At 39.0% G+C, this 71,822-nt stretch overlaps 5 protein-coding genes and 2 non-coding genes across 8 annotated transcripts in view; 6 read left to right on the forward strand and 1 right to left on the reverse strand.

Moving 5' to 3' along the window:
- The first annotated feature begins 7,344 nt into the window (after positions 1–7,344).
- On the forward strand, positions 7,345–7,746 carry LOC137937210 (ethylene-responsive transcription factor LEP-like). Its single transcript, XM_068782298.1, has one exon. It carries the CDS (start codon positions 7,345–7,347, stop codon positions 7,744–7,746), a length of 402 nt encoding a protein of 133 aa, XP_068638399.1.
- A 3,410-nt stretch (positions 7,747–11,156) lies between these two features.
- Positions 11,157–20,247, forward strand: LOC137936984 (E3 ubiquitin-protein ligase RKP-like). Its single transcript, XM_068781976.1, has 11 exons — positions 11,157–11,325; positions 11,603–13,329; positions 14,105–14,932; positions 16,234–16,394; positions 16,953–17,091; positions 17,195–17,278; positions 17,485–17,763; positions 17,875–18,006; positions 18,198–18,397; positions 19,200–19,407; positions 19,633–20,247. Exons 2-11 carry the CDS (start codon positions 11,830–11,832, stop codon positions 20,011–20,013), a joined length of 3,912 nt encoding a protein of 1,303 aa, XP_068638077.1. The 5' UTR covers positions 11,157–11,325; positions 11,603–11,829; the 3' UTR covers positions 20,014–20,247.
- Positions 20,248–20,586: 339 nt separating this feature from the next.
- LOC137937559 (uncharacterized) lies at positions 20,587–22,219 on the forward strand. 2 transcript variants are annotated; one of them, XM_068782628.1, is made up of 5 exons: positions 20,587–20,881; positions 21,315–21,365; positions 21,475–21,608; positions 21,683–21,780; positions 21,862–22,219. In XM_068782628.1, exons 1-5 carry the CDS (start codon positions 20,609–20,611, stop codon positions 22,041–22,043), a joined length of 738 nt encoding a protein of 245 aa, XP_068638729.1. In that variant the 5' UTR covers positions 20,587–20,608; the 3' UTR covers positions 22,044–22,219. The 2 variants fall into 2 exon arrangements, with proteins under 2 accessions (XP_068638729.1, XP_068638730.1); XM_068782629.1 differs by having other exon boundaries at positions 21,873–22,011.
- Positions 22,220–50,576: 28,357 nt separating this feature from the next.
- On the forward strand, positions 50,577–51,350 carry LOC137937211 (protein MIZU-KUSSEI 1-like). The gene has a single exon (XM_068782300.1). It carries the CDS (start codon positions 50,577–50,579, stop codon positions 51,306–51,308), a length of 732 nt encoding a protein of 243 aa, XP_068638401.1. The 3' UTR covers positions 51,309–51,350.
- A 167-nt stretch (positions 51,351–51,517) lies between these two features.
- Positions 51,518–51,589, forward strand: TRNAP-UGG (transfer RNA proline (anticodon UGG)). The gene has a single exon. It is a non-coding gene; the product is annotated as a tRNA-Pro (tRNA).
- A 12,492-nt stretch (positions 51,590–64,081) lies between these two features.
- Positions 64,082–64,153, forward strand: TRNAP-AGG (transfer RNA proline (anticodon AGG)). The gene has a single exon. It is a non-coding gene; the product is annotated as a tRNA-Pro (tRNA).
- Positions 64,154–64,749: 596 nt separating this feature from the next.
- The window catches only part of LOC137937105 (U4/U6 small nuclear ribonucleoprotein Prp31 homolog), an 8,345-nt gene continuing 1,272 nt past the window's right edge, over positions 64,750–71,822 (reverse strand). Inside the window, exons 3-5 of the mRNA XM_068782168.1 lie at positions 71,624–71,726; positions 71,341–71,416; positions 64,750–65,245 (exon numbers count right to left, since the gene is read on the reverse strand). Of these exons, the coding sequence (XP_068638269.1) occupies positions 65,027–65,245; positions 71,341–71,416; positions 71,624–71,726 (398 nt within the window). The 3' untranslated portion in view covers positions 64,750–65,026. The remainder of the gene's footprint in view (positions 65,246–71,340; positions 71,417–71,623; positions 71,727–71,822) is intronic.

Genomic DNA, 71,822 nt, shown 5'->3' on the forward strand with positions numbered 1-71,822 from the left:
AAAAATTTGTCAGGTGGTTCCGTTGCCGGAAAAGCTACGAGGGTTCCGTTGCCAGGAAGAGGGTTCTCAGCGGAAGGGGAAACGAAAGGGGTGGTTTTCAAGGGTTGTCGGAAAGTATTGTCCGAGCTCGGAAAAGTTGTCAGAAATGCTCCACCGGCGGTTTCATCATCGGAAAAGCTCCATCGGTGGTTTCGTTGCCGAATAAGCTACAACGAGAAGGGGGTTCTCACCGGGAAACTCGCTGGAAGGGGGAACGAAGGTGCGAGGTTTTTTTTTTTCGACCGCGCGTTCGATTAATTATTTGGCATAAGGTCGTTATGCAATTGGAAAAACTTTGGGGGCCGATTTGCAATTTCTGAAGGTTTTGGGGGCCAATTTGGAATTTCTTAAGGTATGAGGGTGTTTTTCGAATTTCTAAAAGTTTTGGGGGTATATTTCGGATTTCTGTTAACTTGAAGGCAAATCTTAGATTTCTGAAAGTGTAGGGGTCTATTTGAAATTTCTAAAAAGTGGGGGTATATTTGGAATTTCTTATCTTGCGGGGGTGCTTCAAGAATTTTGCTAGATTTAATCTTATCATATCAGCAGACAAGTCCGATTTCGCTCCTATTCGGTTCATGGGCAAGAACTACGGTCCTTGGGAATTTCAGTTCCGGTTATTTATTCAGGGAAGAGGTTTATGGGGTCATATTGATGGGAGTGATCTAGCACCTGGCGATGCTGACGCATTGTCAAAATGGATCATCATGGATGCTAGAGTCACTTGGATACTTGGATCTCTTGAACCTCACCTAGTCCCAAATCTGAGGCACTACAAAACTGCCGTAAATATGTGAAATCACCTCCACAAGGTTAATTGTCAAACCAGCACGAACCGTCGATTTCAAGTTGAATATGAACTTGCAAATTTCACCCAAGGCAGTCATTCGATTGAAGAATATTTCTCGGGCTTCCAAAATCTATGGGTTGACTACACTGATATTGTTTACGAGGATGTCCCTGCTGTTACTCTCTCTGTTGTGCAAGCTGTACATGACACCAGTAAACGGGATCAATTATTGATGAAGCTTCGTCCCGAATTTGAGATTGCTCGATCACATCTGATGAATCGGCATCCAATGCAGTCCCTGGATGCCTGTTTGAGTGAACTTTTCTGGGAGGACCACCGCCTTACTACTCAGGCTGGTATGGAACCTCCCGTTCAGGCTGTTCTCTCGGCTCCTGTAGCTTATGTAGCACAAGAAAGACATAAGGGTCGGGACACCAGTTCTATTGAGTGCCTCCACTGCAAGGCTTATGGTCATTTTGTTCGGGACTACCCCAATAGGTCAGTTCTGTTCTGTAGCTACTATAAGAAGTCGGGTTATCACATCGTCGTTTGCCCTACACAACCTGAAAGGAGGAAGCCTACAACTTATCATGCATCCATTGGTACTTCTAGTTCTGCAGCATTGCCGCCTACCGTTTCAATCCTTATCATTCCTATTCCACCAACACCTGCGAGTTCAACCACTCTCACTCTTGAAATTGTACAACAGATGATCATTTATGTCTTTTCTACTTTTGGTATCTCAGGTAAACATAACCTTTCTACTCAACCATGGTATTTTGATTCTGGTGCCCCACATGACCAACAATGTGGTATCTCTTTCGAATGTCAGAAAGTATGATGGCAATCTGCACATCAACACTGTTGATGGTAGTACTCTGCATATCAGTGATGTTGGTGATCTCTCTCCATCTTTAGTTGATGTCTTTGTGTCTCTTGACCTGTCGACAAATCTTTTGTCTGTTGGTCAATTGGTTGATAAAAACTGTAATGTTCAGTTTTCTCACTTTGGTTGTGTTGTGCAGGATCACGCGTCGGGGAAGGTGATCGCGAAGGGGCCTAAAATGGGCAGGTTATTTCCACTTAAAGTCTTTCTCTCCATTGTTATGCCACATTCTCCTGTAATTTTTTTTGCTTGTAATGTTGTTGAATCTAGCACTAAGTTGTGGCATAGACGTGTAGGCCACCCAAACTCGGTTGTACTTCTTACATTTTTTAAATCGGGTTATTAGGCAATCAAGATTGTACTTCTTGTGATACGTCTTTTGACTGTTCATCATGTAAACTTGGCAAAAATAAAACTCTATCATTTTCGTATCATGCCTCGCATGCCTCCCACTTTTTTGACCTTATTCATAGTGATGTTTGGGGAATTGCTCCTGTTATCTCGCATGCACAAATTAAGTATTTTGTCACCTTTATCGATGACTTTAGTCGATTTACTTGGGTCTACTTCTTACGGGCTAAATCTGAAGTTTTTGTTATTTTTAAGAGGTTTCTTGCACTCATTGAAACACAGTTCTCTGCTTACCTTAAAGTACTCCGCTCTGACTCTGGAGGCAAGTATATGTCGACAGAATTCCAGGAATTTCTTCAAATCAAAGGCATTATCTCTCAACGTTCTTGTCCCTCGACACCCCAACAAAATGGTGTTGCTAAGCGCAAAAATTGTCACCTTCTTGACATGGTTCGCACCCTTCTCATTGAATCATCCGTTCCTCCTAGGTTTTGGTGTGAAACTCTCTCTACTTCTGTCCATTTAATTAATCGCTTGCCCTCGCCTGTCTTGCATCATGTCTCTCCCTTTGTTAAATTATTTGGTTGTTCTCCGTCATACACAAATCTTCGGATGTTCAGTTGTGTTTGTTTTGTGCATTTACCTGATCATGAACGACATAAACTTACAACTCAATCTGTTATGTGTGCATTTCTTGGGTATGTCGGTTCTCAAAAGGGCTATGTTTGCTATGATCCTTAGGCGCGTCGAGTCTGTGTTTCTCGGAATGTGATCTTCTTTGAAAACCAATATTTCTTTCCATCTCAAGTTACACTTCCGTCTACCTCTTTGTCTAGTTTGTCGAGCTTTGATGAGCCTCAACCCACTGCCTCGCTGCCCTCTCCTCATTCTGACCTAGCACTTGCTCCTGATCCTCCCTCTGTTCCTGTTCCCCTCAATCTTCACAGATCCACACGTAGTTCTCACCCTCCTGATCGGTATGGTTTTCCCTCCCTGTATCTCTAGTAGCTACTTTGTCTTCTATTTCCATTCCTTCTAGCTATAAACAGGCTATGGCACATGAGTGTTGGCAAAAGGCAATGCAAATTGAACTACAAGTGCTAGACGAGAATCACACCTGGGACATTGTGGCTTACCCTCCTACTATTCGGCCTCTTGGAAGTAAGTGGGTCTTCTCTGTCAAGTTACGTTCAGATAGATCGTTGGATCGGTACAAATCCCGCCTTGTGGCCATGGGGAACAGGCAGGAATATGGGATTGATTATGAGGAAACTTTTGCCCCAGTTACCAAGATGACCACAATCTGTACTATCTTAGCCATCGTAGCCTCTCAATCTGGCCATTGCATCAGATGGATGTGAAGAATGCCTTTCTCCATGGTGATCTGCAAGAAGACGTCTATATGAAGCTTCCCTCGGGTATATCTACATCCTCTCATGATCATGTCTGCAAGCTACGACGTCCTTTGTATGGGCTTAAACAAGCCCCCCGGGCTTGGTTTGAGAAATTTCGCATCACACTTATCCTCCATCGGTTTACCAAGAGTCAGTATGATTCATCTCTCTTTTATCATAAGTATGTTTCGGGCATAGTCATTCTCTTGGTTTATGTGGATGACATCATCCTTATTGGCACTGACTCTGGACTGATTACCAAGCTTTAGAAGGTGTTGCATGCCACTTTTCATATGAAAGATCTAGGACGCCTCACATACTTCTTCGGGTTGGAGGTACATCACACACCCAAAGGTATTTTCTTAAACTAACTTAAGTATATTCAAGATCTTATCACACTCGTTAGGTTGGAGGACACATCTTCGGTGGCTACCCCTATGGAGGTCAATGTAAAATATCGGAAAGATGAAGGGACTCTTCTTGATGATCCGACTATGTATCGATGAATGGTCGGGAGTCTCATCTACTTGACTACTACTTGCCCGAACATTTCCTATGTTGTTCATAAGGTCAGTCAGTTTATGGCATCTCCTCGATACCTTCATCTTGCAGCAGTTCAGCGCATCATCCGCTATCTGCGCGGCTCGCCTGCTCGTGGTTTATTCTTTCCTACCGGCTTCACGCTACATCTGGTTGCCTACAATGATGCTGATTGGGCAGGGTGCCCCGATACCCGTCGCTCTACTACAGGCTGGTGTATGTTTTTAAGCGATGCACTGATTTCTTGAAAATGTAAGAAACAAGACCTGGTGTCCAAGTCATCTACCGAGGCCGAGTATCATGTTATGTCTACTGCGTGTTCTGAAGTTATTTGGCTCCGCGGTCTTCTTGCTGAGCTCCAGTTTCCTCAGCCCTCATCTACACAGTTTCATGCAGATAATACAAGTGCTATATAGATTGCAGCCAATCCGGTTTTTCATGAGCGTACCAAGAATATTGAGGTTGACTGTCACTCCATCCGCGACACTTTGGAGCGCCGGGTAGTATCTCTTCCGTACATTTCTTCAGATCTTTAAGTGGTCGATGTCTTCACCAAAGCATTGTCTCAATCCCGACATAATTTTTTGGTTGGCAAATTGTTGTTGGTTGACTCACCATCATCAATTTGAGGGGGGATGTTACGATATGTTAAAATGTATATTAAATATAATTTATGTTCATAATTATTGTATAATTTGGGATATGTACATAAGGTTATTAGATTAGGTTTAATGGGATGGGGGGTATTGTCTTGGGCCCATGGGCCATTTTGTAACAGGAAAACCTAAAGCTTAAATACCTAATGAAAGGGGGGAAATCCCCAACGAAAACATTTTGATTCATCGTTCATCTGCTTCGTTTGCGTCGTGAAACCAGAGAGCTCAACACTCTCTCTTGTTGGTGTTTGGACTGTTCCGTCAGTCCCGTGAGTTTGATTTGTCATCCCATGGGTCTCATTCCAGACACTTCATGAAAAAGTCCTGCAGCTCATCAGTTGGCACAGATCTTATTGCATACGGCAATTAAAAAGATGAAGAAACATGTTGATTTGAAGAGGAGGCGTCTTTATTCAATGTAGGTGACCAGGTCCTTCTCAAACTCAGACCTGAACAATTTTGTCACCTAAGAAGCAAGAATAAAGGTCTTTTAAAGAAATATGAAGGCCTCTTTCCTATAATTGAACGTGTGGGCAATTTCGCCTACAAATTGCAGTTGTCGAAAAGGTTTAAGTTCCTAAATGTTTTTCATATATCAAACCTTAAACCTTATTTTGAAGACCCGGACCCATATAGAATAGTTGACCCAAGAACTCTAATGGATATATCAACTACTTTTGTAAACAAAGTAGAGTATATTATTGCAGACCGAGAGGAGTGCCAAAGGGGCAAGCCCCGGAGGACGCAATACTTAGTAAAGTGGTATGGTCAACCAGAAAGTGAGGCAACATGGCAAGACACTGCCGAATTGTGGTTGTTTGCAAAGAAGGTGGCCAACTATCGCCAGGGGACGCAGACGAGGGCGTCTGCCTTATGACGGTGGGAGTATGAGACGGAGCATGAAACCATGGTGTGGCCAGACACCAAGGCCGAAGACTGTGCAAGTCCTATGCACAACAATAGTAGCGACGATCAAGGCCAAGTACACTGGAAAACAAATTTCAGTGTTTGTACCCCAAAATGAAAAATATGATATAAACAAGAGAATAAGTAACTTTTTATAATATACTTAAATAGAACATATGCCTAAACAGATAATTAACCAAAATAATCATGGTTACTACACTTATAAGTGATTTAATGTGTAGTATTAAAATATATTAATAAACTAATTAATAAAATACTATATTATATTACTTAATTATTACAGTATATTATAAATTAACATAATAATTACGTGTGATTAGAATAAATTATAAAAAATAAAAAATAACATAAGCGAATATAATAAAGAAAAAAATTATTTTTTTAATAACATAAGATATATTTTAACATTAAAAACCACTAATTTAATACAGTAACACAAAAATTAATATAATAAATAAGATCTAATTAATCAGAGAAAAATAAGTATAAAATTAACTTAATCTAAGTCAGGTGTACCCAATTTTTAGTTTTTATAAAATAACTTAAAACTTAATTTTTCTTCCTCTAATTTTTTATTATCTAGTACATTTGGTTTAAATTTATTCTCAAATTTCTATTTGTATCATAAATTTATTTTAGATTTTTATTTTTATTATTATTTAATAATAAAATAGAGATAATGATATTGTTGTAAATAAAATAAAGTAAATATAAAGTAATTGGAGAGGCTTTTTTTAAAGAGGAAAAAGTCAGATGTAACCAAGGTTAGTCGGAATTGAGTCCAACCTCCTTCTCTTCGATTTTTCAAACCCTAAATCCCGTAACTCACTTTGCATCCTTTGAAGAAACAAAAGACAAAACCCTAGAGGATGAACTTGTTCTAATAAATTAATTGGGTCCCATGACACACCACCCACTCAGGAGACAACGTAAAGTGGACATTTTTCAAGCCAAAATTCAAGAACAGGCCATATATATAAGTGCAAGAAGAGTTGAATAAGCTTAAACACATTCATCTCAAGTGGAGCCCTACCTAATTGTAGCCCCAATGGGGAGACATTTGCTTAAAGAAAACTAATTAATCTAACGTTATGTATGTGACAATTGGTTAAATCTCCCTTTTCTAAAAAGAAAAGAGCTAAATTTTAATATTTATTGAGCAAAAAAATTAAAATTCGAACAAAACTTTCGTTCGAGAATAATTTTATGAGAATTGCATTGAACCCAGATGATAATGTGCACAATGCATCGATAAATCCACTAAAACACATTTTTGTGACGGTTAGATCAAGGAAACAATTGGTTTGTCACACAATGGTTATTGATATTGTGACTCCTCAAGAGATAATGCCAATAAGTGAGCAAACCCAATTGAACTACAACTAGTAGATAGCCAAATTTGATGAATAACCCAGTTTTTTACAATATTAATATGGATGCAAAACATTGTTAATATTTGAAGCTACATTGACTAAGATAGTGTTGGGAGAGAGATTGAGGGTGGCAGCATTTTGTCATGGTTTTCAGGGATTTGCGCACCCTGCCTACCCATGGTCTTATCGTGTGGAGGGAAACATGGCACTAAGAACCAAGTCTCTTGCTTCTCACCTGCCCCACTTCAAATTAAACAAAGTAACCACTTTTCCCACAGACTCATTTCATCGAACACCTTCCAAGGCTTCAATCAATTTCTATAAATATAGTCACTGATTGAATTCTTTCGCTCTGCGATTTCTTCTAAGCTCCCGATCCGACCCAGAAATGCCAGACCTCCCCAGAGTCCACCGTGGCCGCCGCTCTAAAGACTCCTGCGGCTACCTCGGCGTCCGGAGGAGGCCATGGGGACGTTACGCGGCCGAGATACGGAACCCGTACACGAAAGAGCGGCACTGGTTGGGCACGTTCGACACCGCGGAAGAAGCAGCGTTTGCGTACGATATGTTTTCCATTTCATTCAGTGGCATCGGCAAAGCTCGCACTAACTTCTACTACCCGTTTTGGACAACCCCGCCGTGTCCGCCACCTCCGCCGCCGTCGCCTCCTCTTCCTCCTACGCCATCGCTAGAAGAGAGCGAATACTGCTCTGTGGACGATGATGAGTCGATGACCATTGCGGCGATTCTCCAGAGCTTCCAACAGAATAACGCCCATGTTCCGTTATGAAAGAGGCAATGCATTAGGATTAGCTGATCAGTCTTTGAGAGGATCATGATTTACTGTCATTTTTAAGAATTTTTTTATATAATGTTCCTATCAATGGGTGCACATCAACTTAAACTGCATACGTATCCAATATTGTAACATTTAATAAGGTGATTGCTGAGTAGCATGTGACATACAAAAATGTACCACTAAAAATGAACATGCTAACTTTAGAAATTATTTCGGTTTTGAAAATATTCTTCAATTTCGTAAATTTTTAGCTGTTAAATTCTTTTAAACTTGTTTTTGATGCAATCTTTTTCATGATCGTTAGTCATGATTTTTCAGTTTCGTTATATGCCCACTTTATAAGGATTGATATGTGTCGATTTTCGTAGTTTAAGAGATGATACTAACATATAGTATCTTATTTATCGACAATCGAAGCCGTTTCCATACGTTTTTATATGTTTCTACTTGAATCAATTGATACGTATCACTAAGTGTCAATTGATATAATACTAATGTCTTCTTAAAATATAATTCTCATTTAATTTATTTTTTATAACAATATTTTAATTTTTACTCGATTATAAATTAAACTAACATATTTTCTTAGGGTAATTTGGTAGCTAAATCTTATTAAGCATACTTATAATATATGATTCTTTGCTTATATTATGAATATATTAACACCATCACACTACAATTTCATAGTTAGACTAAGATTTGGTTGTTCTTTTTTTTAATCATTTTTAATAAGCATGATTTTTTTTTTTAAAATGAATGTTATTTTTCAAGTAATTTCTATTGAAAAATAATATTATCACGCGACTATATATAAATATAAATATAAATAAATAGGTATAAGTATTGCATCGTATTTAATCATTTTTAATAACATAATATCTTTTTTAAAATGAATGTTAATTTTCAAGTAATTTCTATTGAAAAATAATATTACCACGCGATTATATATAAATATAAATAGAAATAAATAGGTATAAGTATTGCATCGTGTTTAATCATAACATACTTTTAATAATTAAAAAAATGTTTACATGTAAATAATAAATTTTAATAATCTAAATATATATCATATAAAGCAAAAAATACTAATTAAGTGTTTTCCCAAGTTATTTATATTTAAAATTTTCATAATTTACACTTGTTTTACTATCTTTCTTTTGTATTTGTGATACGTTTATGTTTTTACATAAATCAATTTGCAATTGTTTGCAGAAGAGATAATCTTAAATAATCGAATTGTTTGCACACTTGCTTATATTAATTAGATGATTGGTTTGGTTGAAGGATTAATTATAGCAAACACTTTAAGCAGTTCAAGTCGTTAATAATTTTCAATTTGGTATTTCATTGGCTATTTGGTGGATATAAGAAGATGAATTAAAAATATTTTTTTATTTTTATAGTATGAAAATTTAACATCATAAAACCAAATTAGTATCACTATATTAATAATTTCTATATTATATATTTTTATAGAGAACAAAAAAATCTTGGAAATTTTAAGATGTGTGACACCATTATTTTATATAAAAGAATGGTGAGAAATAATAAAATATGATATTAGAGCATTAACATCATAAAACCAAATTAGTATCACTATAGGTATGCCTAATTAACCTTAGAACAATCACTTGAGAAATGGTCACTATGTGTCATATAACTAGGGGTGAGCACCAATCAGGTCGGGTCGGGGCGATTTTATAGAAACCCAAACCTGAACCCGATTCCAGACCCTAAATGGCAAATTCAAAAAAAACCTATCGAACTTGACTCGATCACCCTGACCCGTTCTTGTCCCTGTAAATCTTCTTAAACCTGATCTTTCTCCACCCCATCCCTGTAAAACCCGACCCATATTAGCCCCGTTTTATATATTTGTCTCATATGACTCAAAGGGGGTTTTTCCCCTTCCTACCTGGTGAAATTACAAACTTGAACCTAGGTTTTTCATATTGGGCACCCTTTCATATAAGATGAGTTGACTACCAATAAAAAAGTTATCAGTCCATACCATTGAATGTGCGTTTGGGACCAACCACAACAGGGGAAACTCGGCAAGGACTCGTTACTTCCCTTCACTCTTTCATAGAAAGGCCAAAAAAAAAAAAAAAAAAAACTGTTACAATTGACTCTCCATATGTGATCTTCTTATTAAAGAGTATTTTTCATTTTTTCTTGAGTATATAATGCCCTTCATATTTCCATCGATACATACTAAATCGACACCTCTAAAACCCCATTGATACATACTATGTACACATCATGTATTGTATCAATACCTCTAAAATACGAGATAATGAACCAAATGTATAAGTGATAGGCCACCCCACATGATATTAGGAGCAAGATGATGTATCTTTTAGAAAGATTTGAGATTTGACTCCTTTAAAATATTGAAAATATAAAATATCTAAGAGTAGGTTTTATGGGTCGTTTGCAAGAAAGAGACAAAGGTGGCTGAAGTTCAATTATTAAAACAAAGTGGCTTCCACAAAAATGGGGTCCATGACCTTAAATATAAGATTAAATAATTAAATTATTAGGATAAATTTCACTATGCACATTCCATGAAGCACGTGTTGTGGCTGCTGGTAAGAAAAAATAATATTTTTCATTTTTTATATAATATAAAAAAAAAATTCTACATTTTATCTATAGATTTTTTAGCTGCCTTTCAATGTGGGATAATGATAGGATTGTTTGTTCATATGGTATTACGCAAATATGCCTCTAATTTTTTAAAATATAGTAAATAATTTAAATAATAAATAGTTAATAATTAATAATTAAAATATTTTTTATTTTTTAATATTATTTACTACCAAACTTTAATAAAAGAGACATTTAAATCTTATGGTATAATACCAAAGAAAGGGTATTATTTATTAATTAAGCATGATTTTTCTAATTAAATGTCTAGGTTTCCCGGTCTTCGATCCTAATTTTTAATTATTTTAAATTTTAAAAAATCATAAAATATAAATATAATATAAAAAGAGAGAAATTCAAAAGGTTAAAATAAAAGAAATTCAAAATAAATAGATGATCAATTTTCATTGAGTGTTTTAAATGTAAATAGGGCAAAATATTTTACAATTAAATAAAAATAATACTAATATACATTATTTTTAATTAAATTTTATTAATATTTGTTGATTTAGATGTTGCTTAATTTCAAATGGACATGTGGAGTTTTTAGGGCCGGCGGAGAGCCACGTCATCTGCCACAAGAAGCTTCCACGTGTCGTTTGACTCGTCATCTGGCTCGTCCCACTTTCCCCCATTTTCTGGCGCAAAAATTAAGAATTGCAAATTTGCAAATTCTTGATTTCTTTCTCGTATATTCCATTTTCTGTTTTTATTTTCTTGAATTCTTCCTCTCTTTCTCTCTCCCGGTCCTTCTTTCTTCCCTCATGTCTCGTTCTGGTCTTTATTTTTCTCTCTCTAACTGACCTTAATGGCGTCTGTAAACCCTAATCCTGCTGCGCCGCCTCGTTGGTTGAGGCTGCTGGAGGGAGCTTAATTCCGAATATGGGCGTTTGATGTTGATTTTGCTGGTGTTTCCAATTCGTAAGTGGCTCTGATCCTTGGAGTTTTTGTTTTATGTTGTTTTATCGATTCTCTATTTGTTTGGGGTGCCTCTCGGTAGACGCTGTTTGGATTGTATAGAGCTTGTGTGTTGGATACTTCGTTTGGAGGAGGCTCGGTGTGAGTTCTTGATTTGCCTACGCTCTATCTTTGGTTTTTTTAATCGGAAGCCAGTTGAGCTTGTCTTTTGCTTGGATTTCTCCGTGGGCTCTGTCCTTTTGGTGGATTTATGTAACTTCTTTGTTTTTTTGTTCTGTAGGAGTTTCGGTGAATGGACGTGGGAAGTTGCCAATTGTGCTGGAAATTGTCTTCCTCGGGATAAGAATATGGTCGTTTAAGTGTGGATATTAACTCGGGATTTTTTGCGTGTGGAGTAATTTTTAAGAGAATTTGGTTTTGGTTTTGGGTCGATTTTCCTTTTGCTGGAGTGTTGTTAAGTTGGTAGGGGAGGAAGAAAGGAAAACCTCCTCCTCCCTGTATTTTTCAATGGCCGAGGATGCGCTCAAGCATAGTAGGTTCTCTTCAGGTTTGGCAGTTCTATTAACCAATGAGAACAATAAAGAAAACTCTCAGAAAAACCATCTAGTTTCCTTCTGTGAAGACATAGGCCATCAATCCCTTGAACGTACTCTTGAACACATATTTGATCTCCCTTACAAGTCAATTCAACAGTTGACTCGTCCAATTGATTCTAGTTTTGTCCGTTCAGTATTAGAGACTGTTGCATCAAAGTTTCCGGGTAATTCAGATACTTTTTTCTGTAATCGAGATGGAATAAATGTCACGAAAAATGCTTCTGGCCCTCATACTGTTGTCCTTGATGAAGCTAGCATTTGTGGGGATATCAGGATTGTCCAGCACCCTTTGCTGGTTGAAAGCCTTGCTCTATTCAGTAGTGCTCGTGCTAATACGTGTGTCTGGAAGGGGAAATGGATGTATGAGGTGATTCTGGAAACTTCAGGAATTCAGCAATTGGGATGGGCCACAAATTCATGCCCTTTTACTGATCGTAAGGGTGTGGGAGATGCTGAAAATTCATATGCCTTTGATGGTAGGAGAGTCAGCAAATGGAATAAAGAAGCCGAGGCCTACGGTCAGCCCTGGGTTGTTGGTGATGTGATAGGTTGTTGCATAAATTTGGATACTGATGAGATTTTATTCTACAGAAATGGGGTCTCACTTGGGGTGGCATTTGATAAGGTTCGGAAAATGGCACCTGGATTTGGCTATTATCCTGCAATTTCTCTTTCTCAAGGGGAGCGATGTGATATAAATTTTGGTGGTCATTCCTTCAGATATCCAATTGAAGGGTATTGTCCTCTTGAACTTCTTCCTTCACAAAATCTTAGTGTCGTGTGCTTACTGCAGTGCTTCTTGAGGTTGCTGCGACTGGAAAGCATGAACAGGAGTGACTCAACATCCATTGAGAGATTGAGGAGACTGAAGAGGTTTTTACCTCTTGAAGATCTCTTCCATCCAATATCTCATGGGATTTGTGAGGTATTCTTTTCTATAATTGGTTCACACCTGAAAAATGATGAATATTTTGGATGGGGTCCAATTGCATCGTTCTTGCTTGAAGTTTTTGGGTTACAAGCACCACATGACTATGTAAGTTTGGATAGAACGATTGACCTCTTTCTAGAGTTTCCTAGATCTCGGCCGGTATTGATACATGTCATTCGTGCACTTTCAAGTTATTGTAAAACAGCATCTTTGATTCTGATGGAATGCCCCTATTCTGGATCTTACCCCTACCTGGCATTGGTTTGTCATCTGCTAAGACGTGAAGAGCTAATAACTCTTTGGTGGAGATCATCTGATTTTGAGTTTGTGATGGAAGGGTTTCTATCCAAAAAGGGTCCAAACAAGCAGGACTTGCAGAGCTTGATACCCACTGTTTGGTGGCCTGGGTCGTCTGAGGACTTGTCCTCTGAAAGTAGTATGATCTTGACAACAACAGCATTATCGGGAGCAATTAATAAGGTATATTTATCTTTATGTGAAAGGAATGCTTTTTATTTGTTACATTTAGAACTTTGTATGTCAAATCATTTTGAATATGTCAGTAAGTTTTGGTAGTAAGAGTGTAATACAACCTTTGCAATGTTATTTGGTTGCATATTATCTTTTTCCTTTTGAGTGTCAGCTTAAAGGATTTTCAGTTGAACACAATAATATTTTCAACTAATTCCTAATAACCTATTAAATAATGTTTAATCAACCCAATATTAGTTTTGCATCTCATATTATTTGTAAAGATGTTCAGCCTATACCTTGGTGTAAGTTATATAATTTAAAATGAGCGAGAAACTAAAAAATTCTGGTTTAACGTAGAGATTGATCTTGAATATGGAGTGGAATGGTTGAGAAATATCCTCATGGGTCGGGGATGTCCGTGATATCTTGCATGTTTGTGTGACCAATATTCTTAAAATAATTAAAGATACTGTATTGCACTTTTGTGCTGGTATCAATGTGACTTGATGGAGCTGTAAGAAATAGAGGAAGGAAAATGATGTCGGCTGGAAGTTGTGATTAATGGCTTTAAAATGACTGTTCTAGCTGTAGACCTGGTATTTGATTCATCAGATGTAGGAAATAATGCACCTAGTCAATCTCCAAAAACGATTTAGAAGTCTAGTTGGCGATTTATTGACATGCTCCATGTGCTTATGGCTTTTTCTAAAATTTTTCCACCAAGTTGATCTGATTAATCTGTCTATGTGACTGTGCTTAATTTTATTATATCTGTTTGCAGATTGAGGAAATGCATCGAGAACTTTGTCTTTTGGTAATACAATTTATCCCTCCAACAAGCCCCCCTCAGGTACCTGGATCAGTGTTTTGGACATTCTTGCAAAACCTCATATTAAAAAACAGGGGAGCTGATCGCAGTCCACCTCCTCCTGGTGTGTCAAACAATTCTGTACTTGTTTCTTTGTATTCAGTTATTCTCCATTTTTTATCAGAAGGCTTTGCTGTTGAAGAAATTTGTGCATGGATGAAGTGCTCTAAAACAAAAGCTGGAAGTGATCAAGGCTTCCTTCATAGAGGTGGAGCTCAAAGCTTTCCTTTAGGTCTTTTTCTCAAAGCAGATCCTCATCGTGCTGACATTTCTAGGCTTGGAGGGTCATTTAGTCATCTATCAAAGTGTTACCCTGTCAATGGGAAGGAGGATGAAGTGGTCCAATGGGATGAAAGCGGTATAGATGATGGTGATGCTAAAGTGACACATTCTACAAGGCAGAAGCCTTGTTGCTGCTCAACTTCTGATATTGACTTTGGCAGGTTCTCAAAAGGACCAATACAGAGTATCACTAAAGGTTCTCGCACCCATTGCAATCCTGTCTCAGAGAGATCATCTCGTTTGGTTGCTGAATGCAGTACAGGGAGTTTGAATGATGAGATTGTGGACAAACCTAGTACAAGTGATCAATCAGAATCAGATTTTGGATATAGGTCAATGCAAAATATGAGGAGTCTGCCAAGTACGAGTCATTTCTCTTCAACTACATTAAGAGAAGAGGAGTTACTGGATTCCATGTTACTGTTATATCATTTGGGTCTGTCTGGAAATTTTAAGCAGGTGACTGAAAGCTTCTTGTGTTTTTCTTTAGTGATGTTTTTATGAGAAAAAGTGTTCTTCAACTACGTTGTTTAAGAGATTTAGTTTTTTCTGAGACGAGTATCTCTGGTCTCGTAGAATTCCCTCCTTTTTGAGCTGCTATCATTTCATCTTGTTTTTGATAATTACTATTTATTCTATTTTATTCTAATTCTTTTGAGGGAAAGTTTGTGAATATTCAATAGTTTATTTTAATTTAATTCTTTCTAATAGGAAGCTACAAGGTGTTGAATTCAGGAAAAAAGAAAAATTGTCTACCAGGATTCTTATATAGATAATGAAAGGGGAAAGCACTTGTCTCTAAGCCGTTTAGTGTAACAGTAGTGAGGTCAGAGAAATTATTTTAGGAATTGAATTAGGTTACTTTTCCAGAACTTAGGAATTGAATTAGGTTGCAGTAATCATAGTATTCGTTATCATTGCTTATCTTGTCTATAACTTGCTGGAAGAATCTTTTTGGATGTCTGTTCTCTTTGAATTGTTTCCTGTTCATTTTTTGTCATTTTTTGTTTGGTTTAAATATTCACTGCCTTGCTGCGTTTACTTCTCTCCTAAAAAGGAAGTGCATATTTCTAAAAAAATCCCTTGAGAATGATAATAGTGCAAATACTCCATCCATTTCAATTGGTTTGCCTATGATAGGACACAAAAAAGGCAAAATACACGTAAATAGATGTTATGCTTGCTCTATAATGTAAGCATGTGAACCATTAGTTTTAGTGGGGCTGATTATTTTATGTGGAATTCCTGTGTAAACCTGAGTATTTTGTATGGAAATCATTATTGTAAATTGAGATTTAGCACCAAAGTAGAAGAAGTAAAAGAGAAATGAAGAAGAAACTGGCACCAAAAGTTCTGCTTCAAGTGAGATTATGGGTTCTAGAGGATTCCTATCTCTTTTAATGACTTCATTTAAGTGATAATAGAATGTGGGTTGCAAATCTGCGTTGTTTAAGAGACAGAAAAGCTAGTTTATGTAGTTTAGTCTTTTTTCCATGGTTAAACTAGTCACAGAGATGAGTGATGAAGGGGCGTGTTTTATCGTTCTTGATTTTTATGAGGGATGTGTATAGATAGCAATTGTCTTGGGTGTTGTTTGTTAATGGGCATGTGTAAGAATCTCTTATGATTATCATAACCTTGTCAACTGAAGGCACATTACTTTTTCCCTTTTCATAATCTTATGTATTTTCAACCATAGTTCTGGATTCCAATGTTACTTCAATTTGTTTGTCCTAAGAGGTTGATGTTTTATGGTGTAGGCCTCATATTACATGTCTCATCAGTCGCAATCAATATCTCTTTTGGAGGAAACTGATAAGCAAATAAGAGAGAGAACATGTGGTGAGCAACTAAAACGTTTGAAAGATGCACGAAATGCTTACAAAGAAGAGCTAATAGATTGTGTCAGGCAATGTGCTTGGTAAGTTTGCCCAGTATGATTTCATATGTGATGGGTTACAATGAGTGGTAAATAGTCAAAACTTTCATTTTCTCATTCATCCATCTTTATTCACTTGAATAAAATTTTTATGAGCAACCTGATTTCATTTATTTGCTCTAGTTTTTGGTGTTTGGGTTACTAGCCTTACATGCAAAATGTCCATTCTTTTGCATTGCATTTCTTTGGATGCAGAAAGTTTGAGTAATTTTCATATTGTGGATTCTAACTGCCCCCTAGCACATTGAAGATAAACTATTGGGCTCTCTTAAAGTTTTGCATTTGAAATATTTCTTTCCTTTTTTACATTGATTATGACAGTATTTCTCTTTTAGCATATCTTTCACTTATTGTCTAATGCAAACGAGTTTGTATGTTTTGTTTCAAGGAGAGTCTGTCTTTAAATTTGCTGACTTATGATATTGTTTTGGTAATTATTTCTTCATTTAAGGGGATTTTATTACTGCCATTGCACTTAACATTTCCATATTTTTGTATACTTAGGTGGTGATTCTTGCAATTTAATGCTATGTGTTGCAGGTATCGTGTCACTTTGTTTTCTCGGTGGAAGCAAAGAGGAATGTATGCAGCTTGTATGTGGATAGTGCAATTGCTGCTGGTTCTTAGTGAACAAGATTCAATTTTTATTTATGTACCTGAGTTTTATCTTGAAGCACTGGTATGTTGTGTTACAATGTTATATAATTTCTCAAGAGAAAATAAAGCTTGCTAAGAGTTGTATTGCATGTAATGTTTTTAATAGTCTTCTTATTCTATTGCAGGTTGATTGCTTCCATGCATTGCGTAGGAGTGATCCACCTTTTGTTTCTTCTACAATTTTTATCAAGCAAGGACTCTCTTCATTCGTATGTGTTTGCTTTGAAATAGTTGCTTTATTTTTTATTTTCTTCAATTGTCTGCTTGAGTTTATGCGCTCTAAATTTCACTAGAGATACACAAGGAAATACCTTAATGGTATTGGTGATGGATCCATACTGAAAGATAGTTATAGGAAATTTCAATGTGAAATATTAACTGTCTTGATGTTCCTTATTTTGGTAATGTCAACCAGGTTACCTTCATCATTACACACTTCAGTGATCCACGAATATCTAGTCCAGAGCTTAGGGATCTTCTTCTCCAATCCATTTCTGTCTTAGTTCATTACAAGGACTATTTGGTTGCTTTTGAAAGTAACAAAGCTGCCACTGAAAGAATGCCTAAAGCATTACTGTCAGCATTTGATAATCGATCCTGGATTGCTGTGACAAATATAATACTTCGGTTATGTAAAGGGTCTGGATTTGGTTCATCAAAGCATGGAGAGACATCAGCTTCAATAGTTTTTCAGGTAAAGCAACATCACTGATTCATAGGGCACTCAATTGTGTTGTGTTTTCTTCTTTGTTTGACAATCTTGATCTTACGAGCTCATTCTTTTTGGCTGCTTTGCTTCATGTAGGGCTTGTTACGAGAGGCTTGCATATGTGATGAAGAATTGTTCTCAACTTTCCTCAACCGTCTTTTCAACACCCTGAGCTGGACCATGACTGAGTTTTCTGTTTCTGTCAGAGAGATGCAAGAAAACTATCAGGTACTGCTCACATGCTGCAAAGCATCATGTTACTAGGGAGTAAAGATTATGTTGCTCCTTTTGGCTCCTAGATTGCTAAATATGAAAAACAGCTTACACCAATTAGTTTTTTTTTTTTTAATGGAAAAGTTTGAAACTTCTAATTTTATAATTCTTAAGCAAATGAAACTTTTGTGTTGTACCTTGTACAGGTGTTAGATTTGCTACAGAGAAAGTGTACTGTCATATTTGATCTTTCATGCAATCTAGCTAGGGTGCTGGAGTTCTGCACTCGTGAGATCCCTCAAGCTTTTCTTTTGGGACCTATGATGAACCTTCAGAGGCTGATTGAGTTGGTTGTTTTCATTCTAAACCACATAATATCGGCTGCAGATGCTGAGTTTTTTGACATGTAAGTTAGACATGATAATCCATGTGCTCTAATTGTTGTATTTACTGTTCTTAATTTTCATAAGTTAGAGCTGCAGTTTCTTAGTAAAACTGCTAATGCTTGAGTTGATTGCCTACACTGGCAGGATCTCAGTTAGTCGGTTGCTAACTGCAACTTAGCCTTCAGAATCCATATACAATTAAATTCGCCTTGTTCTGCTATTGGAAACTAAAATTAATAATAGATGTCAAACAAATGGAGTCAATATTGATTCTCATGCTACTGAAGTTTAATCAGATCGTGCTTAGGCTTTTGTTAACGAACTGTTAGAAGTAGGCTTTCAAATTTCTGAATACATAATGTGGAATAGTGGAAAGTTAGCTAGTCCAAAAACCTTATAAGATGCTAGGCTTACTGTGTGAAGGGCTGGCGAGAAATGGTTTGTGAAGTTTCTCCTTGGGAAATTCTGTGTCTACTCTAGCAAAGTCCCACATGAAGGACCTTAACATAAAGAGGTATGGAGAGTCGTCGCCAACTTTCAAATAGCCTTCTTTAGTAGTTTCAATGCTAGATTGGATTGTCTAATTGCAAACCCCTTTGCCGTTACGTGTCTAGGCACTTTATATTCAGTTCTCTGATACAGGTATAAGCTACTTTAGGTTGCAGCCTCTGCTACAATATGTAAAATGCGGTTCTCTGATGCATGTATAAAGCTGCTTGACTTTAGGTTGCAGCCTCTGGTACAATATGTCTGTCTTATAGTGCATCTAGTGTTACACTCATACATTTATTTTCATTGCATATTACTTTGGCATATATGCAGGTTGGCTAGGAGACAGGGTCAATTCCCTGAAAAGATAAATAGAGCCCTGATCTTGTTGCCTCTGGTTGGGATTATTCTAAACTTAATGGATGCGAGTGATGGAATTCCTGAACAAGGGGAGCAGAATGACATTATTGGTGTTTTTGCATGTATGGATTGCCCTGCCACTGTTCAATGCGGATTTCAATACCTCTTAGACTTCAATTGGGTCAGCCTCTTCAACTTTTGATGTTATTTATTTTTGTTCTTTGTTTTGTAAAAAAAATTTGGAGTTGTTCAAAACTTTAAATAATAACATTTAGAAAAGTGAGGGTGAGGCTTCTTTCTGTCTCACTTTTCCGTTTGACATTTTTTTCTCTGTTCTTCCTACCAGAACTCCCAAAGTCTTATTCCTTCAAGTATCACTAGGTTTAATTTCTATTTTCCACCGCAGGGAGGTGTGTTGAAGGATGCATCTCATACGAGGCTGAACCAGCTGGAAAGATTTTGGGACCGTCTTAGAAGCAGAACAGATGCAGAGGCAAGGAGAGAGCACAGTGATGACTCTGCTGAGGAAGAATGCATCTGTTGCATCTGCTATGCTTGTGAGGTGGACGCTCGGTTTGAACCTTGCCACCACACTTCATGCTTTGGTTGCATCACTCGGCATCTTTTAAACAGCCAGAGGTGCTTCTTTTGTAACGCCACCGTCCTTGAGGTGGCGAGAATCGAAGAAACATACCATGGCAGCCCTGATAAACCATCAACAATAACGATTGACGCCTCGCTGAAAACAGAGGCTGTGGCCAGTTTGAGTCACCTGGAAGACATGTGATGGCTGCTACGTGGCGTTTACTTTATGGCTTTTATTCTTTACCTTATTATTCTCTGTACATAGGATTGTGTATGGTAGTCAGACATGGGGTCTTGGGAGGAATTTAGGAGTACGTAGAACAGAATTTTGTAGAAGAAGTCGAGGGATTCACTCTGTAAATATGAGTTGTAAATGAAAGAAAATATTCTGCTTTCGCTCAGATACTCTCATTCCCATAAATTTTTTTACTAACAACGCTTTCACTGAGCAGGTTTTATTTTTCTGAACTTTAATTTATCTATTCAGCTCCAGAAATTCTAACGGTATGCTGTTAGCCATATCAGAAAAATTAATACTCTTATTGTGGAACTAGTTATTCGTAATCCAACCCGGTAGAGTTCTTTAGAAATTGTTTGAATATAATTCAGGAAGCTGTGTTTTCACCATTAAAAGTGAAAAGAAGAGAATTGAAAAGAAAAAACACTGCATCAGAAATTTCTTGCCCTCTGTCCATGACCCCAAGTGGGTCCAAATCTAATTCGCCGTTATATCTGAACGAAATGGCTCCGGCCTTTTGCCTGCACGGATTTTTTCATCTCGCTCCTACGAAGAGGCGATGTTCCCTGCGCTCAAATTGCGAGCTTCGCCATCTGTTTCTTCGAATAATCTCAGCATTTACAGTCGAGGGGGAAGAGGGACAGTTCGGCGCTCGTCGTTTTTTCCGTGTGTCCCGCCTCGTACTCCTGTTCCGTCCCTCTCCGTCTGTGCCTGCGAAGATGCATCTAAACCGGCCCTCGTGTCTTCCGTCGGAACGCCGCCTTCCCTCTCCCTGGCGAACTGGAACCTCAATCAGAAGCACATCATAATGTTGAACGTGATCGCCTGCACGGTAGAATGTTCTTAGCTTCGTCTGTTATTAGATTTGTTGCGTTTTTGTTTTCTTAGGCATGTTTCAGGCAAAATTCATGAGTGAGTACCTTTTGTGCTAGTTGTCAACTGTACGAAGTATGATTTTTTCTGTTTTCGCTTGCTGGTCCAGACATGAACTACAATTGTTTTGTTTTATCAGATTTTTTATTTATTTTGATCAGGAAGATTTTACTTTCAGAGAAAGGGCTTTGCATGCGAGAGACATTCTTATATTATCTTTCTTGTTGTTTATCATTTTTCTCTAGTTTATATTTCATTGTGAATTGTGGGCACTGGACTAGTTTAGATCCTCTACTTTGTATGCGAGTTAATTGTTGTAAAATTTGCTGCCGCATTATTGTCATTGTTATTTCTGTTGAGAATTGAGCTGATTAACGGTGATTCTTTTATAGACTGCAATTTCTGCAACATGGCTGTTTCTCTCTGCAATTCCTGCTCTTCTGGTATGTAATGTTGTAAAATTGTATTATTGCCGCAATTGGAATTCAAATGAAGCAATTTCTTATACGAATTCATTTCTTTTTTCTGCTTTGTTTGAAATGGGTGAGGAAGGCTTTTAAAAGAGCTTCCGAGTCACTAGAAAAGCTCTTAGATGTGACAAGAGAAGAGCTTCCGGATACCATGGCCGCTGTGAGATTGTCCGGGATGGAAATCAGTGACCTAACCATGGAGCTCAGTGACTTGGGGTATTCTCTCTCTCTCTCTCTCTCTCTCTCTTTTTCTCAACCTTGTTATTGACTACCATTTTGCTATCATGCAGCCAGGAAATAACACAGGGTGTTAGAAGCTCAACTAGAGCGGTGCGCTTGGTGGAGGATCGGCTACAGCGTCTGACCAATATGGGTCCTACCCCTACTGGTAAACTTCCATTGTCATGGTTTCCACTGGTTCTGTTAAGCTATTGCTATAGAGATTGAGAGGTGAGTTTTACTTGCATAGCTTTGTTGCAGAAGGAAACCAGTCAGAAAAGCAGGATGGAAGGACCCGTGGTAGCTAAAAATGCAAGGAGATTAAGAGAGGGGATTGTGCATGGCCGGATGGTTTTCCAAGTTTTATTGAGCCTTACGAGGTTTTCCAAGTGGACTAAGAACTTTTTGATCGCTCGTGGAAGGAAAATGTAAGTCAGGGTAAGCAGCTTTAACTTTAATACCAATTCAAAAAATTATGTTCTCAAATTGCTGTGTGTTTGACTTGGAATTTTGCAGAGGTTTGTATGTCTTCATGTCTAAAAGGATGTTTCTTGCTAAATCTGTAATCACATGGAATATGGATTTGAATGAATGTGAGAGGTCTTCTATTGTTTTTGTTCTCACCTAAGTTGTTGTGTTACCCGATACTATTCATTGAACTTTCCTGTGTTTGCACTGAAACAAAAAAAAAAAAAAAAACTTCAATGTGCTGTCATGTTTGAATACAGAGGCTCTGCTTCCTGTTTAGGGCTAAAAAGTGATACAAAAATTGTGTTGCAAAATTAGTGTACATCCTGTTTCTATCTTGCTTGCAATTGATATGTAGAATTTTGGAAGTTCATTTAAGTAATACGAAACATTTCCATTTTCCATTAAAACTTGAGGGAGAAAAGAAAAAAATGATAGAATTTAGGAATAATCTATTATTATTAATATTTTTCTCTCACAAAATGATTGAATTTGGGGAGAAAAGAAAAGAAATAGAAACTAGAGAGAAAATCCTAATCATCAAAATTTTAAAATATTACTAATTTTCTTTTCCTTTTCATTTTCCACACGTATCCAAATAAGAGAAACTATATTTCTCTTCCATTTTCTCTCTCATTTTCCATGGGCATCCAAACGAGAGAAAAGAAACCTCTTTTCTTTTATTTTCTTTTCTCTCCACTTTTTGAGTTCCAAACATAGCCTTAAAGTCATCCATTATGCTGTTTGATATTAAATATACATATTCGCAAATGGTGTTTATTTTAAAACAAACAAGAATGAAACAAGCTGGCCAAAAACCAAGATATAAAGAATAACATCTTCTTTTTAAAGGTATTTTTTCTAATATAAATCATGACTTGAACTTAATCTCATTTCCAGTTAGGCTTCTTGAAGTTCCATATAAAAAAAAAACAATTCCTTTACAAACAAGAGTTAGTTCTATATATATAAAAATGATTCACTGCCGCATCCAAGTAAGTTAATGAACATCAACATTAGCATAAAGCCGAGCTTGCAAGCATGATTGGTTAAAATAGCTTAGAAGGAAACATTTTCCAAGGTTTTTCTAAAACCTTGTTGAGTTCCTGCTGAAGGATCAATTCATATTTGTCCACTTTGGATGCTCTTGTAAGCTTGTAGAGGGAGATGAAGGACACAGTTAAACAGATGAGAAAGGGATTCAGTAAAATAAAATTATGAAATCTTAGGAAGAGTTTCCATTAGATTTTAAGAGTTGCATTGAAATTCTTGAATGGCTTCAATAATAAAGTCGTGTAAAATGTCCATGTTCCGTACATAGCTATGCATCAAATTCCGAAATTTTAAACATTGGACTGCAGGTGAAATTTTGTTTAAGAAAAAAGATACATTGAATCGAATGTATTTTGTGGTGGAAACATTCTTGCTCAAATGCCTTCATTTGTTGTCCCTGGTCATGCTATCCTGGTTCAAACTAGTAGGATAAAAAGAAGAACACTAATTTTGTTTCTGTCGAAACTGAATATGAGATTCTAGGGTCTTCTGGCCCTCTATTTGATTGCTTACGAGATTCATGCTCTGAGATTTGCTGATTGCCATCTCATGCCTCTCAGAAAATCTCAGGCGTCTTTTGAGAACGAACTGGAAGATTAGTAGTTCCATAAATATATGAATGACTAGTCTCATGAGGGTACTGCAGTGTGCTAGTGAATGAGGCCTTTTCCTGAAGTGTCTTGATTTTACAACAAATCCTTACTCTAGTTGCTCATTGCTCATGCTCATGCTCATGAGTGAGGTGTTTTGGTCAGACCTGGTAATATGAATAAATAACTTTATCATTTAACATCATTCCCTATCACTAATAAAATTTTAACACAATCCTTCAAACTTTAAAACGTTTGAAGAGAAAGGAAATAAGATATTTCACATATACTGTTGCAGATTATTAACCAAATGCAATATCTCCTCAACGAGATAGTCCTGGTTCACTCACCGAGTCAACATCTTCTTCATGATCTGACTCGTGGTTATGGTCATCGTTTACATGATTGTGAACAATAGATCATATTAAAACTGATTTTGCTTGTATTACAAATGAAATGGCAAATCAACTTTCAGTATCTTGATTTGTTACTTGAATTTCTTGTGTTCACTAAGGGTGAGATGTGTTATAAGTGGAATGAATCTTATTTATACTCTCATTTCATACATTTCTTGACATGAATGAAAAGGCTCATTCGTGTGTAAAGATGGATTCACATTAATTTGGTCCTAATCACATTATTGTGTGATTGGTGGGAGAGATAGTCTATTATTCCACAGAGATTAGTACAAACTATTCCATGGGGACCATGAATGAGCCCTGTGATTGATGGGAACTAGTCTAATATTCCACAGAGATTAGTACAATCTATTCCATGGGGACCATGAATGAGCCCTGTGATTGATGGGAACTAATCCATATGTATCAGTAGATTCTACTCCCAACAATGGTGAAATATGAAAGTGGATGAGCGAAGGCTATAGCAAAACAGATGCAACAGAAAGTGTGGAGTTTAGTATCTTTCTCAACTCTTCTGTCATGTTTCTTCCCTCTCTGAGAGAGTGAAGGCCATAGGTATGTTCCCCTCTCTTCAAAAAGAGAATGAGAGGGAGGCAAGGGCTGCTTGGATGGCCTGGTGAACCCCTCTGGAGCGCATTACTCTGAAGATTAGAATGACAGAACTTGGGGAGAAGAGAGTGACCAAGGTGAAGGAATTGTGGTAGATGGCTAAGGACTAAAGAAGACAATTGTGACGAAAATCGAAGGTGGGAAGACTATTAAGATTTGTTCATGTGAGGAGGAGCCACTTGAGTGATTCTCTTCTAATTGATTTATGAGAACTGAGAAGCAGAATTGAGCACAGTTGAGGCCTTCTCATGAGAAATAGAAATTAAAGAGAATTTTTAATAAATATTAAAAATTATTAGAGAGAAAATAAAAGTATACTGATAAGAATTTAATGTTTATAGATATTCTAATTCTTAGGTTTGTATATAGCTTTAATCATTAATTTTTTTTAAAATATTAAAATTTATTTTAATATAAAATTTAAAAGTATCCTTGATTGATTTGAAGAGTTTCCACTTGAGCTAGTTGATCAACCTTTCCACTTTTCCACTAGCTTCAACAACTTGTTAGTGAAATTAATATCTTTATCTTGACCTCTACCTCTACTATCTCTACCTCGATCACCACCTCTACTACTTCCACAATTTCTAATCATTGGACTCGATCACACTCCGTTGCCTCCACTATTATCGAACAATTTAGATTCGATTTCATATGCTTTTGACAGATTATTCTCTTGAGAATAAGTTGTTTTCAATACCTTCCAAATTTCTTAGCAGTGACACAAATGGTAATTTGATTCTGAATTAGAATCCTATTTATCAGGCCTCTCATCCACTATAATGTTATCTCTTTTCCATGTTTTAGAAGCAGTACTAGGCTGAAAACATAATCAAGAAAAATCTTCACTGCTTTAGACTTGGTGCATGCAATGAACTTGTAATAATTGTTAGGAATTAGACGTCTTAATTCAATACTAACGAGAGAAATAATAATCGTAGAAAAAAAATAATCAAACACAAAAAATATAAGATTTATATAGGTTCGCCTCAAGGTGAGATTATGTCGTGTTGTTTGCCGTTGCAATAACTCACTATAATGATAAAGTAGTTTGTAAGAGAAATAACCTTTCTTTTCCGTAATACAAGATCCTAGATGATAACTCTAATAGCGGTGCCCCCAAATATAAAAAGAAAACTAGGGTAACTGTGATACAAGTGTGAAATCCCTAAACTGCTTTTAATGAGACAACAATAAATACAAGGTCGATCTGTGTACTGACTCAAAGTAAGGCGTTAATTAGGTTCCACAACTTAATAGTAACCACATCAGCCGAACTAGACAAAGGCATCATAGAATGATCGATCAATCTCCTATCATTGATTGATTAATCAAAGGGGGAATGATTGATCAATGTCTATAAAATGCTTGATCAACCACCAAAAACATCTTGTCTGATTGGTCAACACCAAAAATACACTCTGGATGATTGATTGGTCACTGATCTCTCATTGATCAATCTTCATAAACCTGAAATCTGATTTCTCTCCCAAAGTACATATTTAGGGTTCCAGTAGGAGAATGAAGAATGCAAAATCTCTGATCAAAATCGCTTTGATATCACGTAGAATTTAATGAATGTGAAGTACCGTGAGTTCTGCACGTTTCCTTCAAGATTCGTCCGATTTCTCCGCCCTCTCTTCCCTTGTTCTACTATAATTTTTCTTCTATTTCCAAACTTTCTGGTTGGGCCACTGTTGATGCCCCTGCTTTAATTCTCTTCCGTCTTCTTAAAAGAATCTCATGTCTCGTGGCTAAATTTAGCTTTATGACCTCCTAAAAAAAAAAAAAAAAAAAAAAAAAAACCAAGCAAAAATAATTACAAAGCTTGACATGGTGTCGCACTTGCAAACTTTTTTTTTTTTCTGGCTTCTACAACACCGAAGACTTGATAAAATCAGCATTACGGACTCGATTGACGTAGTTGAGGAACAAAGAAATTAACTCGTATCTGCTTCTGCTTGTGTCCGTTACCGGTGTTTGTCCCTATCATCTGGTTTAACTGGGGGACGAGTTGGTGTTCTTCTAACATTCGTCGACAGCAGCCTGGGTGCAATCTCCTGTACAAAGCGACCAAATCAGATGATTCAAAGATCAGGCAAACACAGTTCTCACATAATCAAAATCAGAGAGAAGATTCACCAGAGGTGTTAATTTGTTGATGAAAACGCTAAAAATGAACCCAAAACGAGTGATTATCAACAGTCAACAGAAGTATAGAGTACTCCAGTTCTGGGTAGAAAAGTAAACATTTGGGATCCAGAATTGAAAACAAAAAGCACCAGAAGCGAAGTCATTGCACCTCGAAGAAAGGAGGAGAGACAAGAAATTGCGGTTGCAGGGGTGGCTGCTGCGTTTGGAGAGACAACCATTGCTAAAGAAGCTGCTCTCTTGGAGGTCACTCACTACTGGCCTGCTGCTGCTTCGGAAGAGCTTGTCAATGTCTGCACAATATGGTCTGTGGTGTCATTTTTATGGAACTTCTTTCATAAGTCTAATGGATTTGCTCGCTCTACAAAATTCTTAAATTATACTTAGCTAAGGGTGAGTTATGAACTATTAATCATTTTTTTTTATCAAGAACTAGGTTATCCACAGTCACAATATTTAAAAATTGTGAATAAGTTAAAAGTAGTAAAATAATTTTACGTGTACTATAAATGAAATGCACCTTTCAGTGTCTTGAATTTTTTAATTTTGAAGTTTTCTTGATAACTGAGGATCCACTACCGAGTTTCTAAAACTAGGTGAAAGTCTTGCAAAAACTAAAACCGAGTTTTATCGAAGTTCTGTATTTTTTCTCCTTTCAGAGATGCGTCTAGTGACTAAAAGTGATTAAGAACTGAGTTGAATGTATCTTGGTGCATGTATTATAGAATAATCAGTAGGAAGAAAATATTTTCACCATGTTTTACAAATTATATGATAAGAGTTATCACTGAGATTACGATCCGTTATCTCTGCCATACAAGATAAAAATTATCTTTGAGATTATGGATAAGTATTATCCGTTATCTCTATCATGTCCTGTAAGACGGAGTTTCGAGAGGAGAGTCCAATCTTGGTCTTCAAGAGGATGAAGAGTGTTTCACGGAAGTGGTTTGATGAGGACATCTACTAATTGATAAGCAGAGGAGACGTGAGTAACCCAAAGAGCACGACTCTGAACTTGTTTCATGCGAGAGAGAATTTTCAGTGGGGGTTCCAGAGAGGAGCGACGCTATGTCAGCCGGTCTTTAGTGACAGGAAGAGGAATTGCTTAGAGATATCGATCGCTCTGATTCTATATAAAATAATCAAGAAGAAAATATTTTCACCGTGTTTTACATTCATGAAGATAAATATTTATAGTTTACAGATAGATAAGATTACATGATAAGAGTTATCACTGATATTATGGATCCATTATCTCTATCATATAAGATAAAAAATTATTACTTATCTGTTATCTCTATCATGTATGTTCCAGAGGATTTATTTCTACGCCCAAAAATCTGTTCTTAGTCTGGAAGAGAGTAGTGAACCCTTTTTCAAGCTTTTGTTTGTAACTTGAGAGATATGGCCTGAACTAAGCTCACAAAATTCTTCATCACTGACCACTTCTAACGTTTGAGAAAGAAAGAAGAAGGTAGTGGTCTATCTTTCCAACCTCAAAAGGTGATGGCGATCTCTCATCACAGGCACATGCGCTTTAACCAAGACAGACTAAAGAGACGTAATCTGTCCTACTCCAACACCTCAAGCAGAAATGTATTATTGAGTTGTAAAGGCATGGCCTTGAAATCTCAATAATTCCAGGAGCGTGACTTCGAACGAAATTGTGTAGGGACCAGGTCTGCTTGAATGCGATTCAATAGCTTAATTCGGTCTGTCTGGTAACAGTGAGTTACACACTTAATTAGCCTATTAATCTTAAAGATAAAAAGAGCCACAGCCTGCCATTGAAAAACAAAAAAGCTATCTGACCCTATAGCAACAAGAAAGTGAACCTCTTCCATCACACAAGAGGAACCTATTGCCATTGTTTGCACTTGCTTGGATATGTTCAACTAGGGGTGGCACCAAGCCAAACTAGCTCGCAAATTGTTCGAGCTCATCTTGAAAAAAACTTTGGCTCAGTTCAGTTTTTAGTTGAACTCGGTTCGAGTTCAAACTTGAAATAAGGTTTATTAAGTATAACAAGCAAACTCGAGATTTTCCAACCTCGACTTGTTAGCTCATGAACCAATGTGTTAACATAATTTTTTATTTTATTTTATGAAAATACCATTTACTCTAATTGCTCTTGTCAATTCCCTCTTTAGTTAGTTGATAGTTGCTCTTATTTACCTCAAGCCTCAAAGATGATAGATTGTTGAACCCTTTTGGCTCTCTCAACATCTAATCTTGTTGTTTGTCAATGGAATAAACACTACTAATGAAGATGTTTGCTCTTTCTTTTAGGTCTATTAAACTGGTCAATATATATTAGGATGCTCCATTGTAAATTCTTGGATTCCTCTATGACACCTTGCAGTTCAATGGTACCAAGGTCATCATAATATTATTTTAATTTATTTTTTATACTTTTTATTTTTATTTTTGAAGTTTTAAGTGTAGGTTGGAGCCCGAACCCGGCTCGAGCCCGTGCTCAAACTCTGTTAAAATTTTTGGGCTCGAGTTCAATTCCAATTTTAGGCTCGAGGCTGAGCTCAAACTCAAGTTCAAAGTATTCAAATCAAGCTAAACTCAAACATATGCAGGTTCAAGATTGGGTTAGCTTGATGCCACTCCTATTCAACAACATAATGGCAAAATATAACAATACAAAAAAAAATTGTTCTGTGAGAAGAGATATGTTAGAGGATTAGGTGGATTATAGGAATCGAAAATGTAACAAAAAAAATTAGGATCTGTAACAGTTTCTGTGCTTAAAACTTTTTAAATTTAAAGAGACCCACTATAAATACACCTGCAATCGATTTTTCTATATGATTCAAATTATATTGTTCTATATTCATTTTTTAAATTCTTTCAACACCTTGAATAAACAAGACGTAACCACTGCAGATAATATATATAGTAATGCCTGATAATCCTAAGAACTAAGGGTAAGAAGGTTTCTTTTGGGTCCTTGTGGAGTCTAGTTCTAGCTTCTGTCCCGAAGGACTTTGGCTTAGAGGAGATAGAAACGAGCTCCCCGGTCACGGGTCTAATTTTCGTGCTTCCCTGTTCCAGCTTTGTTCCATGGAGATCTCATTTCCTTGTCATTCACCAACAAAGAGATTGAATTGGGAAAGAAGAGATAGAAGAGTTTGGCTTAGAGGAGATGAAAAGGACTTCCCAGTCACCAGCCAAAATTTCGCACCTTTCCCCCTATATTCGTCCGTTCAGCTTTGTTCCAAGCGGATCTCGTTAACCAGAAAAGAGATTGAACTGGGAAAGAAAAGATGGAAGAGTTAACATTGGCGAATGTTAGAAAAGTTTCGGTAATTACCAATAATTCAAATGGAGATGGAAGGAAGGAACTGCTACTTCTAAGAAGATATGCATTAACATAGGCGAGGAAGAACATAGTGGCCTCAAACTTCAGAATTGTGGCCCTTGGTTATTGGTGGTCAGGTAGAGAGAGATGTTGCAGTCCAATCTTGTTGAGTATATGGTTCATACATGAGGTTGGGGGTTTTTTGTATAGGGGTATTTCTGTATTTTTATATAAATATGTATAGAGTTTAGTATAAATACGCAATTGAAATTAGTGTATTTTTCAGCCGACACTCCGGTGGACGTAGGCACACTGCCGAACCACTGTAAAATTCCTTTGTCTTCTTCGTTCTTCCCTTCTTCTTCGAACAACAAGTCTCTTTCCTTATCTCTCACAAACCACTGAAACAATATTAGTGAATAACACTACGTAGTGAATGCTGTAATTCCTTCTGCAAACTACTTCCGTCATAGGACGCAGATTTGATTGCCCTGTCAATAGGAACCGCTCTAAATCTTTTTCATCTTCCTGAAAGATTTTGGGTACAAAATCAGGCATTTTGATCATCAGGCATTTTGATCATCAAAACAAAAAAAATCAAAACAAAGAGTTTCAGAGACGCTCCCAAATCATTATACTTATTTCCAATCTTAGTCTGATAAGGTTTTAGAGAAGTACAAATGCTTATTTTAGTATCACACTTAAAAACTTCTTGCTAGCTTCTGCAACATGAAAGACTTATCAACACAAAACATTACAGACCCAAGCGAACATCTGCTTGTTTCTGAGCTTATTTCATCGGCATATCCTTGTTTATGCCCCCACCACTACCACCTTTTACTCTCAATCTAGTTGGTGCTCTATCATTCGTCCTTAGAAGTATGGTGCACTCTCCTATACAGAGATGTGTTGAAACCAATGCGTTAAAAGGTTCGAACCTTTTAGGAAAACAACCTCACGGATCTTATACAAGGACTGACCCGGTCAATACAAACACAAATTCCAACACTCCCCCGCACGGGGAAAACCCATGGACAAACTCACTGGAAAAACCCAGGACAAATTCACCAGAAATACTTGGGACAAAATTCGGTGGGAGCGGGACTCGAACTCGGGACCAACCTGCTCTGATACCATGTTGAAACATTGTGCTAAAAGGCTCAAACCTTTTAGGAAAACAACCCTACGGATCTTATACAAGGACTGACCCGATTGATACAAACACAAATTCCAACAAGATGATTCAGATATCAGAACAAAGAAAAGTTCAAAGCGCTTACATAAACGTAACAGGATATTCATCAGAGGTGTTGATTAGTTGATGAAACATTAACAACGAACTCAAAACGAATATCATCATCAATAGTAAACACTATTGCAATAATTCTGGGTAGAAGAGCAAACTTTTGAGCTTTGCTAAGAGAGGAGACTCACGCTTGCTGTCAGCCGTAGTGCACGAGACTGGGACCTCGAGCCATGGAGGAGATGAAAGGCATTGCAGTCCCAAGGCTGATGCTACACTTGAAAGGGCTTCCATTGCCAGAGAAGCTGCTCTCTAGAACTTACTGAACACTGATGCCTGGCTTGCTGCTGCTTCTCAAGAACTTCTCCGGCCGTGCCTATGCAATATGGTTTTTCGTAGAACTGCTGCATTTGAAAGGTGTTCGTAGTTGGCTCTAGAAAATTGCTAAACTGATGTTCTAAAAATCCATCTGTTGAAGTGATTGGGTCTGATATAAAATATTACGTGGAAAAAAGATTTCCTAACTCAACTAGTTAATTTGGGGCCTTTTGTTATGAAAAAACGATGATGATAAAGTGAAATATAAACACGCACGACGCAGATTTTACGTGGGTTCCGCAAATTGCCTATGTCCACGGGAGCTGTAGAGGATTTTATTAAATCAATTGAGGAATCACAATACAATGGGGACAAATTCAAACTTTTGTGACGAATCTCTGTTCAACGCTGTTCTCTGCTCTGGCAAAGGCGTCGCACAGACAACACCTTCACTTCCGGCAAAGGCGTCGAGCAGTAGTGCTCACGACGCCGAGTCCCGAGCCTCCACAACTCTCTCTTCTTCGGCAACAGCGTCGGCGACAACACCAACAACGACGACACCTCCTCTCTTCCGGCGAAGTCCCGAGAGGCTCTCGGTTTCTCTCACGACACTGAGACCAGAGCTTTCACAACTGTCTCTTCTCTGACAACAACGTTGGTGGCAACACCCCCTCTTCTGGCAACGGCGTCGCCTCAGAGCACTCTCTCTTCTGGCAATGGCGTCGCCTGTGAGTCTCCCTTCATCCGGTCCCGAGAATCTCACCCCAAAAAAACCATATTTCTCTGTTCCAAAACCCTGTTTATGTAAGTCTCTATAAGTGCCGAAGAAGTTCCCTTGCTGAGAGACTCTGTTCGCACAACGTTTCTGTTTTGGCAACAAATCGAAGTCATTCGGAAGAGAGTCTCTGTAAATCCCAAAAACACGCTTTTTCGCTCTTTGTATCTCCTGATTTAAGTTCCCATATTTCAGGGAAACATAGAGAAGAAAGAGGTTGGAAATGGCTTCCATGCCCCTTGGGCCCACCTCTCTGACGGTGGACCAGGCTCCACCACTCAACAATTCTCCCACTTGGAGACTGGTACACCAACTGCATTGCCCTCTTCCTCAAACATGATATCCTCCACCTCTACAACTCACTGCCCCTGTCTTCATGCTAGAAGACCAACTGAAGTGGGGCACAACTTCAATTTCTCAAGTGTAACACCCTTTGTCAACATGTCAGCAGGTTTCTTCCCTTGTGGAAGTTTTGTCAACTCCCATGTCTGATTCCCTAACAAGGAATCCATCTCATCCTACATGGCCAACTCCCACTTGCTAGAATATTCATCTTGCAAGGTTTCTTCGTAACTCTACGGTTCTCCACCATCTGTCAACAAAATATAATTCAAAGTAGGTGAGAAAAGTTGTGGAGGACGAATAGTCTTTACTGACCTGCGAACTGCAGCTGCAGGAGTGGACGGCTTTGGATATGATTGCGGAATAATAGGAATGGGTGCACTGGACCCACTCTCCCTGTCACTCGCATCTCTGCACTACCCTGTGGACTCTGGTAGGTCATCCAATCGGATAAAGTCAGACTCCTGAGGAGCTGCTTCAACAACTATATTGGATTTGTCCTTGTACACAATCTTCTCATTGAATATCACATTCCTGCTTCTTATAATCTTCTGACCCTGATCATCCCAGAAACGATAGCCCAATGCCTCGTCTCCATAGCCAATGAAATAACATTTATTTGACTTAGCCTCAAGCTGACTATGAGCATCACAATCAACAAGAACATAAGAAAGACAACCAAAAAGTTCAAGGTGAGAAAATTTGGCCTCTTTCCCATTAAAGGCCTCTTCAGGCAATCCACAATCCAATGGAGCTGATGACCCTCTATTTATCAAGTAGACTGCAATACTGACTACATCTGCCCAAAAAGTAGGTGGTAATCCAACGTGCAGCCTCATGCTTCTAGCACGCTCATTTATGGTTCTATTCATACGCTCAACAACTCCATTTTGTTGTGGTGTCCCAGGAATGGTCTTCTCCATTCTGATACCCTGAGCTGCACAGTATTCTTTGAACCCGCCATCAATGTACTCACCACCATTATCAGACCTTAAACATTTCGGTTTCAAGCCTGTTTCTGTCGCAACCATGACCTTCTAAATTTTGAACACATTAAATACATCAGATTTATGATTCAAAAAATAAACCCATAACTTCCTACTATAATCATCAATGAACGTGACATAGTAACGAGAACCTCCAAGGGATGCCACTGGGGAAGGTCCCCACACATCTGTGTGCACAAGGTCCAGTTTTTCTTTCTTCAATGTTCAGCCACCTTTAAAAAAACTGAATTTCTTCTGTTTCCCTACAATGCAACTCTCACACATACTGAGATCAACTGATTACAGCTATGGTAGCTTGCCTCTGGACAACAATTCTTTCATGCCCTTCTGACTAGGGGTGGCATCGAGCTGAGCCAAGCTTGATTTAAATTTTTTGAACCGAGCTTCGAGCCGAGCCTTGTCTCGAGCCTAAAATTGTTATCGAACTCGAGCTCAAAATTTTTAGCCGAGGTCAAGCCTCAACATACATTTAAAATTTTCAAAAAATATATATCAAATAAATTGTATATAAAATTATGCATATATTTTACATAAAATTGGGCATGACCTCTACATAAAATTAGGCATAACCTATATATATAATACATGTATAAGATTGGGCATAACCTCTTCTTAAAATTCAGCATAATCTATGTATATAATACCTGTAAAAAATTCGGCATGACCTCTACTTAAAATTGAGCATAATCAATATACATAATACCTGCATAAACACCATAAAAACTCCATAAAATTGTCTATACATTCCATAAATACTCCATGAAATTGTTTATACACTCCATAAAATAGTCTAAACACTCCATACACCGCATAATATTATAAATAAACTCCATACAATAATCAAACAAAATTAAATAAAATATCACTATCAATTTACAATCACCCAAATAAAAACTATAAATCCATTATAAATTTACAAACTATAATTTTTTATCTTCATGCTAGAAAATAATATAAGTCCCTGCATGAGCAAAATCTCCACCTATGACAAAAACAAAAAAATAAAATTAGTTATTGTCAGATAAAAAAAATACTCTTCCTCTACTAGTTACTTAATGTTGTTAAAAATATTAAAATTACCATGATGAAAGAAATATGAAAAATCATGTAGCTGGTAGCATTAACTCTACACTCTTCTTCTCAGGCTGTAATCACAAAACAAAATTTTAATAAATAAAACTAAAAAATATACTAAAAAATATCATAATAAATAATTAATCAAAGAAATTCACCTTTTGTTTTTTCTTTACACCGTAAAGAACCCAATCACTGCCACAAATCAAAGCTTGAACTGTATTTGGTGGCAAGGAAGAACGATATGAGTCTATTACTCTACCACCATCACTGATATTTTATATGATTATTATAGTAACCAATTTGAATCCCATAACAATCAACACATTACAGTAGAACAACTCCGCTATAAACTTTAACTTAATAGCCTAAGTATAATGTAATGACAGTGAACAAAAACAGAAAAAAAAAGGTGGTGAACGAAAGTTATCTGTTCTTTCAAGAACCATCAATAGCACTGGAGGGTAAGCAGACTAAAATGGTTTTTCATTTTAGTCATGTACACTTCAGCCTAATATCGGGAACAATAAAGTAAAATCATGCCCTACCGATAGAAAATATAAAATATCCCATTTGAGTTTCTAATATTTGGATCTTTCACTAGCCAATCTCGGTTTAACATGAAAAGGTGGGAATGCTAATTAGCACTTCAAACATACTAATTATAAATGATTTCACCATGTGCTATAAACATTATGAAATCTAATCATCTCTTAGGAGCACAAGATATCTTTCACTCATTTCAGGTAGCTAGCAAGAACTTTAAAATACACAGTACCACGACTAATAAATTCAACAACACAACCTGAAGCTGGTTCTCTCACAAATTAAGCACAGGTTTCTTAAGAATTTCTTCCTAGCTAAGACATGACCAGAGAAACCCTAAATAGATCCAAGGAAACATACTAGACAATCAGTAGCAATTTAGGTCTACTACAAGCATCAGTAAATGAGCAAACCCCACTAAAGTGGTTCATAAACATCCAAATAACTTCTTTATTCCAAGAACTGCAACCTAATGCCTGAGAAGAATCCCTGCACCACCCACCATCCTCACAGTATAGACTGGTCCTCTGAATTAATGGTAATTTAGTTCATTATATCGCTTCCTTAAAAAAATGCAAGAGCTCAATGTTAAACACAAAGAGTTTCCATCTGACCCACAAACCAACAACTTTTCCTGCACCTTCAACCACAGTATGAAACTTTTCAATGCTCAGAGATTATAGGCAATCATGAATGCCCGCTTGCTTACATATTAAACTAGAAAAATATCAAAAGAAATTGTTGTGTACTAAGGCAGAGTAATGATGTACAAAGAATCAGTATAAAGTAATAGTAGCATATTTCAATTCACAATAATATAATGATGACCTTTGTTCTTTAGGCAGATACAAGTAAAAAGCAATACCTAGGATAATAATCTAGATTCAGTATCACTTTCTGTGCCCGTGGATAGTTTATCTGTTGTTTCTCCTTGCTTAGTTTTCATTTGAATTCCAGAACTCCAACTCAACTATTGCTTATTTCCCTAGATACATGCTAGTAAAGCGAAAGGAACAAAAATGGTTTTTAAAATATTATAATGACTTTTAGAAACACTTGGACTATAACAGTTTTATCCAACAATCTGATGATAAGAAAATAATACCTTCAAATTATGCTTTTCATGTGAAAACCAATACACAAATAGGAAATTTATATTTCCTCTAACAGACGGTGAATGAAGAGAAGATAGATAAATCAAGAGACATGACCAGCCACCAAATACATTACACTAAAAGTGTATGAAACTGTGTAAGCCAACAAACGACATTAAAAGCATAACGGATAAATAAATCATAACAGAAATACATGTGACCTCTTAAACTCAAAGCATTTTTCCTTCTCTCATTTCCTTTCACCTGTCCATCTCTTATCTCCTCTGTGATTCTTATGTTTTAATTCCGTACATGTTAACAACATCAAGGAAAGTTTTGATGTACTGAGACTTACAATGAATATCTTATCACACACCAAGACCTGACATTGAACAGAAAACTTTTTAAATTATTTTATGTGGAATAACTAATGAAATTCCATTTGTTCGAAATTTTAAGTTGGTTTGAACATCTTACAAAACCATAACAGTCCAACATCCATTTCTTATGCAGCAGACAATTTTCTTATATTCCTGTCTAATTATGTACTATAGAACAAATATAAACCTTTTACAAATCTAAGACACAGGACTGGACTGAAACCAAAAAAATCCCTAAACCATGACAATATATCAAACAATCAACAAAATATGTTATCAACACTGAAAATCATGAAATAAAATTCATACCGACAGTTTCTTCCAAGGATTTCTTTTCGAGTGTATTTTGTAAGTTCAAGAAAACTGTCAGTTGAAAATATATGCAAAAAAAAATAAAAATAGATCGTTATCTTTGCTTAGGCATAACTGCATTCTAATACAGAACATTTCACTTACAGAAACAGAGTGTTCGCCGTTCGGATATCCAAATTTTTTTTCCAAGAATGAAGGAGCACTGATGAAACGAAGCGAGGGATTTGAATATTAAATAAAAAAATAGAAGATTAAATAAAAATCTTACCTCCTTCCGTTGGACCGTCGCTTTCGTCTCGTCGGTGAGGAAGAACTTTGGATGAAGAAATCGAAGAGGAAGAAGAAAAAGAAATCGCAGAGGAAGAAGAAAAAGAAATCGCAGAGGAAGAAATTGAGGAATCGAAGAGGGAGAGGGAGAACGAGGGATTTGAAGACAAAATCTCCCATTTCCCCTGAATACTTGCCGACGGACAACGATTTCCGGGAGAAATCATGCTGAAATGGCATGGAAATGGTAGAGAGAAGTATGGGTTTCGCAGGTGGCAAGACAAAATGGAAGAGAGGTTTCCCGAAAATTTTCCAAATCCCCTGATCCCCGAATCGTTCGTTAAATTAACGAGTCGGCTCGCAAGCCGGCGAGTCGAACCTGGCTTTGCTCGAGCTCGGCTCGTTAATCTAAGCGAGCCCATTTCTAAGCTCGAGCTCGGCTCGTTAATCTAAACGAGCCCATTTCTAAGCTCGAGCTTGAAATATAACGAATCGAACCGAGCTGAACTCGAGCGGCTCGCGAGCCGGCTCGGTTAGAAGCCACCCCTACTTCTGACTCATATGGCCAAACCTGCAATGACAAATCTGCTATGCTTTCTGCAATGGTAGTAACAATAGTGTTCTTCAAACCGGTAGTCAAATAGAGAGTACCAGTTTTCTTACCCCGAACCAGTACCAATCCCCATTTGGTGACCTTTTAGGTGCTATCTGAGAACACCACTGAATGACCACAATCATCAAGCTGTCCAACCGAAATGAGGTTCTTCTTCAACTTAGGAATGTGCCTGACCTTTTGCAAGGTCCATTTGTTATTGTTATGGAGTGCAATGTCAATATCTCCCATCCCCACCACGTTCAAAACCTCTCCATCAGCCAGATACACCTTCCCAAAATCACCTGCAACATAGTTTTGCATTATCTCCTGAAGGTAAGATGTATGGAAGGAAGCCCCTGAATCCAGTATCCAGTCATCAACTGGATTATGAACTGCAAGCAATAGTGCATCCTGTACTTCTTCAGTTACTACATTAACACTATCATTCTCAATCTTCTTAGGGTTTCTGCAGTTCTTCTTTATGTGACTAGCTTTGCCACAATTCCAGCAAGTTGCCTGCTGACCAGGTCTTGACTTGCTCTTGCCCCTATTGTTTGATTTTGATCTGCCTCTGTTTGAGTTCCTATCAAGTGATCTCCCTCGAGAATCAATATTCAATGCTGAATTCGAACATGAGGTCTTGCCTGTATCCCTCTTACGCACCTTCTCAGCCAAAATCAAATCACGAATATCATCATAATTCAATTTTGATTTACCGCCAGAATTACTGACAACCATTCTCATGGCTTCCCAACTATTTGGCAATGAAGCCAATAGTATCAATGCACGTATCTCATCATCAAATTTAATTTCAACAGATGACAATTGATTTGTGATAGTATTAAAATCATTCAGATGTTGTGCAACAGGCGTACCATCTGCCATCTTCAAATTGAATAATTTTTTCATCAAATAAACCATATTATTCGTTGAAGGCTTTTCGTACATACCTAACAAAGCTTCCATGAGATCCGCAGTCGTCTTCACCTTGTTGACATTGTATGCAACGGATCTCAACAGGGTTAGTTGAATAATCCCCAAAACCTGTAGATCCAATAGATTTCAATCAGCCTCCTCCAATTTTTCCTGTTTCTTCCCCAACAGTGGAAGATGGAGTTTCTTCCCATAGAGGTAGTCCTCTATTTACATCCTCCAGTATCCAAAGTCCGTGCCATCGAACTTCTCGATCCCCGATACCATCACTTCGTCTCCAGCCATCGTTTTCCCTCAGATCCGAACCTTAGCTCTGATATTGTTATGAAAAAATAACGATGATAAAGTGAAATATAAACACGCACGATGCAGATTTTACGTGGTTCGACAAATTACCTACGTCCACGGGAGCTACAGAGGATTTTATTAAATTAATTGAGGAATCACAATATAATGGGGAAAAATTCAACTCTTGCGACGAATCTCTGTTTGACGTTGTTCTCTGCTCCGGCAAAGGCTTCGCACAGACAACACCTTCACTTCTGGCAAAGGCGTCGAGCGGCAGTGCTCACATCGCCGAGTCCTGAGCCTCCACGAGTCTCTCTTATCTGACAACAACACTGACAATGGCGACGCCTCCTCTCTTCCGGCGAAGTCCCGAGAGGCTCTTGGTTTCTCTCACGGCGCCGAGGCCAGAGCTTTCACAACTCTCTCTTCTTCGACAACAGCGTCGACGGCATCACCCCTCTTCCGGCGACGGCGTCGCCTGTGAGTCTCCCTTCATCCGGTCCCAAGAATCTCACCCGAAAAAAACCATATTTCTCTGCTCCGAAACCCTGTTTATGTAAGTCTTTGTAAGTGCCGAAGAAGTTCCCCTGCCGAGAGACTCTGTTCCCACAACATCTCTGTTTCGGCAATAGAGTCGAAGTCATCCAAAAGTGAGTCTCTGCAAATCCGAAAACACTCTTTTTCACTCTTTGTATCTCCCGATTTAAGTTCCCCTGTTTCAGGGAAACACGAAGAAGAAAGAGGGTGGAAATGGCTTCCATGCCCCTTGGGCCCACCTCTCTGACGGTGGACCAAGCTCCACCACTCAACACCTTTGACCTAACTTTGACCCAATATGGAAGTGATGGAAATATGGACAAATATATTTGAAGTATCTTCAGTTTATTAGTTAAAAAAGAGTCTTTTTAACTTGGCTAATCATTTTGCAATGAATCTTGGACTCAACTTTGACTGAGGATGCTACAATGTGACCTTGATTTTTTTTTTTTTTGAAATGCATAATTATGTAGAACCATTTGATGACTTTGGAGGCTAGTGGAACAAGTATACGTTCTTGTGAAGTTGGGTTCCATATTGATTTTCAAGACTCCATGATTTCGCTCTTGGAAAAAAGGAGAGATGACATATTAGGAAAAAACAGGAGGAAGAAAGAGGTTATGAACTAATGTCCTAACCCTCCTCCTAAAACTCAATTTATAGATGAATAAGATTATAATATTATAATAATACTCCTAAAACTTAAACTAATTACAACAATGCCATATTTATGAAATGACTCTTTATTTACCATAATGCCATCACTGTATGGGTTTTCTCTTTGGTTTGTGGGCCTTGCTCCCATCTTCCACGTCTTTTGGATATATAGGTCTTCCTTGGTCTTGTCGGCTTGAGCCCATCTTCTAACACACTTGGATTTGTGGGTTTTCTTTGGTTGTGTGGGTTTGGACCCATCGTCCAACAGTTCTCAATTCGCCTGGTTGACCGTTCATGACTCGGTTGGGTTAAATTAGATTTGAGGTAATGAGTCTGATTCACCCTTTTATTTTTTTCTTAATTTGTTTAACTTGCCCAAATTCAGTGTATGAGCTTGAAAACTAGCGTTATTCATGTGGTCTGACTGGACTGCAATTTCATGGCCTGAATCGTGTACGAAGTCCACTGCATCTTTTTGCCTTTGGTCATATGTGGCTCTGGGATAACAACATAAAGTAGTGAAAAGCAAGAAAGACTTTAGAGAAAGGCTGACATGGTAAAGACATCCATCGACCTTAATGGAAGATGATTCGTGTAAAGTTCTCCATCACTCACTCAGAGACAGAATGGAAAAGAAGAAGACTAAGAGGAAGAAGATGAAAATTATTACACGTTAACTCGTCTTTAGAGAAAGAGCAGAAACCAGTTTTTAGCAAGTCAAATTGAAAACTCTGAATGTGTTTCTCTCAGGGTTAGGAGATTTTTTGGGTACAGTGAAAGACAACGCTCGAAAGCTAAAGGCGATGGGTCCTGAGTGTGCATGCGCGTGAGGGAAGGTGATTAACTGTTCTTAGTCATGGAGAGGAGCTTTGCTATCTCAAGTGAGTGAACTCGTTTTTCTATCTCTCTGTAACTCGGAAAGGGTGGTCCTGTCAACGAAGCTCACAAAGCCATCTCACTATCGAAAGCCCGAAGCTTTAACAATTTAGAAAGTAGAGGATGAATTCTGGTAATTTTCATCTTTCCAACCGAATTTTAACTCTCCCATCATGCTCATTTCAAATTTGCTTTGCAGCAAAAGTTTTCATTTGTGGAACCAAACCCTATATCATCTACATAAATTTGAACCACTAAGATGTTAGGTTCACTGTTTTTTTTTTATGAATAATAGGGCATCAACCTTTCCCTTAGTGAAGCCATTCTCAATTAAGAATATACTCAACCTCTCAGGCCCTTGGTTGATGATAATGGCTCTTCTATTTACATATATTTTGATGATAACATACTAAGTTATTAACTAAAAATATATGAGTGAAACTTATGCAAAAAAATTACAATATAAAAGCCATTTTTAAATATGGGCTCGAGTCCTTGGTGGAGTCAATTGCACACGGTGTCGAATCCAACTTACAGTAAGGTCTCAAGTAAAAAATGGAGTTGAGCCTTGAACTGAAGTTACCAAAGTATTGTAATTAGTCATAGATGCAACCCGAATTTAGTGAAACCTCAAATTGCTCAAATAGCTTGTGGGGATAGATTGGCAATCTACAAAAGAATTGTGAACTACCTAAAAATCCTGTATGTACTTGATATATGTTTGCTTCCGCTTACACTTTGATTATTGTGTGTAAAATATAAATTCTAAGATTGACCTTGAACTTTTATTAATTGAATAGATAAATACACAAGGATTAACCAAAAAAAATTTAAATTAATAGTTAAAGTTAACAAACCTATTCACCCCCTCTAGGTTTGTTCCTCACCGAACATAACACTTGAGAACTTTCTCCGGTCTAAATACATATAAAGAATCTAATACAATACCCTCATTGCCAAGAGATAGTGACTAGTCTTCTAAGTTGGATCATCAATTAAAAAGACCATTCAAGTATATGTGGGAATTTAAGGATAAAGGTTCCTCTGATGGCCCATATTTTGATAATGAGAAACTAAGTTATTTAACTACCATGTATAAGTGAAATTTATGCTTGACACAAAAATCATTTTCAAAAGTAGAGTTAGCACAGTGAGCCCATGGATTAGCACATTTGCATTATTCCTATATGGACCAATCACATTCGGTTTTCGCCAATTGAGGATGGTAGTAAGGTAGGTTTCTCATCAAACTTTCCTCCTCAGGTGAGGATAAGATGAACTCCAAAACTCCACACTGGTTAGGGTGAGATGAGTTTTTCTATCCCTCTCTAGAAGGGTTTGGGAATATATACTTTTAAATATTTTAATTGAATATTTTAAATTTTATTTATTTAAAATTTTAGAGATTTTATTATAAAGTTCTATATGAAACAAAAGTTTGGACAAGATTGAATATCAACCCTGTCATAAGGAGAGGTAGGATTACAAACTGAGACAAGTGTCAAATTGGGTACAAGGCTTATCCCAAAATGACTAACCAACTTAGGAAACCTCTTTTTCAACTAATAAACTCAAGATCTTTGTATTTATCAATCTATGTGAGACTAATCTTTAACATTCTCCCTCACGTGTAGGCACGCGGATAATTTGGGTAGAGGCCTACATACGAGTACTTGCTCTGATATCATGTTAAATTAGGTCCAAGGCCTATATACCAAAATGATTAGCCAACTTAAGAAACTTTTTTTTCAACTAATAAACTCAAAGATCTTTGTACTCACTAATCCATGTGAGACTATTCTTAACAACAAGGTTGAAGAACTTACCCAATCATTAGGTTGGCAAGCAACAAGGTTGAAAAGCAGAGATAGGTTAAAAAACCAGCTGTGCCATGGGATGAGAACAGGGTTATGAGGTGACATTGTAGGGCAAGGTTGGGTTTCTTAAAACTGCTTGCAACTGTTATTTCACTACTAGTTTGATCTAGAACAGCTTTACAGGTATGAGCTTATCTCATGTTTTTTGTCGGAAAACTTTGCTGGAGAGGTTCATTTATAGTTCGTTTATTGTTTATTAACTGACATGCAGCCACAGAGCTTCTTTTAGTTATATCCTTCTTCTTCTTAATCTTATCATGCATTCGTCTTTTAAATAAAGAGGATAAGCTCCAACTTTTTACTGATAGGACACTCTCTCTTGAGGTCAGTGAAGGTGGAAGATCATCCTCTCCACATGGCATTATTTCTGTCTTGGTTACTTTATGACCAGCGAGCTGGTCACTTCAATGGAGCTCTCCGCTACAAGAGAGTTTCAATAATTGCTTTCTCAAACAAAGACCTGTGCGCCAACCTTTTAGTATTACATCTCCCTGTCCATGGAAACCACTTCAACTCGCTTCATCTTCCTGAAAGATTCTCGTTCGTCCCTGGTAAACCAGACGTTCTGATCTTGAAAACCCAAACACAAAATAGAAAGTTTCAGTATTTTAGACACTCCAAAACAGATATTTACTTCTGCTATTTCACTGCTAATCTTTTAGATAATTACAAAGCCTTAAGAGTAGTAGTTAATATCACTCTGAACAGCTGAGCTTTTTTCTAGTTCCTACAACACGAGAAGACTTAGTGCAGATTAACATTACAGACCCAGCAATTAAAACCGTGTTTATATAAATCTACACGAACAAACGGTCCTGATTGCTGTCTCGCAGAGAAGCCTCTTAGAAAACCCTGATTGCTGGGTTGAGTTTCTGCAGGTTATCAGACCTTGACAACAGCTATGTCCTGTTGTCCTCCTTGCCCCGGCGCCTGGTGTGTCTGTGGTCCACGCCCGGGATTAACTTTCCGACGTGGTGGCGTTTTAGATCTGGTCGTCAGCAACATAGGTGCTATGTCCTACAAAACGCAGATAATTCAGATGATTTCAAATACCAGCCGAGAAAAAAAAATTCACAGCTCTCAGATAATTCCAGTATCAGAAAGAAAGAAAATTAAGCTCATGGATGCATCGGATGATTCCTAATCAGCGAGAGAAGACGATAAGGTTATCTTAGTTACAGAACTTCTCGAATAATGAAATCACTAAAACCGAGCTCAGAACGAGTATTGCGTTCCAGGTAAAAAAAGTAAACTAAGATGAGTTCGACTCACGTCTGGTCGCAGTTCACGAGAGTCGCTCGAGTCATAATCGAAACCAAGGCACCTGATAAACGAAATCACGGCGACTTGAAGAAAGGAGAAAGGACCGGAAATTGCAGGGTTTGCTGCTGTGTTTGAATAGGCTTCCATCTCCTCAAAGCTGCTCTCTCCCTCTCTTACTGACTCTGGTTGTGTCTCCTTAGTTTTGCCAGCATTGGTGTCCTTTTATAGGGCTTATCGTGTAACAGGTCTGGTTAGGGTCGAATTCGTACAAACCTGTTCTTAAGAAAAAATCTGTAAGGTGTCGGATTTTAAACTCTTATCCAATCTCTACGTGAGCCAGTCAAATATATCTATGAACCCCACCGCATCCCGTATGGCTTGTAGATATATTTATATTTATACATACTTTGGATCAAGTCAGGTTTTCAAGAAGAACTCGTCTTTGCTCCATGTTCATGCGAAAACCCCATCTTGATCCCACAAGGTAAAATAAAACATCATCCCTGTCTTGGATCATCCCAAGTTCTTTAACCTGACGGTGGCCATCCTGGTTGTTTTTTCTAAGAAATGTTGAAAAAACGTTTTTATTAAAAATACGTTTCTACGGACTATTATTGCCTCATGTTTCTGGAAAACATTTTTCTAGTTAAAAATTCTTGCCAAGTTTTTAGTTAAGATTTTTCAACTAAGATGTCGGAAAACCATATGAATTTTTTTAATAAATATTTGACAATTGATAATGTAATACTTTCAGTACAAACCATGTTTTATAATAATTTTGTATTTGATAATTTATTTTAATAAGTGTGGTAACATATGAGATTGATTGTTAATTTTTATTTATTTCCCTAGAAAAGGCACTAACAGGTCCGATAAATTTTCCATGTAATTGTAATTGCCCTAGTAAGACACTAATACGATTTTATGTGAAGGTTTCTTAAAAATGTGCAATTCTAAGATAAACATTTTTAACTTTTTATGGGATATAAATTTCCAACTAGGGGCACTTAACGAGGCTTAAGATCATTGATCAGAATATTCAAAAAGAGTGTACTACAAAGAAAGTTATCTAAGACTGAACTATGTTTTGGTCACAGCATGCATCACAAGGGAGGGTTAGTGGAGACTCAAAAGAAGCCAACTTGGTCAAACAAAGATTGCACTAATTAATTAGGACGGTGGATATAATGGGAGTTTTTATTGACTTAACTAAATGCAGCTTATGTAAACCCTACCTAATCTTGGCTATTTATTAATCAATTGAGGAATGGCCCAACGTGACATCAAGATGGTAGAATCTTTTGAATGCATAGTTAATGAAAACATGACTCCATCAACATAGGACGAGAGAATTCATTATAATAACAAAAAGGTAGACTGCATCATGGGATTGCAAAAGAATGATAGAGGTGAGACAACCCCAAGAGTTGGTGGAGACCACTGGTCATGGGTAGACAGTGAAACATTAGATTTTGAAGCTCATAAGTGTGTGCTACCAAACACTATGGTTTCCAAACATGCCCTAAAGAATAGACCATTTCATGTGAATGAGAATCCTCTATGCACAATTTGCTAGTTCATTTTGATACGAACTAGAAAATTATATTTTCCATCAATCAGAATAGATAAAACTTGTTCACGTTGGAATAAGTCTTATTTATATTCTTTATGATATTGGCATGAAGACAATATGCTAAACCATATGGACTAGCAAATCAATACTCCAAACCAATTCCATTGGATAACATGAATGAAACTCATTCAAGTAATTTAAATGCATAACTTCATTCACATGAATCACATAAAAGGCATGGTGGGGAGAAACCTCAAATAAGACTCATGCATTCACTCTTTCACCAATCACGTGGAAAACATGAATGAGACTCATTCACGTGTACCTTTCAAATGAATGATATACGTGCATGAGGCTCATCCATATTCTCCATGCAATTAACAAATAGTGCAATATACTAATCCATAGAAAGGATGAGTTTGAACTTGCAAGTTCAAATAGACAACTATTCCTTTCTAATTATCACATGAGACCCTACAATGTGAATTGGTTTGGACTATATATAATCTACTTTTATGTATCATATAAGCTAGCAAACATACAGTCTAGCAAATGAGATTGCTTCCTACCACACAACACCCATCCACATGTGACAATCAAGAGAACAAGTGTCCAACTAAATCCATGTGGTTTAGTTGAACAAGTCAAGTAGTAGATTGGATTTGAACGAGGTTTTGTGTTTTTTTTTCCAAGACGGCAAATATTACACAATCTCTCTTATAAATTTATAATTTGGTAGTCTTCTCACTGAGTTTTTCCTTGCTAACTTGTTCAAGGACACTATTTCTATGCACAAGAGAGATGATTTTTGGAACTTGAACTAATGTGATAAAAGGAGAATTTTTAAATTTGAGTTCATAATCCAAACCGATTGATTTAAGATGATTTCAGATGAGTTAAAGTTGATTAATAATCCAAACCGATTGATGGAACATGCATTGAAGCTTTAACTGTTCAAAACTAAGTATGATCAATCATGCTCATACTAAACTCAATTAGTAAGCAAATATCATCTAAATATAATCTGATTCTCTGTATCACCTCCCACTCCCCCTCCCAGGCAGGTAGCCAGCCCAAAGAGCCATGAACTGCTTAATTCATCTAAAAACTTCTCTTCAACCAGGAAACCAAAAATATCATCAAACAAACAAAAACAAAAGAAACGGAAAAACAAAATAAATTAAACAAAAAGCAAAACAAAACAGTACATCTGATGTTCTTTCGCCTCCATTGAAATAAATAAGGTCAACCCTGAAAGGCTGAAACCCTGCAACACAGACCCTTTCTTGTATATATATATATATGTCAAACTGAAACAAGTGTCGTTCAAAAAGGTAAAATCCCCAACGTATAAAACCAAAACAGAGCTGCTAAACATATTTTTTACACAAACAGGAAATGAAGCTTGTACCCACCTTCTGAGAATCCGATCTCCACTCATGAAAATACCTGACAAGGCAGCTCTGGATCTTTCTTCTGTCCACTCTTCCTCGGCTCTAACTTAGTTTGTCTGGCCACCTCTCCCGGAATTCACTGGCGGCCTGGGCGGTCCTCTCACCGCAGGAGTGACTGGTGGATCGTCATTCTGCATGCATAAAGATTAGACGAGACGAACGAGCAGCAGAAGAAGAAGATGATGAAAATGAAGATGAGGACGAAGAAGAGATTGCCGAACAGAAAACAAAAACAACACTCACTGCTGCTTTCTTCCCTTGTTCATCTGTTGGGGGGTCTGAAGAGGGGGAATCAAAGCCAAGGCAGCGAAGAAACGAAGCCATTAGAAGATGGACATAATAGCAAGGGTGGTGGAGAGATTGCCCTTCAGGGGAACCCTTCATCACTTCTGAACCAGTTTCCGTCGGGTCTCCCATCTTTTTATCTTTTTCTTCCTCTCTGTTGCTCCTTCCCTCTTGCCTGTGGATTCAACGACTTTCTTAATGCCTGCGTGCAGCGTGCAGCGTGCAGTGGCTGCCTCGGTCTTATTAAATGCATCGGAGGGAGGTGCTCTGGGGAGTTATTGAGGTGTCCTGTCTTCTTGGTTTTATCCTTCATGGCTATTCTTCAATGGGGGTGATTGGACAGTCATAACCTTCTTTCAAATCTGTTCATTTATGGTGGAGTTTTGTTTGACTGGCAAGATCCACATCTTTAAAGCTCTTTAATAACTTTTCTTCTTGCAACTTAGGAATACAAAGATCCAAAGAAGATAAAGAAAAACATTTTGATTCCGGTTGTTTGAGTCGCATCTCCCTTCACAACTGTTCATTCACTTCAAATCTACATGAATTAATAGTTTTAATTCAGTTTGATACTGAATGGTGAGTCAGACAATATCAGAAAAAACTCTTGATGAAAGTCCAATTTGAAGAATAAAAGCACAAATATACTTGAAGCTCATCGCTGAATGTTGATGTTTTTTTTCAAAAACGAAAAAAAAAAAAAAAAAAAAACTCTGGTGGTGAGGGCATTCTGGTGAGTTCAAGTGATAAATGGAGCATTAATGTACTCTACCAACTCTGCAACCGATCAAGTGAGACACACACCGACCCAATTTAAAAGTCGACGAACTGAGATGCCCCATCGATTTAAAACTACAAAAAACAAATCTTAATCTCCTTATTCTGACGTTGATGGACTTGACTGATTAATTTTTTCTCAGTAAGCCCTCTTGTGAATTCATAAATAAATGACAGCAGTGCCTGTTTTGTAGAGAAAATGAGTGTCTTCAAGTCGGATTGCGTCTCTTTACAGGTTAAGCTGCTTAGTTTTCTTCGATTTCCGTGAGGGAGATTGGAGAGGAATCAAGGGAACCGAAGAAGGGCACAGAAAGGTAAAGACAGAAGATTCATCACTTTCTGAATGTTTCAAGGACGACCGCAATACGAGATGATAAATTTAAGAAAGTGGACTTTTACTTTGAGAGACCAACTAATGAGGGTATTTCTTGCAAGTTAATCTTGATTAATACAAGATTATTAATCTCGTCCTGTCTTCGTGTAAAGCTTCCTAAATTGAATAAAACAAGATAAGATCTGTTAGTCATGGAGTTTAAATCTGCTTAGTTTATGTGGAAACAAATCAATCGTCTAGACAACCCATGAGGGGCATCCCCCTCCACTCAAGCTCCTGCTGAAGAAGGAAAAAGGGAGATATCCTTATTAGATTCTGCTGAGGGGCAATCAGTATCTGTCTCATTTTAGATTCTGATCCATTATTGAAGAACTAGTCTTGGCTGTTACATTTCAGCAGCCGACCGCTACTTTATTGACTTCTAAACACGAAAAAATTCTCTTGAGTGAACGGGAGGGAGGAGCTTAGTTTACAGGAGGGGGGATCGACACCCAATTTCGGGAGCTAAGTATGAAGTAAGAAGAATAAAACTCGGTCATATTCTAATAGGGATAACAATTCAATTCCGACTCTGCTTCGTTAGCATCTTGTGTCCCTTGTTTCTTTCACTTGCTCCGTCGTTTTTTTTGTCTGGGTTCGACGACCTTCTTGATCAGATCTTCGAGCATTCATGATTTCAATCTAGATTCCTCGTCTTCTACGTACTTTTCTATCTGGTTTTTGCTGCCAAATTCTCTGAAAGTCATCGGCGGGGATCACACGCCGATCCTGTTTTTTAATTTTCCCAATGATTTAAACCATCAAACTGAAATAACTTAAATCTTCTGTTGACTCGAGAACAATGACTGGCCACCAGAAGTTCATAGTTGCAGCTACCCTTTCTTGACTACTCTTAATGAAACTTTTTGAGTATATAACTTGACAGTTGATATTTTGAAAAATAATCTCAAATAAAACAAGATCCAGCTTTTATGTAACCTCGCTGTAATATAATTTTATATTAATTTCCAGCTTTAATCTAGTTCTAACCAATGCTACTGATTGAGTCATTTCCCTCTATTTTTTTCTTTTTAGCTGCCCTTGCGAATTTCTTTACTGCTTTTTAATATGAGAAGGAATCAAGGTAATTGTTTATTCATTTGGTGTTTTCGTCCAAGACTGATGTAAAGTGAGATGCTGACAAATGAGATAAAGAGAGAATCAATAAGAAATATATCATCGCAGATCTTATCCCTGTAGTCGTTTTTTGTTCAATTAGCTTGCTTTCTTTGTGCCTATTAATAATTCATGGGTTAAGTTTTAATGTTGAGAAAGAGTGAGAATTCAAATCAAAGCTTTGACCAAGGATAAATAATAGAAGACTAGTATGTGAGGCAGAGCTGAAATATCGGATATGGAGGCCAAGCCCAGAACGTTCGCCATTACCGAATTTAACAAACTCGACTTGGGCCTTCTCAAAACGATCGGAAAAGAATGTCCGGCATACTGCTGCTAATCGAGACAGTCGGCCTTCATGGCTTCTTCCCATGGTAGGATGTAGAAGGGACGACCTCACATGGGAGAGCCAAGAAGCAACCCCAACGGCGAGGAGAACAGGCATCCGCAGCCCACCACTCCTCCCCCGCCGCCCCGCCCACCTACCCAACTCCTCCAAGCTTCCCACAAGAAGAAGGCGAAACCCACCAAGGTCTTCCGTCTCGTCCGTTCCGTCTTCCGCTCATTACCGATCATGACCCCTCTCTGCAAACTCCCTCCCCTACCCGGGGGTCTTCCGGACGGACGCCGTCACTCCTCCTCGTGCAAGGTCACCGGCACCCTTTTCGGCTGCCGGAAGGGCCGGGTCAGCCTCTCGATCCAGGAGTCTCCCCGCTGCCAGCCCTTCCTCGTCGTCGAGCTGGCCATGCAGACGAACGTGCTGCAGAAGGAGATGAGCTCCGGCATGGTGAGGATCGCGCTGGAGTGCGAGAAGAGAGCCGAGAAGGAGAAGACGAAGATCTTCGAAGAACCCCTCTGGACCATGTACTGCAACGGGAAGAAGAGCGGGTACAGCGTCAAGCGGGACCCTTTGGAGGAGGACCTCGGGGTCATGGAGCTGCTCCGGATGGTCTCCATGGGCGCCGGAGTTCTTCCCGGGAAGTCGGAGACTGAAGGCCAGGACGCAGAGCTGGCCTATATCCGGGCCTACTTCGAACGCGTTGTGGGGTCCAGGGACTCCGAGACGCTGTACATGTTGAACCCCGAAGGCAACAACGGGCCCGATCTCAGCATCTTTTTTATACGGCTGTGATCGCTCGGTCATCGCGGTCCCGCCAAGACGGGTAAGAACTGAACGGAGAGGATGTGACGGGCGAAGGTCCTTGCTTAGTCTAGTTTGTATATGCTTTAACCTTTTGTGAGCTTAGCAAAGATAGTGAAATACGAACGATTGTATTTTCATAAAATTGTCAATTAATTTAAATTAATAGAATTCTATTGAAAAGGTTTTGGTAAGCATCTGGGCGTTTGGTCTAGTGGTATGATTCTCGCTTTGGGTGCGAGAGGTCGCGAGTTCGATTCTCGCAACGCCCCTTTTTTATTTTCTTTTTCGTCTTTCTCTTCCTTTAATAGGGATGGAAGTTTCCATTTATACCCTTGCTGACGCATATTAGAATGAAGCAGTTGTCAAGAGGGAATGACTGTGGACTTTCAAATCGTCACTGAACAAGCACGTGAAAGTCCATTCGTCGTCCAAGGCACATCGCCATTAAAGCCCCTCCTTCCCTCTGATGGGCCAAGCTTAAAAACTCGCGCTTTGGCCGTTTCACGTTTGCTCCGACGCCGCATCTCTTCCTCGTTGCAGAGTAAAAATAGTGAGACTAATGTTCCAGGATGTCAAGAAGAAGTTCCTCGATTGCTTCGGAGCCTTCAGAGCCTTTGAGAGGCGCACAACCCTACGAGAAAACAAAAGACAGAAACCCTGTTTTCACTGTTTAGTTTCTTCTGATCCATTGTTTCAGTTGCGAATTAAACACCCTTTCTTCAGAAAACGGCGAGGGAGCCGAAACTCGCATGGTAATTTCTCTTTCTGACTTTTCCAGCTTGACACGCGTACGTTTAATTCCTCTCTTTGCAACGGTTTATTTCGAGGTTTTAAGATAATTCAGACATGGGTATTTTAGGCGATGGTAATGTCAGTCATGACAGTGAGCTGTTCGTCTTCTTGATCTTGCTTTACTTTGTTACGTTTACGTAATAATCTATTTATCCCATCAAGACCTTATCAAACTTGAAAATGGCTCAAAACTGTTAACTTTGATTTGTTAATTTAGTGGCTCAAAACTGGGTTATCTCCTCGAGTGGTGGAGAAATAGGAGGGAGGGAAGTCCCCTTCTCCGCGTAGAAGAAAGCGCTACGTTTCCTTCCCGGACCCACCGCCACCACTCATCTCCCTCTCAAGATTCCAGCCCGACGTGGCTGCCGGATTCACTTCTCGCAAACCAGCACAACCGAAATTCTTTCCCCTCACATACCTCCTCTTCCACGGCAGCCTCTCCCACTTCCCAGTCTACCTAATTCCCGCCATGGCCACCGCCGCTTCATACGCAGCTCCGACAATCCGGTCCGAGTTGCAGCAGCCGAAGTCGTCGTTTTCGCCGCGGATGGAATCGTCGGCGCTGCCGAGGCTAAATCTCAAACCGGTCGATCTGCCGTATAAGAGCAGAGAAGGTCTGATAAAAAGTAAAAACTAAGACGACTTCATAAAAAAGAGATTCAGAAAATCAACGTCTTCGTTCGTATGGCCTGAGTAATATACAGGATTCGTTTTGAAAGACAGGACTTGTTGACAATGGATGAGCCAAAATAATAAACAAAAATGGTGCATGATTTTAGTACAGCCCGGGTGAGTTTGTTAGCACAGACAGCGCTAGTTTTTGTACAAGTATCATTTTTAGAAAGTTCTTCTTATGGCGATTTTGAATCCTCATGAGGTGTTGAGTTGGAATGTCTTGAAGCTGACTTGGCTTGATCACCATGAGTCCAACAAGAGAATCATGGTGAGACTTGATCCTCATAGGAAATGAAGGCAATATCTAGGATTTTGAATGTTGTAGACTCTAATCACAAGGTAATTCGAAAATTAGATGAAGGATCTATCTTATTCAAAAACACGTTGTTGGCTTTTGTAAGACTTACAAATAGATAAAAATAGAAAAACAAACAACCCACGTCTTATGATCCTAATAACATGGTAAATGATTATGTAAGTGGTCTACAAATCTTAAATTATAGAATTTGGACAAATTCAACTAACAACCCCAACAATTCTTCCCTTAAATTGATTGCACTAATGGTTTCAGTTTACTCGTGGTATCACACACACACACACACATTGACTCACGTAACTTCAAGAACACATCCAGCTTAAATGGTTTTGTCATAATGTTTGCAACTTGTTCTTGTGTGACATAATGTTTCAACTCAACAACTCCATCATTTGTCAAATCACGCAAGAAATGAAACCTTACATCAATGCGTTTGTTGCGTCCATGCATGATTGGGTTCTTGGATAGCTTAATGGTAGAACTGTTGTCACATCATACAATGATACACTTGCCTTGAGAATGACCAAACTTCTCCAATACTCTCCTCATCCACACCTCTTGACAAGCACAAGAAGCAGCTGCCACAAATTCTGCTTCAGTAGTAGACATAGCAACTGCAGGCTGTTTTTTTAGAGGACCAGGACACAACTCTTTCACTGAGTAGAAACACATAACCAAAAGTGTTTTTCCTGTCATCTACGTCTCCTGCATAATCACTGTCTGTATGCCATCAATTCTCCATTACCCTCGCGATAAAAGACTCCCAAATCCACAGTACCTTTCAAGTATTGTAACACACTTTTCGCAGCTTGCAAATGCAACTCAGTTGGACTTGCCATGAATTTGCTAATGAGAGACACCACATACATCAAATCCGGACTTGTTGCAGTTAGATACATAAGACTTCCAACCAATTGTTTGTACATGGTAGCATTCACCTTGGCTCCTTCTTTATCCTTCATTAGTTTAACGCCAGGAACAACGGAATTCTTCACACTGTTACTCTTCTCCATCCGAAACTTCTCCAAAACTTCTTTTACATATTTTCTTTGACTAATATAAATTCTTTCAGGATTTTGTAACACCTCCACACCAAGAAAATATTTTATTTTTCCCAAATTAGTCATATCAAATTCAAGTTTCATAGAATTCTTGAACTTAACAAACATACTCTCATCATTACCAGTAAAAAATAGATCATCAACATATAAGCTAACAATCAAAATTTTACCTCCATCTCCTATTTTTATGAATAAGGTGAGTTCACAACTGCACCTCTCAAATCCTTCTTTGACAAAATATGCTTCAATCCGGTTGTACCATACGAGGGGCTTGTTTAAAGCCATATAACGCCTTCTTCAATTTGTACACCTTATACTCTTCACCTTTCTTCTCATAACCTTGTGATTGTTCAACAAACACTGCTTCATTTAGCTTTCCATGTAAGAAAGCGCTTTTGTCGTCAAGCTGAAACACACTCCAACTATTTCGAGCTGCTAAAGCATTTACCATTCGAATCGTATCCCACCTAGCCATATGTGCAAACACTTCAATATAATCTATGTCATGCTGCAGTGCATACCCTTTTGCCACCAACCAAGCTTTAAACTTGTCAACCTCGCCATTTTCGTTGAGTTTAGTATTGAAAACCCACTTTTACTCCAATTTTTTTCATTCCTTTAGGCAAATCTGTCAGCTCCCAAGTTCCATTTCTTTCGATCGCTTCTATCTCCAAGTCCATTGCAACTCTCCACTTGGAACTCTGAACAACTTCTTCAAAGGTAGTCGGATCTGCAGTTGAGGTAAACATAACCAAATTGTTTTGCTCAACTTCTTCTTATGAAAATTTTCCTCCACTCACATAATCTTCCATCCAGAACGATACTCTTCTGGTCCTCCCTTCTGGTGAGCTTTCTTCAGATGTTGGAGAATTCTTTCCAGGTGACTCACTTGAAGATAAGCTACCCTCTCCTCCTTCTGCCATCACCTCCTTTTCAGATTCTTTTTGACTTGATTAGCTTCACTTCCTTCTTCATTACTATCTCCCCACTCGAGGATATCAAGTCTTGCTTCTTCATTACTTTTTTCCCAATCCCAGCACTCATTTTCTTAAAAAACAACATCTCTACTTACAACTATCTTCTTGGACGCCGGATCATAAAATCTATATGCTTTAGACTCTTCACTCATCCCTAGCAGCACACACTGAAAACTCTTATCATCCAACTTCTTTCTCTTACTGTCTGACACATGAACATGGCCAATGCATCCAAAACTCGAACATAATCAACATTGGGTTTGACACCACTCCAAGCTTCTTCAGGAGTCATATATTTCATTGCCAATGTAGAATTTCTATTGAGCACATGCGTTGTCCAATTTACTGCTTCTGGCCAGAATTTCTTTGGAACTTGATTCTCTGATAACGTACTTCTAACCATGTTCATGATCGTCATGTTCTTACGCTCAACTACTCCATTTTATTGGGGAGTGTAGGCTGTAGTGAGTTGCCTGCTAATACCATTAACTTTGCAAAAGATATTGAATTCGTGAGAGGTGAACTCTCCACCTCTATCATGCGTAGACAACAAATAAAAAATCATGTCTCTTTCTCAACAAGGTTTTTATAATTCTTGAAGATAGTAAAAACTTCAGTTTTTTCAGTAATAAAATATATCCACACCTTACGACTGTAATCATAAATAAAACTTATGAAATACCTCTTCTTACTATTGGAAACAGGGTTGGGTCCGCAGATGTCAGCATGTACCAACTGCAGTCTTTGTGATGCTCTTCATAAACTCCTCTTTGGAATTGCTTCTCTATATTGCTTTCCCACCATGCAATCAATGCATATTTTGGATGGTGCCTTCAACTATGGTAACCTTCTCACCATTTACTTATATTGCAATGTTCTCAGACCCTTGAAACTTAGATGTCCATATCTGCAGTGCCAAAGGTGAGTGTTGTCTTCAAGAATTGTTTGGAAGCAAGTAGGAGCTTTCGACAAAATTCTTGCAAGAAAAATGAACGTCCTATTTGCAAACATTGCTGTTTGCATAATAAGCCCTCGATTGGGATGATAGACTCTACAAACTCTATGTTGTATTAAAATAGCTACACCTCTTTCTTGCAATTGTCCAACACTTAATAAGTTATTTTTCAACTCAGGTATATAGAAAACATTAGTGATTACTTGAGTAACTCCAACAATTTGCAACCAAATGTTACCCTTTCCCAACACAACCATTTTGGAATTAGTCCTGAGTGTCACAGATTGTCGGAATTCCTCATCAAAATCCAAGAACCACTCCTTATTTGCACACATATGATTGCTACACCCTGAGTCAATGAACCAAACATCTTCTCTCCTTGATTGATTAAGATCCATATATGACATCAACAACATTTCTTCTTTCTCCTCAAACTCATAATTCGTTTCCTCTCCCATTTAGGACACTCATATTGAAAGTGCCCCAATTGATGACACTTATAACACTCAACTGCAGCTTTGTTGAATGTTTGTCTACCTCTTCCCCGATAAGCTCCACGAGCTCGACCACCTCCTCTTCCATTGCTTCTATCATCGTAGGTCACTTTTAATGCCTGTTCATCTCCTCTTCCATGCCCATTCATCCTATGCTCATAAACCAGTAAGCTGCTTGGCAACTCATCAATGGTTAAAGTGTCTAAGTTATTAGACTCTTCAATCGAACACATAATATAGTCGAACCTTGAGGTCATTGATCTCAAGATCTTTTCAATGATCACCACTTGTTGCATGTTTTCACTATGAATCTTCATCTTGTTTGTTATGATGAGTGTTCGAGTGAAGTATGCATCAACACTCTCACCCTCTTTCATATGTAGAACCTCAAACTCCTTTCGAAGAACTTGGAGTTGTGTTCTTTTGACTCTTATGGAACCCTGATACTTTTACTTCATAGAGTCTTAGATGTGCATGGCCCAAGAAATTTTTTCATAAGTATAGACCAATGATTATAATGACCATAAACTTAAGAATTGCTAGTTGAACATAATAATTTTTAGTCATTCTTTTTTGTCTTTCTGTTTTTTTTTCCTTTGTTTTTGTTCGAGGCTAGCCTATGTTTTTTTTCTCGAAGAAAGCACCCCTTGTTTGTCGTTTTTCTCCTCTCGCGTGTCCCTTTTCTCCTTTCTCATGCCGTGCATCACTTTTCTCTTCCCGTGTCGCGCGTCGCTTTTCTCTTCCCGTGCCTGTCGCGTGTCGCTTTTCTCCTCTCGCGCGTCACTTTTCTCCTTTCTCATGCCGCGCATCGCTTTTCTCTTCCCGTGCATCGCTTTTCTCCTCCCGCGCAGGCACTGGTCCTCTCCTCGCGGAAATCTCTCTTCCCCACTGTTTTTTCTTTTTTCCTCCCGCACAGGTACTGCTCCTCTCCTCTTCCCCTTTTTTTTTATTTTCTCCCCCCGCGCTGGCGCTGCTCCTCTCCTCGCGGAAATCTCACTGGCGACTTCTCTCACTGTCGACTGGCTCTCTCGCTGTCGGGATGCTCCGGAATGGTCTTCCCGGAGGGGTCGCGCTCAGGAGGGATCTCACGATTTCGATTCCTGCTCTCTCGTCATCTCTGCTTTCGGGAGGCTCTTCCCGATTCTGTCTCAAAATTTTCTTTTAATCCCTAAACCTCTCTGTTTCTATGGTTGCGGCGCAGGAATAAGAGGTCGCCGAATTTTTTTTTTCCGAAGTTGCTAAACCCGCTTTGATACCAGATTGTTAGATTGTTGTAGACTCTAATCACAAGGCATTTCGGAAAATAGATGACTATTTTATTCAAAGTAACCCTATCACGTACAAAGTGAAAATTGATCTTCATATGTTTTGTACGTGAATGGAAAACTGAATTGGCAAAGAGATACGTGGTTCCAAAATTGTCACACCATAGAGTGGGAGCCTTAGGAAGAAAAACACCCAGATCATGAAGAAGAGATTGAAGCTATAATAACTCAGTTTTGGTATTAGTAAGAGCTTTATACTCTGCTTTTGTGCTGGAATGAGTAACCATTTGCTACTTCTTGGAACTCTAGATAATTAAGTTTCAACCAGGAAAAATACAATGACCTCTTGTAAACTGCCGATCGTCAGGGCATCCTGCCCGATCGGTGTCAGAAAAAGCTTGAAGTTGAAAGGAGGAAGATAGTGTAATAAGGAGACCATAATGAGTTGTGTGTTTGAGATAGCGTAGTCTAATTGATGGTAGGTGCATGCATAAATTGGCAAGTTTTGATCACAACAAAGCCCACATTTGGGCGTGTAAGAGACGAATATTGTAAACTGCTAATAGTGCTTCGATATAGAGTAAGATCATTGAAAGCAGGTCCATCAGTACAAGAAAGGTTTATGTTGGACGCCATGGGAGTTTTAAAAGGCTTGGCTAGGTCCATAGTGGTCCGTTTAAGAATATCACAAATTTATTTTGTTTGTAAGAGATGAAGACCTTTTGACGAATTTTGAATTTCTAAACCAAGAAAAAAAACGAAAGGGACCCAAATCCTTAACTGAAAAGGACTAACTGAGTGTCTTGAGAACAGATGCAATTGCTTTTGGATAAGATCCCGTAAGGATAATGTCGTCAACATACACAAGAAAATACAAAGTAATAGAAGTGTGTTTATATGAAAAGAGAAAAATCAGAAACAAATTGGATAAAACCAATTTCAAGAAGTTGTGTGCTCAGTTTTGAGAACCACGCTTTGGGTGCTTGTTTAAGGCCATAGATGGCTTTATTCAAGCGACAGACATGAGACGTATAATCTAGGTTCACAAATCCAACAGGTTGAGTCTTGAAGACTTGTTCCAAAAGATCACTGTACAGAAAGGCGTTAGAGATGTCTAACTGTGGAAGGGGCCATTGTACAATAACAACAAGAGTAAGGATAGTCTGAATGGTAACGGGTTTCACCATAGGACTAAAGGTTTCATAAAAATCTATACCTTCCTGCTGGAGAAAGTCCTTTGCAACAAGGTGTGCTTTGTAACGCTCCACGACACCATCAACGTTCCGCTTGGGGTAGAAAACCCATTTACAACCAACCAATTTTTTTATGCAAGTGGGTGGAACCAGTGTCCAGGTTTGAGTTTCCATGAGTGCCTGAAATTCATCCTTCATGGTTGTATGTCATTGGTGGTGTTTGGTAGCTTTGGTAAAATTTTGGGGTTCATTAGGGATGAGGCTAGATGTGGTGGTAAAGATAGCTCTATGGCAAAGATAGCTCTATGGCAGTGGCCATAACTGTTGGAATGACTTGTCTTTAATATGCATGCTGCGCCTTCGCTAACAGACTGGTCTTTTGGCGCAATGATAAGTAACATGGTATCAGAGCAGGTGGTCTCGAGTTCGCAGGGGAGTGTTGGAATGACTTGTCTTTAATATGCATGTTGCACCTTCGCTAACAGACCGGTCTTTTGGTGCAATGGTAAGTAACATGGTATCAGAGTAGGTGGTCTCGATTTCAAGTCCCGCTCCCCCCATTTGTTTCGTCCCCGCATAGGTGGGACTTTGTCTTTGTTTCGTCCCCACATAGGTGGGACTTTGTCTTTGCCTGTCCCCGTATAGGTGGGATTGTGCATTCGCATTTGTACACGGGTGTTCTCCGTGCGGGGGAGTATTGGAATGACTTGTCTTTAATATGCATGTTGTGTCTTCGCTAACAAACCGGTCTTTTGGCGCAATGGTTAGTAACATGGTATTAGAGCAGGTGGTCTAGAGTTCGAGTCCCGCTCCCCCCGTTTGTTTCGTCCCCGCATAGGTGGGACTTTGTCTTTGTTTCGTCCCCACATAGGTGGGACTTTGTCTTTGGCCGTCCCCGTATAGGTGGGATTGTGCATTTGCATTTGTACATGGGTGTTCCCTGTGCGGGGGAGTGTTGGAATGACTTGTCTTTAATATGCATGTTGCGCCTTCGCTAATAGACCGGTCTTTTGGCACAATGGTAAGTAACATGGTATCAGAGCAGGTGGTCTCGAGTTCGAGTCCCGCTCCCCCCGTTTGTTTCGTCCCCGCATAGGTGGGACTTTGTGTTTGTTTCGTCCCCGCATAGGTGGGACTTTGTCTTTGGCCATCCCCGTATAGGTGGGATTGTGCATTTGCATTTATATACAGGTGTTCCCCATGCGTGGGAGTGTTGGAATGACTTGTCTTTAATATGCATGTTGCGTCTTCGCTAACAGACCGGTCTTTTGGCGCAATAGTAAGTAACATGGTATCAGAGTAGGTGGTCTCGAGTTCAAGTCCCACTCCCCCCGTTTGTTTCTTCCCCGCATAGGTGAGACTTTGTCTTTGTTTCGTCCCCGAATAGGTGGGACTTTGCCTTTGGCCGTCCCCATATAGGTGGGATTGTGCATTTGCATTTGTACACGGGTGTTCCCCGTGCGGGGGAGTGTTGGAATGACTTGTCTTTAATATGCATGCTACGCTTTCGCTAACAGACCGGTCTTTTGGAGTGATGGTTAGTAACAATAACATTGTCCCATTTGTAAACTGTTTGGGCCGAAGTGAGTTCGTTTTTGAATAAGTGATGATAGATGGAGGCAGAGAGAAAGACTCAGAATTAGACGAGGGAGAAGACGACGATGAGGAACTCTGATTTTGAGAATTAGGGTTAGATATCAGAGACAATGGGGTGGGCCTTGGCATAGTGGGTGAAGTGGGCCTGGATTGAGAGGTAGATATGGAATTATTTGGAGGGCCTTGGGTGGTAGTGTTAGTAGGCTTGGTGGTGGATGAAGATAAGATTTTAGGGCTGGATGGGGTTCTTTGGATAGGAAGGGGACCCAGAATGGAGGGTAGAGATGATGAAGTGGGCCAGGAAGGAGTAACTGGTATGGATTTGAATGGGAAACAGTTTTCTTCAAAGACAACATCACGGGACAGATATAGTCAATTAGAGGAAATATGGAGGCATTTGTAGCCTTTGTGGGAACCACTATAGCTAATGAATAGCTGAATAAACACTGAACATAATGCAAATCAAGTTTATGACGGTTGTAAGGCCTCAAATGAAGCCAACAAGCACTAGCAAACACTTTGAGCATGGAGTAATCGGGAGAGCGAGATTTTTTTTTTCAAAAGGAGATTGAAGATCAAGGAGAGGCGCAAGTAGATCGTTAATTAAGTAGACCACTATGTGAAAGGAATCAGCCTAGAATTTTTAAGGTAAAGAGGCATGAGCCATTAACGCTAATCCGGTTTCAACAATATGCCAGTGCTTCCGTTGCACCACCCTATTTTTTGATGGGTATGGGGACATGAAATTCGATGATTGATGTCTTGATGTTGAAGTAGGGTGTGGAGAGCACGGTACTCACCACCCCAGTCACTCTAAAGAGATAAAATTTTGGAATTAAATTGCAACTCAATAGATTTTTGAAATTAAACAAAGATAGAAAAGACATCAATTTTTTGTATTACTGGAAATCACCATGTGAACCTTGTGAAATCATTTTAAAAATTAACATAATAACGGTAGCCTTCACAAGAAGGAAAGACCACATACATCAGAATAACCAGAATAACGAAGTTGCAATGTTTTGGTGGATCGCCGATGGCATGATTGAAAAGGCAAGTGGGAGCTTTTGGCTTGGCAGCAGGCTGAACAGAGACTTGGTGAATCATGGACAGAGACCGATAGAGATTGTTGAGAGATAATACGATGAACAAGACACATAGAAGGGTGCCTGAGTCGAGAGTGCCACTAAGAAGAAGTGGTCCGCTCACCAACTAAGGCTTGATGTGTAGACGTTACAAAGGAAGGTGGAAAAGCTAGAAAAGTGTAGAGACCATTACGTACGAGACCATGAAGAATAGGAGTCCCCGTCCTTGAATCCTTCACAAAGAAATAAGAATCATAAAATTCAAAGAAAACACATTTATCAAAGCAAAATTGACGGGCATAAATCAGATTTTTTGTTATGTTAGGAACATGAAGTAATCGTTTAAGAGAGAAAGAATGAGAGAGGGAAGTGAACTCAGAATCACCAATGTTCGTAATTGGGAGTACAGTGCCATCACCTACACAGATATGATCTGTACCAGAGTAGGATGTGGGGTTTATACGGAGATGGGTGAGGTATGAGATAAGATGGTTGTGGCTGACATATCTGGATACTAGGATTGATCAGGGGTAGATGCTATAGTGGTGAAGTTGGCTATGAAAGAGCAAGGCGGTTCACTTTGGATTGCACGATCAAACCTATAATAGCATTTGATGGCAGTGGGACCAACCTTTCCACATACTTGATAGGTGGGTTTGGAATGGGCTAGGGATGAAGGCTGGGTAGATGTGTTAAAGGTATTTGATGAGGTGGAGTTGTAGCGTCCCCTGCCGTGATACCGATAACCCTCGTGATTATTGCCACGAGTGTTACTTCGGCTACGATTAGAGACAGTGAAGTTGGCAGATAAATCCATGGTGGGTGGTCAGAGAGATGAGTGAGAGAGACAACTCTCATGGGTAAGTAATAGGCTGTAGATTTCTTCAGGGGATAAGGGATCAATACGAGCAGTGACTGAGGTGACAAAAGCATCATAATCACTACTCACTCCAACAAGTAAGTAGGAGATAAATTCCGGTTGATACCGATAACCCCTGCGATTATTGCCATGAGTATTACTTCGACTACGATTAGAGACAATGAAGTTGGCAAATAAATCTATGGTGGGTGGTAAGTGAGATGAGTGAGAGAGACGACTCTCATGGGTAAGTAGCAGGTTGTAGATTTCTTCAGGGGATAAGGGATCGATACAAGTAGTGACTGAGGTGACAAAAGCATCATGGTCATTGTTCAATCCAACAAGTAGGAGATAAATTCCGGTTGAGAAAGTGGTGTTACGGAGGCACTCATGGTATTGAAAAGATGCTTGACCTTTTGAAAATAATCAGACTCTGATAGAGAACCTTTCTAGATTGTAGCATGTTGGTAGTGTAATTGAATGATTCGGCCATGAGATTGAGAGGTAAAGAGTTTTCAATGGCATCCCAGCTGTGGATTTGCCAACAACCTATGCAATCAGATTATCTGATAAAGGAAGAAAAGATAGCGCTAAGGATGATTTGGTCAGTTTGAGACCAAGCAAGGTATTCTGGGTTGGGTGTGTGTTGATATGGTAAGAAACGAGGAGGTGGCGATGTTGTCCTGTCGACAAATTGAAACAGCCGTTGGCCTTTCAGATATGGAACCATCTAAGCTCGCCAAAGGAGATAGTTGTCATGGATGAGTTTAACGGAAACAAGGTGATTGAAATGAGGTAAAAGAGGGGAGGGGAGGGAGATTTGGAGTAAGAGGAAGAGAGGCATCGTCGGCCATGGAATATGTTTGTTAACAACTCTTGATACCATGTAAGAACAGAGAAGTTCTAATAAAAAGTAAAAACAGAGACGACTTTATAAAATAAGAAAAACAGAGATGTTCAGAAAATCAACCTTTTCATTCATATCTCCTGAGGCAAAATAAACATGACTCTTTTTATAAACAGGACTTACCGACAATGAATGAGGCAAAATAACAAACAAAAATTGTGCATGATGTTAGTGCAGACTACGTGAGTTTGTTACAATAGAAAGCACCTCTTCTGTACAAGTATCATTTCCAAAAAATTATTCTTGTGTAGATGATTATGAATCCTCATGAGCTGCTGAGTTGGAGCTGGAAGCTGACTCGCTTGCTCGCTAACACGCCGGAGGTGCTCTCGAAGATCGTGCTCCAGCCGGTTGTGCATTCTCAGATCGTATGGCTTCGGCCGTGACGGAGCTGTTAGGACGAGAAGAGACATATCGATGTGTCGCCGCTCCTCTGTCATACATAGAGAATTCGAGGAAAAGCCAGCACTCCGAGATCATCTCCGGCTGGTTTGCCATGGTACGTTTACAGACTTGATGTGTTTTTAATTAATCTATATTCTTTAGTTTTGTAATATAAAATTATATTCTGCTTTTAGGCTGACAAGGGCATTTGGTCTAGTGGTATGATTCTCGCTTAGGGTGCGAGAGGTCCCGAGTTCAATTCTCGGAATGCCCCTGAAAATATTTTTTTAATTTTGTCTTTGACCTTGTCATTATCTTCATGTTCTGCAGATCGCATTCGCCGGGGTAGTGGTGGAAGAGACCATAACAGGGAACTCCCTCTTCAGAAAAATGGAGCTGCTGGCCATCGCCGAAGCCGCCGGGGGTTGCTTGAGAGCAATTCTTTTCGCCGCCGCTTTCGCATGGTTTTCGAGCAACAGAACCCAAGTCGGAAAAATCTTCACAGTGAGCTGCAACACCTTCGTCGATTCCCTCCGACACTCTCATCGACGGCTTGTTTTACGAATCCGGCTTGGTTACGTGGAAACCCCACATGCCACTGTTGTATGTAGCAGTGCTTCCGAATTTCAATACATAATAGATATGAACAACATCAGCAAGCAGCATTCTCTCAGTATTGCAGTAAGAACCGCGACTGAGGTGCCTTCGGGAAAGAATTTTCCCCACTATTCTCAGACTCCAACCGTCTGAACAATAATTAAAATTGAAGAATCAGTGCAAATCTTCGTCTATTTCACCAGTACCAATAACATGCTCAACTTCTCAGCCAACTAACTGCAAATTTTTTGATGCTGTGATCATCAAGTCACTGCATTTCTGATTATAATGATGTAAAATGTAGCAAATGATAGCTGTAAAACAAGATCCGCACAGTTGCCCCAGTTATGATCTACACAAGAAACACAGGTAATGGTGCATGGATTACTTTGGTTCATAGGCTTACAAGATGACTTGTGACAGTATTTGGATGGCTACCAAGCATATGAACTATCGTTACAGCTCTCCTTTCAGCAGCACGACTAGTCACTGAGATTGCCAATAAGGACTCAGAAAACAAGTAAACGCTCAGAACCAAGCTTCAGATCACTTACATTGAGTATTTCATCCAACAGTAGGGTCTTTGTACAGGTTGAGGAACATGAGGCTCAAACCCAGCAAAGTTAAAGTGAATGTACACACAGAGTTGAGTAGCTTCCCTAAAGTCCTCTTGATTTTTGAGAAAGTTCCTTTCTCTGAAAAGTAGGTGCTTTGAGTACCACTTCCAAGTTAGACTTGCATGTGCCTGTGGATTTGTGAGTTCAATACCCTGCAAGAGAAAAACAGCAGGGCCTAAGTTTTCATACGTAGAATCCAAAAAGGCTAGGTCTTATTGAGGTCCACAATATAGCAATACAAGATCCAATCCTACATGCTCATAAATATCATCAAGAACAAATGCAAACTAAGTAATAACTAGAATAATGCCTACACGAGCCAGAAAATTTATAACATTTATGGAAGTCACAAATTACCTGATACAGAAAAATGATCCTGGCAAATTAACAAGAACATGTTATGACTAGAAGTTTACATCCCTTCAATCTATTTGTTGTGCGATTTCCCCCTCTGTCCGTTCTACAATGACGTGATTAACAAAGAAATCAAACAAGAATGAAAAACAAAAGGGATTTAACGGTGGTTCGGCAGTATACCGGAAAACTTTCACTATTTTTCAATTAGGGTTACATATTATTTTATACTAAACCCTAGACGTATTTGTATATAAAATATATAAATACTCCTGTACAAAAATACCCCTAACCTAAGTATATATACACCATATGCTCCAACAATCTCCACCTTGGCGAATATCTACCCCTTAAGAAAAAAAAAGCATAACCTAGAACTCCACCTGGAACAATAGGTCAGGGCCGTCTCCCATCTAGTAACTAGAGACATTTATCAAGTTTAAGCAATGCTTGAACTTATCTATAGTAACAGGTTTTGTCAACATGTCTGTTGCATTCTCAGAAGTGTGAACTTTTTCAAATAGTAGTTCACCTGATGAAACCAATTCCCTAATCCTGTGAAACCTCACATCTATGTGTTTGGTCCTCGCATGATACACCTGGTTCTTCGCCAAATAAATGACACTCTGACTATCACAATGCAATAGAACTCCACCTTGCTGGACACCCAGCTCCTTGACCAACCCTGTAAGCCACAAAGCCTCCTTGGCAACCTCAACTACTGCCATATACTCTGACTTAGTAGTAGATAGTGCAACTATAGACTGTACCATGGACTTCCAACAAATAGGTCCTCCCACAAGAGTAAATACCTAACCTAAGGTAGACCTCCTGTCATCCAAGTCCCCTGCATAGTCTACATCCACATATCCTACAACTGAAGGGTCACTCTGTTGGCTGCTAAACATGAAGTCATAGTCTGTAGTACCCCTCAAGTATCTGAAAATCCACTTGACTGTATCCCAATGTTGTCGACCCAGATTTGAAAGAAACTTGCTAACAACGCTGACAGCTTGTGCCAAATCTGGTCTTGCACAAACCATAGCATACATCAAACACCCCACTGCACTGGCATATGAGACCTTTGACATGTCATGAACTTCATCATCTGTCTTCGGGCTCTGAGCGGTAGACAATCTGAAATGATTCGCCAAAGCTATACTTACTAGTTTTGCATTACCCATACTGAACTTGTCCAACACTTTCTCAACATAGCTATGCTGAGACAGCCATAATCTCCTGGAAGCTCTGTCCCTGTGAATCTCCATCCCAATAATCTTCTTAGCCACACCCAAATCCTTCATGTCAAATTCTCTATTCAACAAAGTCTTCAACTTGTTGACCTCACTCATACTCTTTGCAGCAATCAACATATTGCACATAAAGTAACAGAAAAATAAAAGAATCATTATCAAGGTTTTTCACATAAACACAACAATTATACTCACGACTTTTGTAGCCAATCTGGATCATGTAAGAGTCAAATCGCTTGTACCACTGCCTCGGAGACTGCTTCAGCCCATAGCGTGATTTCTTCAAATTACAGACCAAATGTTCTTGTCCAAGGTGACTAAACCCTTCTGGCTGCACCATGCAAATTTGTTCCTCCAAGTCACCATGAAGGAAAGTTGTTTTTACGTTTATCTGCTCCAACTGCATGTCTAAATGTGCTACTAACGCCAACACTGCCCTGATGGAGGTGTGTCTGACCACAGGGGAGAAGACCTGGGGAGAAGACCTCATCATAGTCAACCCCTTTCCTCTGTGAGTAACCTTTTGCTACTAGACGAGTCTTGAATTTTTTCCCCTCTTTTTTTTATATTGTTTTTTTCTTCTTATACACCCATTTGCACCCTATTGCTCTCTTCCCCTTGGGAAGCTCCACCAACTCCCATGTCTGGATCTTATGCAAAGACTCCATCTCCTTCATCATAGCACCCATCCATTTACTTTTCTCTTGGTTTTGTACTACTTCTTGAAAAGTAGTAGGATCCCTGCTACTAGTAATAAGTGCATAAGAAACCAAATCTTCAAACCATACCTGGTAGGTGGCTTGATAGTGAGTTTGGTCTATCTATGGCTATACTGTGATGTTGCTGATCACCTGAGCTAGAACTCTCTACATGCTGAGCATCCTCTTCTCTACCATGGTTTTCTAGCTCCACCTGCACCACATGATCATTGGTGTTGCAAGTTTCTGGCACCTGTTTCTCTTCTTCCTGAGTACATTGTAACATGGTTTTTTCATCAAAAACCACATCTCTATTGATCACCATCTTGTTTGCCTTCGGATCCAAGAGCTTGAAGCTATCACCCCTTTCTGATACCTCAGAAAGCTACACTGTCTAGACTTTGCATCAAGTTTCGACCTCTCCTCACTAGAAACATGGACATAGGCTGGACATCCAAACACTCTCAAGCTAAAGTAGTCTACCTCACTGCCTGTCCACATCTCCTTTAATACTTTCCCATCTAGTGTTGCTCTTGGTAATTTGTTAATCAAGAAACATGCCATATTCACTGCTTCTGCCCAAAAGTTCTTTGCAAGCCCTGCATTCAACCTGAGACATCTAGCTCTTTCAGCTATTGTTTTGTTCATCCGTTCCGCCACACCGTTCTGTTGTGGTGTCTTGTGTATTGTAAAGTGTCTCACACAACTCCTTGAACTTTGAATCTATGTACTCAGTATTATTGTCTGACCTGAGGCATTTTATCTTCTTCCCTGTCTGGTTTTCTACTTCAGTATTCCACAACTTGAACTTGGCAAACGTTTCTGACTTGTGCTGCATGAAATACACCCAACCTTTCGTGAGTAGTCATGAATAAAGGTCACGAAATACATGTGTCCTCCTCGGGATACTACTCTCACTGGCCCCCAAACATCTGAATGAACATGGTCAAGAATTCCCTCTGTCTTGTGTGTGGTTGCCTTGAACTGCACCTTATTCTGTTTCCCAAGTCTGTTTCCCAAGAACACAAAACTTGCAGAAATCAAGCTTGCATGTTTTGACACCCTTCAATAGATTTCTCTTATGAAGCTCTATCATCCCACGCACTCCCATATGACCTAACCGCATATGCCACAAGACTGTACAGTCTGACTCAGACTCTACAGCTACAACTCCACCTACAACTGTCGTACCTTGTAGTGTATAGATATTTCCAGATAGTTTCTGCCCCTTTATCACTGTTAAGACACTTTTACTCACTTTCTTTCTTAAATCCGGAATATGTCTAAAGTCACAATGTTCTAATCACACCATCAAACATTTTAATTTTTATACTCCCTATTCCAACAACTTTGCATGAAGCAATGTTACCCATCCGAACATAACCAGAGTTTACTAACCTGTAGGTGTGAAACCAATCTTTATTGGGTGTCATGTGACAAGAGCATGCTGAATCCAGAATCCAAGAATCTCTGAGATGATCTGAACTGGATGAAACAGAAAACATATCCCCATCACCACTCTCTGAGTCTTCTTCTTCCACTACATTCGCAAACTTTGATGGACCCTCTTTGTTCTCTGCATTCCTTTTCTTTTTCTCTGGACAATCCCATTTTATGTGCCCCTTTTACCCGCACTTAAAACACGTGATATCCTTCCTCTTCCTAGATTTAGACAGAGATTTGTTATTACTCGATCCATTCCGAGACTTGTTCTTCCACGTTCCTGGTTACCCTTCACCACAAGTCCTTCACCTTGTGAAATCTCATCACTGGCTTTCTTCCTCTGATGGAAGCCTAATAGAGTACTTGTGATATCCTTCAATTTGAGAGTTTTTTTTCCCGACATCAGAGTCGTAACCAAATTTTCGTACGTAGGAGAATTAGGTAGGGAATTCAGTAATATTAACGCCTTGTCTCCGTCTTCAAACTTCACATCAACCCGCCTCAAATCACTAATTAGCTGATTGAAAACGTTGATATGCTGGCTCAATTCCGAGCCCTCTGACATCTAAAGACCATATAGTTTCTGCTTAAGATAGAACTTGTTCGTCAACGACTTGGACATATACCGACTTCCAGTTTCAACCAAACTTCCGCTGGTGATTCCTCATCCATGACGTGATACATCATTGTCAAGAGGCTGACCAATGCAACCTAAAAGACTAGTCGGTTAAGTGCGGAAAGCCACCGCTCACAAGAGTGGATGGAACCACTCTGACACCCACCCCGCCCATTCTTTACCGCCTCTCACGGGATTCGAACACGGGACGTGGCATGCCCCAGAACTCCCGATGTCAAGAGGTTGGCCAATACAACCTAAACGATTAGTCGGTTAAGTGTGGAAAGTCACCGTTCACAAGAGTGGACGGAACCACTCTGACAATCACGTCATTAGCAAAACAAGCCTAATAGTCGCCACAACCTTCGCTTCCATTTCTTTCCAATCCATATCATCCATTCCTCCCAGTTGTTTTCCGTATAGCGCCTTCAACATGCCCTGCTGCACTAACAGATCCTTCACCCTCCTCTGCATAATCCAAAATTCCCAGTTCCGTCAAATTTGGCAGAAGAAACCCCAGTCATCGTAGCCTAACTTGGGCTTTCCGCGCGAAAGGCCCGGATTTCAAGCGCTACCTATGCACCTTCGGCGTCTGTACAGAAAACACCAAAAAACGACCTCATGTGTGCACAGAGTGCGCAACTCGACGGACGCGTTGCAGACCTCGATAGGTGCGCCTGCATCAAATGTCAAGTTCCGAGAAGAAAAAAAAGTTTCCTCTTTCTGCGATTTCTCACAACGACGGGAGAAATCGCGACCTCGATGGCATCGTCTTCGGTGACACGTCACCGACAGAGAACACCTCTTGGACGGCGAGGTCCATCGTTTCCAGGTTTTAGAAGAGGGATTTCCTCTTCGGGTGAAACCTCATAGCGACGGATTTGCAGGGACTTCTACGATAGAGACAACATTGCAACCGGGGAAAAAGGGGGCGCTGTGACGGAGGAGTGCGAAGGAGTGGTTGTGCGACGGGAGGTCCAGAAGCCTTCAAGCCTCGGCGTTGGGAGTCCGGAAGACAACAACGTGCTGTGATGGAGGTGCCGTTGCAACGGATAAACCTCCGGTGCGGAAGGCATAACAGCGTCAGTGTGCCGGTGTTTCGCAAATCGGAACGGAATGTCGGAGCTGGAGCAAGAGAAGGATCGAAGCTCCGGTCTCGTCATCAGAAATTTCTTTTCGCCCACCGTGCAAACTCCTCTGTTTCCAAAAACAGAGACTCCTCACAACGGGTCATCGCTGAACTGGAAATCTGCCTGCGTCGTTGCCCGTTTCTTCCTGAAGCTCCGATACCAAATTGTTGTGTGATTTCCCTCTCTGTCTGATCTACAACAACGTGATCAACAAAGAACAAAAGGGATTTAACGGTGGTTCGGTAGTATGCCTACATCCACTGAAGCGACGGCCGGAAAACTTTCACTATTTCTCAATTAGGGTTACATAAATATTTTATACTAAACCCTAGATGTATTTGTGTATAAAATACATAAATATCCCTATACAAAAATACCCCTCCAAACCTAAGTATATATACGCCATATGCTCCAACACTATTCATGTAGCAGACGGACTAAAATGACAAAAGGATGTGTCTAGGTCTATATTTGATCTCTAAAAACAGTCCTTTGAAACTCATATGAATCCTGTTGAACTGTTAAAGAAGTGATAGCTTAAGAGTCCAAACTAAACAAGAATATCTATGAAATAACAACTGAAATAGTAGAGCCAGAACAAAAGAAGCGGCATTTTGTGCAAATGCTTTCAACTAAAAGCAAGTGCTGTTAAGCCTCAAAATGAAAAAAATAAAACATAAAATAGCAAGTCCTGTCATAGCACCAAGTTACATCCAGAACAGTTGCAACTAAAAGCAGATAAGCCAGATTCACCTGTACAGATGTAAATGCCAAACTTGAAGTCAAACCCGATGTAGCCCCACTGCTGCCATAGTGCTTTTCCTTGAACCTGAAATATTGAGAAGCAGATTTATAAAGGTAGAGTAGGAAGAAGTTACAGTGCAAAGAGTAAGTAATGAATAGCAACAAAAAGGATTTTAGATTAAACAGCACAAGAGAAATGTAATGAACTTCTTTCAAACTTTATTATTTAGTACTATAGTGCTAAACATATCTATGGCATGATAGCAGTAAGAAGGCAAAGAAAGCAACTTACTTTTTAGCAACTTTTGCAGCAAGATTGCTCGGACCAACTGATACACGCAGCTTCCCACTTCCAGCCTGACCAAGCATACCGTACCCTTCACCAAGACCATCCCCTATATGCAGTAAAAAGAATATCACAACATTAACATTTGGAATTACATATTCAGAAAATCCATGTATGAGACTGCTCCAACAAGATAAAATAAATG

The sequence above is a fragment of the Aristolochia californica genome, unplaced genomic scaffold (genome assembly GCF_029961685.1).
Source record: "Aristolochia californica isolate CCGP_79_NKW_82.1479 unplaced genomic scaffold, dmAriCali1.0.hap1 SCAF_7, whole genome shotgun sequence".
NCBI classification, from domain to species: Eukaryota; Viridiplantae; Streptophyta; class Magnoliopsida; order Piperales; family Aristolochiaceae; genus Aristolochia; species Aristolochia californica.

Coding starts and splice junctions, on each gene's coding strand:
- LOC137937210 (XM_068782298.1), top strand. CDS start 7,345: ATGCCAGACCTCCCCAGAGTCCACCGTGGCCGCCGCTCTAAAGACTCC.
- LOC137936984 (XM_068781976.1), top strand. CDS start 11,830: ATGGCCGAGGATGCGCTCAAGCATAGTAGGTTCTCTTCAGGTTTGGCA. Junction 16,395..16,952: donor TGTGTCAGGCAATGTGCTTG/GTAAGTTTGCCC, acceptor TATGTGTTGCAG/GTATCGTGTCACTTTGTTTT. Junction 17,279..17,484: donor AGCAAGGACTCTCTTCATTC/GTATGTGTTTGC, acceptor AATGTCAACCAG/GTTACCTTCATCATTACACA.
- LOC137937559 (XM_068782628.1), top strand. CDS start 20,609: ATGTTCCCTGCGCTCAAATTGCGAGCTTCGCCATCTGTTTCTTCGAAT. Junction 21,609..21,682: donor ATGGAGCTCAGTGACTTGGG/GTATTCTCTCTC, acceptor GCTATCATGCAG/CCAGGAAATAACACAGGGTG. Junction 21,781..21,861: donor TATGGGTCCTACCCCTACTG/GTAAACTTCCAT, acceptor TTACTTGCATAG/CTTTGTTGCAGAAGGAAACC.
- LOC137937211 (XM_068782300.1), top strand. CDS start 50,577: ATGGGAGAGCCAAGAAGCAACCCCAACGGCGAGGAGAACAGGCATCCG.